We start from the raw sequence: 72089 nt of genomic DNA on the forward strand, positions 1-72089 counted from the left end.
TTGTCTAGGACTTTGATATCATACTGTAAAAGGTGTCTTGCTTCTAACTTGATAAGGTCTGAAGATGTTTAGGACTTTATGTATGAACTCTACATTAGCATTTATTAAAAAAAAAGAAGTAAACATGGACTGAGAATTCACTGTGTGCTGGACACTGTGCTAAGCCCTTGAGTGTATTATCTCAATTAATGCTCAGGACAAACAAACATCCCTAATGATTGAAATTGTTTTCTTTACCTTCAATATAATGTATTGGTTTATAGGTGGGTGAGTAGGTATTGACGACAGCCAAGAGCTATGTGTTCATCTACAGAAAGGAGGAATAAATACAAAAAGCTTTGACAGCAGATTTTTTTTTTTTTACCAAACAAGGCAAATAGAACTGTATCCTTGACAACCTGCCATATCTGTCTTGGCCAAGACAGTCACAGGACTTCAGAGTCCTGTGCAACCGTATGAATTCATTCCACTTGGCCTTCTGAGCTAGCAAATCCTTCACCTTAAACAGTTCATAAACCAAGAGGGCAAAAAGTAATCAATTTTATGGCAGAAAAAACAGATCTGAGTTTAAGTTTCACCTTAAAAAACTACAGTCACTGATCTTTCCTCCAGCGGTGCCATCACTAACCCATAGACACCTTGGCTGAGTTAGAAACAGGTGCCCCATGGGCAAACTGGGTGACTTTGGTACCATGCTTGGTGAGCAGATGGCACCTTTGTAGCCTTCCCTCTAGAAGCACACAGCTCTGTGCCAGGCCTCATGGCTCGGTGGGGAGGGAACAGGACTGGATCTCAGCCCCCACTCACCCCCTTGGCAGGTGCCTCAGAACAATGTGCATAACTGTGTGTGGCAGGGCCACCATCGGAAACAACATGGACATTACAACGTGACAGTTCACGGACCCCAGGCCCCGCGCAGATGGGTTTTATTGCCATAAGCATCTTTGAAAGAGTTTAAATCGTTTTTCAACCTTAAAAATTTGGAAATTTCACACAAAATTGAGATTTCAAGCTTTTCTTGAAAAAGCAGAAGATCTGGGAACAGGGGGTCTGCATTCCCATATAGCAAAATGGATTGAATCTGAGAAGAACTTCTTACTTTATGCATTTCCTTTTTAACTTCATTTAACACTTTATCTTTGGGTTCCTTCCATGTTAGCATGTAAAAATCTACCATTTTATTTTTTAAAATGATCACTTGTATTATGTTTTTGGTAGATAATACTTGTACCTGCCTATAAAGTTCAAAAGATACAGACACACTGTCTCCTAACACCAAGTGCTGCTTCCCCAGAGACAACCATGCTATAGGTTCTTGTGTGTTCTTCCAGAGATATTATATGCACACACAAGCAAATATATGTATTATATTTCTAAGATGCCATCAACTGCAAGATGCACCATTATTTTATGTTCCTGATGCAACATTATTTTATGTTTATAAAATCCTGACACCATGCCTTAATGATGGGCTTGCCTGATCCACAAATCAGGCAAGTCAGCCCCTATTGCTTTGAAATTTGTTTCATCTGCTCCAGGGTACTGGACAGTTTTCCCTGTCCTTCTGTTGCATTGCTTAAAGTGATGACAGGTGATCTTTTTGCATATAGCTGGGTTAAAAAAATGTAATAAAGTTTTATCTACTTGTGGGCATCTTCATTTCATAGGTCTTATAAAAGACTTAGTTATTACTTTGAGTTATTGAGATCAAATATATACATCTGGTTGGCATATAAGGAGTATTGACCGAGGTCACGCCTCCATTTATTTTCATGTAAAAAGTCAGCGAAGAACCTGCCTTTATTTTTCTCCCACTGCTATATCTAGTTTACTACACTTCCCACCACTTCCTAGTGTCTTGCCTTGAACAGCTTCACTCGTGTTACTAGAGACCTTTGAGTTCTCAGCACGTGGACTAGTAGATAAACGGCTGGACAGTGCAATTAAAATCTCTTTGGAAATCCATTTGCTTCAAGGGCTGGCTGGTTTCAGACAGGAAAGCCCTGTGGTAAGACCAGAGTAGCTGTGCACAAAGACTCAGCTTGGAAGAGACCTCCAGAATTCTGAGTGTAGCTACAGTTGCTGGGGTGGCCTGACCTGGGGGCTTCTAACCTCTGCTTTGATTCACCTCCCTCCTTCTGGCAAGTGATATGTCTAGGTCACTGATAGGGAATGTAAGGAAAGCAGGTGAGATTTATACCAATACAAGACAACCTAATGAAGTGCAAAGCTGAAATTGAAGCCTGGGATAGGGCTTCTGTGTTTCCATAAAACATGTAATAACTTCAGCCCACATTGACGTGGTTATTCTAAAACAAACACATCTATGACCTTAAACTGTACCTTGCACTTGGAAGATATTTTTCAGACAAATTTTTGAGGCACAAGTTTTAGTCCTTACTTTGCTAGGATACCCTATATATACATCCTCAAATAAGCCACTTTCTGGGCCTCAGTTTATTAGTCTCATCTACAAAGTGATGGGTTTAGACTTTAATCTGGATCTAGGTTCTTAAGCTTTTTGCACAATGCATGCCTTTGAGATACACCTAATTTTGCATAAAATTGCAGAGTATTCACAGACTCCCTAATACCCACCCACTGATTTCTCTGCATGCTCATCCAATGCTTTATATGCATTCTAATTCTCACTGATTTTTCTCTTGTATCATTGACACAAAGATAGTATTTGATGTTTCTTAGCAGCTGTATATTAAAGATATTTCCTGGCTTCCTCTCCTTGAGAGGATGATGATAAAAATGCCTTGTAAAGGATATCCATGGTCCCAGCCTCTGAGACAGAGACAGAGACCTTCTATTCCCAGAGTACATACCACAGAATCATTGTCCCAACACTTGTGCATCTAGGGCCTGGACCTCAGTTTTGAATTTCTGCCCTACACTTACAGTTGGAAACTAATGACACAAAGGAGCAGTACCACTGACAACCCATTCTGGTAAGGGTGGCGACAGTGACAGCAGCTCCACTCCACCTCTGAACCAACAGTGGCAACTATTTCAGTGGCAGCGCCCAGGTCTACCTTGGAGGTGCTAGAGATGCCGCAGTACCAGGGACGCTGGTGTCTTTGGGAAACGGGTTCACTGTGGCATTTGGAGCATTATGCTGACTGGTTACTTGGCCTGACACAAGATTCTGTGAGCTACCAATATCTTCTAATAGATCCCTTTTCTACTTAAATTGGCTAGAATTGCTTTCTGTTGCTTGCAACTAAAATGCCGAAGGACACAAACCCTAATCTTGACTGGGTAAAATGACTTAGAGGAGAATTCTTGGAGAGTCAGCTGTGCTGGGGGAGAGGGTAACAGAAAGATGAAATCATACAATTTAATGCCACTCATTTACCGGACTTCTCTTTAGCACCCTAAGAAACTTACAGAATAACAACAAGAGTGAAATTAAATAATTAGAAGACTCTTGGGTTATCCCTACACTGTTCTATCAGTTACTTTCAAATAATGCCTCATTAGTTATTTAGAATTTGTTGATAAAACAGTATGGGTAAGGCACAGATACATTTTTTGAGTGCCTACTATGTGTCAGGAACTCTGCTAGATGTTGGGGTGGCAGATTCATAGATGAGAGAGAGTAGAAAAGCAAAAAAATTGCTCGAGTGGTACAATGTTGAGTGCTATAAGAGCACGTATGGGAGGGAGAATAGCTGAGCCTATTCTGGGTCATCAAAGAAAACTGTGCAATGTCTGGATTGAGCTCTTTTCAATAGGCCAAGGTGTGAGGTCAGGTTGTGTCTTAGAGAGGGTGCAACCTTTCCAAGGCAATAAATAGTGGGAAACAGACTTTTACTTTGTGAGTCTGAAAAGCCACCATAACTCTGTGCAAAAGTTTCTTAGTGTTTCCTGAATTTTCCTATTCTGAAGAGACTAAAGAGTTGTGGTTCGTTAGGCTCCCACAAGTCTAAATTCAGTTGGATATGATTTTTTGTCCCCCTCCCCTAAGAGTCGGGATGAGTCCCACCAATTCAGAAGTTTTCAGCCTGCTTTTCGGTTTTGCATCATTGCCTGCAAAAAAAGATCACAAGGTGAGAACTTCGCTAGAAAACTAGTGTTCGTTCAGTCTGATGAGACAGTAAGACAGACTCAATAGAAGCCACTGATGGGACAGAAGCTGTCTTGAAATAGGAGCCTGGCTTAAGGCTTATCATCTGCAGGGGGCTCAGGGGATGCCGGAGACTGTGTGTAGGGAGAGAAGGCAGTTCACCAAGCAGTTCAGTCACAGGGGTCACATAAACTAGGAGACAGGCTTTTGCCGTAACAAGGTGCAATATTTATAGACTTGTTTCTGACCGTAACCACATTGAAAGCTTTTCCTGATGCATCAAGCAGAAAACTTCTCTGGCCTTAGTTCTCACTGACATTTCCCACACCAAATATTGCTGCAATTTTTAAAGAACGTTTTTACTCTAGCGTGAAAAAAATACCCTCAAGAAAATAAAAGAAACTCTTGTGAACAAAACCTGAAACAAAAGATTTCACTGCTGAAAGAGCTTTAAAAAAATACAACTCTTCTGAAATTTCAATTTAAAATCAGTGTTTGGGAAGGAGAGCACATTTTTTCACAGTGGCCTCATTATAAATGGTGACTGAGTTCCCAGATGAGCCACAAAGGACTACTTCACTCACTATGTTCCTCTAAAGTTAATCATGTTGCCTTAGCCCTGTGTAATATTTTCATATCATTTTTTAGTTTTTGTTCCTGTATATGTTCATTCTTTCCTACATAAGCTCACTGTAGAAAACTTTAAAACTAGAGAAAGGTACAAAGGTAACAAAGTAAAAAGTAAACAAAACTCTCAAAATCTATCACCCAGAGATAACCGTTTGAAAATACCTTATTCCAGTCATCTAAAAATTTTAACAGATTGAAGTATGATTGACATGCAATAAAATGCAATATTTAAAATGTATAATTTGAGAAGCTTCACAGGTATGTGTGTCTATATATATATGTATGTGTGTGTAAACCATCACCACAATCAATATAAGTAAGTCCATCACTGCCACCACCCCCAAGTCCCCATGCTCTTTTGTAATTCCTTACTCTGTCCCCCACATTTAAGCCAACACCGATCTGCTTTCTGCCGCCAGAGACTAGGTTACATTTGTTAGTTCACATAAATGGATTCATATAGCGTATATTTCTTTTTGTCTTTTTTTTTCACTCAGCATAATTATTTTGAGATTCATCCACATTGTAGACTGCATTAATAGCTTTTTTTTTTTTTTTGCTGAAAAGTATTTTATTGAATGCTTATATGGCAATTTTTACACTTGATCTTAGCCAAAAGGCCGAGAAGTGATTATATGGCAATTTTTAAATCTGCCAATGGATATTGGGTTTGTGATATTTTTTTTTCCCAACACCTAACAACCAGTTCTCCAATTCTCTGATATATCAGTTGGGTGTCTAACAATTCAATTCTGACACTAACTATCCAGACTTAGCACAGACCCCACAGGTCAAGTCCCATAAGACTGTCCTCACTACAGACACCAGCCAAAAGTGGAGTCCCAGGACACCCCATGTTTCTGCCCAGCTGACTACTAATTCCAAGCTTCCCACAACCCTTCTTCAGTTTCCATGATTTACTTGAATGATTCACAGAATTCAGGAAAATAGTTTATTAATGATTACAGTTTATTATAAAGGATATGACTCCATTTACTGTAAAGAATACAACTCAGAAGGAGAAATGGAAGAGGTGCATAAGGCAAGCTATGATGGGTGGAAGAGGTGTGTAGACCTTCCATGCCCTCTCTAGCACACCCGTGTGTTTGCCAACGGGGATGCTTTCCAAACCCCATTGTTTAAGGGGTTTTCTGATAATTTGATTCCATAGGCATGATTGATTAAATTATTGACCATTGGTAAATCAACTCCATCTCCAGCCCCTCTCCACTCCTTAGAAGGAAAGTCAGGGAGTAGGGCTGAAAGTGCTAATGCTTGGTCTTCCTGGTGGCCTCTCTGCATGCTGAAGCTATCTAGGGAACTCGCTATAATGTACCTCACTAGCATAAACTCAGATATGGTCTAAAGAGACTTGTTACAAATAACAAGAGAGACTCCTATCACTCAGGAAATTCCAAGGGTTTTTAGGATCTCTGTGCCAGGAACCAAGGACAAAGTCATACACACACACACACACACACACATATATATGTACACACACACCACACACACGTGTATATATACATATGTACAATGTATATATGTATATATGTTTTTCCGTATACTGCAAGGTTGTTTTCTATTTGGGGCTGTTATAAATAAAACTTTGAATATTCATCATTAATTTTTGTAGAAACATATGTCTTAATTTCTCTTGGGTAAATACCTAGGAGTGAAATAGCTATATCATGTGGTAACTGTACGCTTAATGTAAGAAATTGCCAGATTCGTTTTTCAGAGGATTTGGACCCCTTTATATTCCCACTAGCAGTGTATGAAGGCTCTGGTTGCTCTAAATCCTCACCAAATCTTGCTATGACTGGTGTTTTAAATTTGGATGTTCTAATATGTATATGGTGCTACCTCTATATGGTTTTCATTTGTATCTCTCTAATGATTAGTGATAAAGGGCATCTGCTCATGTGCTTATTCAGCATTTGTACACCTTCTTTGGTGAAATATCTGTTGGAAGCTTTTGCCCATTTTTAAATTGGATTGTTTGTTTTCTTATGATTGAGTTCTGAGTGGTTTTTTATATATTCTGGATGCAAATCCAGTATCAAATATGTGATTTGCAAATATTTTCCCACAAGGCTGGGGCTTATCTTTTCATTCTCTTATGTCAAAGAGCAGAAATTATCTTAATATGATAAAGTTTCATTGATTAATACAAACCATGCAAACTATCGTATCTATGAAATCCATCTAACCCAAAGTCACAAAGATTTTTCTCTTATGCTTGCTTCTAGACATGTTTTAGTTTTCATTTTACATGTAGGTACATGATCCATGTTGAGTTAATTTTTGTGAATTATATATATATCTTACATTTTTATTTTGCTTTTTGTTTTGTTTTTGTTTTGCTTAAGGGTATCTGTGTATTTCAGCACCATTTGTTGACAAGGCTTTCCTTTTGCTCCTAGATTGCCTTTGCCCTTTTGTTAAAAATCAGTTCTCTCTGTATATGGAACTATATATGGCGACTTCTCTAATTTATTCCATCAAACTATGTATCTGTCTTTGTCATGTTGTCTTGATAACTGTAACTACATAATAAGTCTTGATACCAGGTAGTGATAGTTCTCTACATTTATTTTTTCTCAAAGTTGTTTTGGCTGTTCTGAGTTTCTTGTTATTTCCATATGAATTTTAGGATCTGCTTGTCAATTCCTGTAAAGAAGTTACCTGGGAGCATGATAGACATTATGTTAAATCTGTAGATGAGTTTGGGGAGTGTTGTCATTTTTGACAACATGAAGTCTTTCAGTGCATGAACATGAGATATACTTTATTCAGATTTTCAAAAAAATTTTTCTAAAATATTTTATTATTTTTAGTATACAAGTCTTACATTTCTATTGTTAAATTTCTTCCTAAATATTTTATCTTTTTGATGCTATTGTATCAGAAAGCATATATAAAAACAATGGATTTTGTTTATTAATCTTATGTCCAGTAATCTCACTGAAATTGTTTATTAGTTCTAATAAATTTTTAAATAAATTCCTTAGGATTTTCTACATGTCAGATCATGCCAGCTGACAATAAAGATTATTTTCTTCCTTTTTTCTTATCTAAATGCCTTTTATTTCATTTTCTTGCCTAATTGCCCAGTACAATGTTGAATAGAAGTAGCAAAAGCACATATCCTTGGCTTGTTCCTAATCTTAGGGAAAAAGCCATCAATCTTTCACCATTAAGTCTGATATTAGATGAGGGTTTCTCATAGATGCCCTTTATCAAGTTGAAGAAATTATTTTCTGTTTCTATTTTGTTGAGGTTTTTTCTTTGTTTTTTAACCATGAAAGAATGTTATCACATTAATCAATTTTTAAAGATTAAACCACCAGAATATTTTATAAATACTGACAAGCTGATTCTAAGATTTATATGCAAGGGTAAAGTACACAAACAAATAATGAGAGACAATGTATGAAAAACACCAGGCTAAGAGCTTTCCAATATTTTCCTAATCCTCCTGGCTCTATGAAATAGCATTACTTTCATTTCATAGATCTAGGTCCTGGGGCTTACAGAAATAATATAATTTGACCAGAGTTACATGGACAGTAAGTGGTAAAAGTACTAAAAAGAGTCTGGCACATAGGAAGTCCTTAATAAGTATTCATTAATCTAGGAACACATCACTCCTACCCCCATATGCAGAGATGGGGTCTCCCCAGAGATTCAAGAAGTGAGGACAACTTTTTTTTTTTTTTTCCCAGAGAGAAGAGATCTTTGGAAGGACAGTATTAACATGGTGACACTAATAGGTATCAAACTCTTAATTATCTAATTTTTTCCTTTGTTTTACCTAAAATTTAGAAAAGGCCTCCTCATCAGTAAATTTTCCTACACTAAACCATCTACCAGCTTCTTCTACTATGTTGTTTTTAAGCATCTTGCACTGATGTTTCTTGAGTGTTTTCTTTATCCTGTGGCTGCCCCCTCACTTATATCTTGTACATCCAATGCAAACGGGATGCAGGTAAAATTAAAGATTCCTTATCGTATTGAATTCCCATTGATAAATGCCTGCCTTGTGATCTCTTGAGCTGTTCGCTACACTTAGGGACACAGGGAGAGAATTAGCTATTGTCTTTCAGATTCAAACCTTCCCTTCTACACTCTATGCCGCTTTGTCAACTGGCCCAGGGCTGGATTCCACTACAGAGAGCACTGGAGGCCAGCTGCAACGTTGGAGGAGACAGAACTGATTTGCTCATTCCTATGTACTTTGTGGTTTCTAGGGGCCTCAAGATCCTGTCCCAGCACTCTAGAGATACCACCCTGCTCCATCACCCTGTACAGAGCTCCGCATAGGGCTTGGTCCAACAGAGAGCTCGATCTCATGACCTGAGCCAAAATCAAGAGTTGGAAGCTCATTTGACTGAGCCACCCAAGCACCCCTCCCTCCTCTAAGTTTCTGAGTTTTAGTAATTCCAACCTGTTCCTTTGATCCACAGTCAGGACGGTAGCTGCTTCTTGCTGTTGTCATTCTGTGATACCTTCGTGTTCTCTTTTTGCCTTTTCAATTCTTCAAGCCTAGATAACAGTTATTTATATTAAAGTATCTCCTCTAAAATAGTTAGTGCAGCTCCTGCCTTCTAACTGGATCCTGAGTGATAAGGAAGTGGGGGGGAGATGGGACCAGGAGGGTTTTACAGAACCTTCTATATCAAATTTCCATGTCCTGTAGAGTGGGGCCACTGAGCCGGGTAAAGAGCTAGGGGTCCCTAGCTTATAGAGGGGACTTGAAAGAATCTGAGCTCGAGGCCCAGGAGAAAGTGAGAAGGCTGTCCAGCTCTGGTTCTGGGCTAGTCTTTAGGCTGATCAATGTCCAGTTCAATTCATCCTGGTGACAGCATTGAAGTATGCATAATAATGGTATGGTGGCCTCTGGACCACATTTCCCAGACATCTTATGGGCACTGGCCCCCACCACCTTCAGCTGCAGAGAGATGAGGTAGCTACCAATTATGGGTCTAACAAAACTGTCATGGGCTTCCTCACCTTGGAGAAGAGACACTTAGAGCTGCCCTCTCCCAGGAGAACTGGGGGCCATAACTGCCAGTCCACTCAACTCTGGAAGCCAAAGGAGTTATTGTTAAGAGGATGGCTCTGGTATCAGACTCTAGTCTAGATTCAAACTCACCACTGTCTCTTACCAGCTGCAGGATCTTTGGCAATTTTCTCAATCTTTCTATGCTTCGGTTTCTTTATCTATATAATGGAAATAATAAGAGTGCTTATCTTATAGGCTCTTATAAGGGTTTAATGAATTACTTTATTTTAAGCATTTAGAACAGTACCTGGCACATGAAAAATGGTATGAAATTACTTGCAATTGTTATGATTATGATCTGTGTGCCACACACAAGCAAAGCAGGGAAGAGACAGCATATATAGAGAGGAACCATTTGGGGTCACAAAAGCTATGTTCTTAAAAAATACTTTAAGTTGCCAAGAACAGCAAATAATAAAGACAAATGGCTTAAAAGGGAGGGGATTTATTATCTATAAAACAAGAAATCCATAGTAAGACAGCTTTAGCAGCACAAGGTGTCAAGGACTCAACTGTTTCTCATGTTTCTTTTCTGCTATTCTCAGCAGAATGACTTTTCCCTGGGGCTTGTCCACTCATGTTTTCAAGATTGCTGTAGCAGACCTCAACATCACAGCTTCTAGACAACATATCGGCATTCAGAAGGGCTTTCATTTCTCTGCATTATCTTTTAAAGATAGAAGATGATCTTTCCCAGAAGCCTCCTTCCCCCAGCTTGCTTCTTCATTCTCATCGGACAGATGGCATGCCCATGCCTACACCAATCACAGACAAGCAGAATGGAACTTTCAAGATCAGTTAGACCAATCATGATTCACAGCTGGGAAATGAGGCTAGAGCCTACCTCCTCTGGAGCACGTGGCTGAGAAGGAGGCACATGCCAAAAGAGTCCAGGTGCAGTTATTAAGGAGAAAGGGAGAAATGGCTGTTGGGCAGGCAACCGAGAGTGGCTGCTGCCGTGGCGTCTCTGGCACCATCCAACTCACACAGCCCTTAACTTCTGTGTAAACTTGAACCCGTGTCCAGACTGGCCGCACCATAGATTTAGTAGAATTTGTAGGGGAGGAAGAGATACTCCCCCACACCCCACCTCTTCAGGGTTATGGGGACAAAATAGATTTTATTCTCCTCAATCCTAAACACACACACACACACACACACACACACACACACACACACACTATTTGGGGAGTGTTTGTCAAGAGGAGTGTGAGGAATGGAAAACACTGAGCAGAGGAAGGGGGAGGCTAGTGCTGAATAAATTGGCGTGTCAACAAAGGATGGAGAAGAGAACATTAGCAAGAAAGAAAAAGGATGGGAGCTGGAGAGCCCCCAAGCACAGAAGCTGGGGAAATGAAGGGACAAATTCAGGAAGGAATGTTATTTAAACTGTGTGCACATCTGAAGAGCAGAAAAACCAAAGGAGCCGCACAAAAGGCTACACAAGAGAGGGGAGCCTGGGAGCGGGAGTTGAGAGGAGGCTCTTTCAGAGCAAGTGTAAACTGGTGTGGTAGTTTCAATAGCAATGACCCAGCACCAATTCTATTTTTTCTTAACATGAAATATCTGCTGTGCCAAAATTACATGACTGTAAAGCTGCTATTTCCATGAGGCAGGAAGAAAGCTTGGAAAGGAATTGAATCAAGTGGCTGGAAGCTGGGACAGAACAGCACCCCCTGGCCAGTGACACCCACATGAACAGCTCCTGATGGGGAGGCTGGCGGGAGCTCTGTGTCTCAGACATCTGTTTACTTTTTCATGCCCAGACCTCCAGAGGGCCCAGACCTCACTCCTGGTAGCCCACAGTGCTAAAGCTGGGGGCAGGAGAGATCTGGATCCTCTTTGAACCTGAGCTAGTGGCTGCTTTCTCTGAGGGACCCTTTTCAATAATTGGATCCAGAGATGGCAAACTCAACCCTTCTGAGTACAGATAACTGTGAGAATAAGGAGGGTAAAGAGTATTCCCTGGGATTATTCTTGGAGAAAGCATGGGATTTGTTTAGAAGAAACACTTTAATATATCACTTAAGATGGAAGGTGTGACCCCAAAGGATGGGTGCCTCAGTTGCTTAAGTGTCTGACTCTTGATTTCAGCTTAGGTCATAATCCCATGTTCATGAGTTTAAGCCCTGCATTAGGCTCTTCGCTGACAGTGTGGAGCTTGCTTGGGATTCTTTGTCTCCCTCTCTCTCTGCCCCTCCTTTGCTCACTCTCTCTCTCTCTCTCAAAAAATTAAGAAATAAGCTTAGAAATTATCCATGATGTCTCTTTTCATCTTCCCAGTAAATTTTAGTTGTTTCTTGTCCTTCTAGACATCTTCAGTAGTGGAGTTGCCAGTAGACATTTTAGGTCTATAGCAGCTGTTGGCACACAGGCTCATGCACAAGGACTCTGTGGTCATTCTGTATAATGGGCACAAGGAGATGGTGAGATGCAGCAGTCCGCTAAGATAGCCCTCCTACCATCCCCAAATGGTTAGTGAAAATCTACCAAGACTCACAGAACATTTGGCAGGAATGGATTTTTTTTCTGGAAACTGGAGCAGAGGCTAAATCTTTCTTCTAAGAAGAAGTGGGGGGTGAGTCAGTCTGTGTGGATATGTAAGCCCAAGGGAGACCTCTGCTGACATCTGGGGTCAATTGAGCAAAACACTTAGCATCTGATTAGAAGGTGTTTGGGCCACTATCAATCAAGCAACCAATGAAAAAGAAAAAACAATGGGAATTTATTAAGTTCTTGCTTCACACTGGACACATACAATAGCACATATGACAGATACAAACTGTGGGAAAGGCAAGAACTTCAAGCAGCTTGCAGTCTAACCTGGGAACCAAACTGGAGCCCAAAGGAGTTAAAATGTGCAATCATTATGATTACAACAGAGATCAGAGAAGAGGGAGACCAGAAGAGTTGGAAGAAGAGTTTTATGGAGGAGGGTAGCTTGAAAGCACAGAGGCACGATCTAGGCAGAGATGAAGCTGGGAAGAGGACACCAGGCAAGGTCCAAGTGAGGCAGCGACAAGGGAGGTGGGGTAGGAATAACAGATGTTGGGGAAATAAACCCTGTGCACCTGAAACTGGGCAGCTTCTTAACCTGGACGTCAAGGCCAGGGTCAACAGTCTTTATAACTCAGAGATGGGGGACTCCTCACACATGCAAACACAGTCACAGACCAGACAGAGTTTGCAGAGGAGGAAGGTTGGGAGGAGGTCCTTTCTGTGATTTAAAACTTGGGGTGACCCTAGATAGCAGCTGATCCAGTTCCTAAAGTGCCACTTCAGAGAGCAGAGCTGTGTTTTTTTCATAAAATGTTCAATTACCTTAATGCAAAAGTCAGGAAAACCAAGTCTGGACCAAAAAGAAAATTTCTCTGGGAGACCTGTGGTTCCCCCTCGCGGCCCCCAGGGGCGCCCATCGCCGCACCCAGTCTGCAGCTTGCTGCTCTTAGGACGAGGAAATTACCGATTCCAGTCTCACACAGGGAATTAAGCTTGGAACAATACAGTATTTTACAATCCAGTACAAGCTGCATTTATCCAGAGCTTTTCATGCATGGCATCTTAAAGCTCTTTATGACCCCTTTAAAAAAAAAAAAATGAAAAGAAAAAAAGAGAATTTAAAAGAGGAAACCTTCTAAAAACCCAAACCCCACTGAACTAAATGAGCCATTGAGAGTGAATAGGACTTAACAGTGGCCTTCAGAATGGGAACAGAAGTCCCACTCGGATAGAACAAGAACAACAGAATCAAAGGAAATCACAGCTCAGAGAGGATTGCACAGGCCCTGAAACTTACCCCTTGGCCCTTGGGCACTGATGGGCAATGCCGTCTGTGCCTGGCACAATAAGCTTTGGACAGGGGTCAGGAGATGGGGTTCTGGCTCCCATGCGAGTGCAGACAGGATTAGAAGGCCACCCCTTGGCTCTGAAGATGGTCAGCACCAGCCTCAATATTGGCTCTGCCCATCCAAGCATCACACCCCCCACACCACCAGTTATCACAGCATAGCAGGTGGTTCTGCTCTGTGCCTTTAGACACCATCCTATTTGAAGCTCCTCTTCCCAAGCTCCCAGGGCCTTCACACTGGGTTGCTGCTCAGCCCTGGCCATGCCTGCCCTCATGCTTTGAGCATCCTCCTGACACCTCCTTTTGCTCTCTCTTACCCTGCCTCCCCCAACACCTTGGCTCTTCCCCTGGCTCCTTATTTCTTCCACAGCCAGATCTCTACTTGGCCCAAACTGATCAATTTATTTTTTTAGATGTGTCACAGAATGATGATCATTTAACATGATACTATCTCAAAAAATATATTTGTCTTCTAAAGAGATCTCCAATGTTATAACCAGAAGAGAGACTTGGAATTTCCATGGAGATGGAAGACACTTAGATTAAATGCTGCTAACATTTAAATGCCTGGGGTTGCCTTGGTGTACTAGAGGCCAGCAAAGGAGTTTCTTCATGAACATGAGAATTGTAAGTAACTCATCTTGAGCTGTTGACAAAGTAAAACCATTGGTCTTATGAGTCAATCCCTAGGCAACTCGGTTATTTTACATTGAAACTTTAGTTTGTGTGTGTGCATTTAATTTCCTGCTACTGAGTGGGAATGAAGTCCCAGGACCAAGATGAGATCAGTTATTTTAAAAAATCAAAAAAATTACTTTTGGGGGGTAAAGTTTGTAGTATATAGAATTTGACTACATGATGACACCCGCTTTTCAGAGATTTTGTGAAGAGTAACACCCTGGGGATGGTTAATGTGAACAGGAGCATGGCAAGGGGATAGGGACAGGGGCTAGGAGGCCTTCACCTTGTCCTGCGTATAATCAGCCATGTGACCTTGGACGTATCATTTCACCTCTCTGCTCATTGGTCTCATTGTTCATTTATTTATTTATTTATTTATTTTTTATGTTTTATTTATTTCTAGGAGAGAGAGAGAGAGACAGCATGAGCAGGGGAGGGTCAGAGAGAGAGGGAGTCACAGACTGAAACAGGCTCCAGGCTCTGAGCTGGCAGTCAGCACAGAGCCCGACGCGGGGCTCGAACCCGCAAACCGCGAGATCATGACCTAAGCGAAAGTCGGACACTTAACCGACTAAGCCACCCTGGCGCCCCGGTCTCATTGTTCATTTAAACAATATCTAAGGCTGGGGCACCTGGGTGGTTCAGTGGGTTAAAGGTCCGACTTCAGCTCAGGTCATGATCTCACAGTTCGTGGGTTCAAGCCCCGTGTCGGGCTCTGTGCTGACAGCCAGCTCAGAGCCTGGAGCCTGTTTCAGATTCTGTGTCTCCCTCTCTCTCTGACCCTCCCCTGTTCATGCTGTCTCTCTCTCTCAGAAATAAGTTTAAAAAACATAAAAAAATTTTTAAACAATATCTAAGGTTTGTCATGGGTCCAATATGTCAGTTTGGGGAGAAATGACATAATACTATTAAATATGTTCAATCCCTCTGGATTATAACACTGCTATTTTTTGAACCCCTCAATCCCTTAAATTTTAAGCACAAGCATCGCTTCTTCAATCCTATGAGTATGAAGACACAAATATTGAGATATAAAAATGAGCACAAGAGAATCACAGGCAACCGAAACGCAGTGCAGGAAGATTGGCCTGTGCTTTGCTGAAATCCACATGCATATTAGGCACAGCACTAATAGAAACAAGACCGTGGAGATGACTTATTCTGGTGGGATGTAGTCTCTGGAACTTACTATCATCTTTAGGGCTGCAGGAGCCCGTGACCCTCAGGGTCCCCTGACGGCTACTTGTACCAAGGAAATGGAGAGAAAGGAAACCAGGGTAGGGTGGATGGGTATTGTAGACATGGCAAATGCCCTCTACCATCTGTGTGCTGGCGAGTCTGACTTCCAACTGCTAGCGCACACCTTCATTAGAAGGTTTTCTGCAGCCCCCAGACACTTTCTCCAGGGTACACAGCAGGCTGGAATTAATGATGCCCCTGAGAGCCTTCCTTCATCAATACCTGATAGGAGCTGATGGATAATACACACTTGGGCTCCTTCCCTCTCTGAGTGAGATCCCTCGGAGGCGGGTGTCCCTCCCTGGCTCCCTGTACTCCCTAGCAGGATTACGCCTGGTTGCCCACAGAGGTAATTTGCTAAATGAGACACCTCCTGTTGGCTGCTTTCCCTCGCGCCCCCCTCCACTTCCTTATTCTCTTATTGGTGTTTCCGGAATCACTTCCCAAATGAACTCTTTTCACTCACATCCGTGTTTCAGAGTCTGCTTCTTGGGAGGTCAGGGGGCAGGGGTTAGTAATCCAAACTAAGACAAATGGTTCAGCTCCTAAAAATATAGCTTTGTTCCAGGGTTTCATTATCTCATTTGTTCGCTCAACAAATATTTGTTGTGTCCCTACGGGATCAGGCACTGAGCCCAGTCATGAAAAGCTATACATTCACACTCTGTGGAAGACCAGTCAATGGCTATTTGGCTGAAAATCTCCCACGACAGGCAGACTAGCAGTGACGGGGCACAGGACCACGGAGGTGCCAACTCCCACTGGACACAGCAAGGGCCAGATGCAGTGGCTGGCTCAATGTGGAAAGATGAAAGCCCTCGCTCCAAGAGGCTTCTAATCCACACACACCGTCTTCCCCAGTCCCCAGCAACACAAAAGCCTCTTTATATGTGAGCCATGAGAAGGTAGTTCTGACAAATTTTGCTCAGGCAAATGTGTAGCAGGAATAAAGAGCCCTCCCGCATCCTTTGTGTTTGTCCAGGTGTCTGTGCACATCAGAGGCATTTCCAGGGCTGACCTGCCACAGGGGCTCATCCGGGCCTTTGAAGCCTGCAGCCCTCTGGCCAGTGTGTCTGCCCAGCAGCCTGGGAAATGGATGTTGCTGCAAGTGTGAGTCCCTGAGCATGTCACAGAGGGCGGTATACCCCTGAGGGACCAAGAGAAATGTTCAGACCTCCCTATGCCACTTGGGGTCCTGAGGAAAACCCAAGAGGTTTAAAAAGAAACATCAAGTAAACGTGACAGGGCTTCAGGGTTGAGAAATGAAGATGTGCAGCAGCTTAATAACTGTCAGGCGCATGCACCTTCCAGGAGACCCCTAGGGCTTCCTGTTGCCCCTAAGTCAAAATCTGGGGGCGGGGCTTCTATCCTTTCTTCAAGGCCACAGATGCTGACTGAGGGCTTATTCATGCTATCTGTGTGGGGATCTCAATTTCAGGAATTTCTTCTTTAGATTTACACAAGCCCAAATTTTAATAGACATCAGTTACTGGGATCATGAGTTGAGCTAAAAGCTGATGAAGTTTAGCATTCAAAGAAAAGAAATGTCCAGTTAAGCACATTTTTGTAATTCCCTGTGTAATAAAAAAGAGAGAGAGAATTGTATTTTTGTCTGCTTCTTTTCTTAAATGGCTGTTCTACTTCTTTTGATTTTGCCCCTAAGCCACACTGTTTTATGATAGGAGGCAGCATCAAGGAGTCCCAGAGGAAGGAGAGGGTGAGGCAGCAGATTTCTATTACTGTACAATGTGGCCATGCCCAGGGAAGGGAAAGCAGGTAGAGACAGAGTCCATTGTGGCTTCTGCCACCAAATCCATGTCACCCTGATACTGACCATCACATTACAGAAAGTGGTCAGAGCATGGGTTTTATTTTACCTGACAAGAAAACATAAGGATTATGTTCAGAAATTAAAGATGGCCACTTATTAATGGATTTTACTAAGTGGTAAAATTTGCTTTTGAAAATTAAAGGCCAAATCTTTAACAAAGTAATTTTTGGCAGTAAAGTTTAATATTAGTAAAGAAACGATGAGAGAGGAGTGGACTGAAGACAGAGAACATTGTCCAGAATTTCAGAAGTATTCTTCCCAAGGAAAGCACTAATGACTGTGTGCTAGACTTTACAGGTAACGCAAAATGATAAAAGACACCATTTTCAGTCAGGAAACTTATACTCTGGTTAAGGAAGGAAGGCAAATCCCAAAGTAGTACAGCATAATTTAGACTATAGTAAGTAGCATACGAAAATAGCCATCAAAGTGATATAGGAACTTAGAAGAGACCATCTTGGCTGTTGGAAATTCACTCATTCACTCACTCATTCATTCATTCATTCATTCAACAAATGGCATCTACAATGGCCAGGCACTATTCTAAGGCAATGATACAACAGTGAACAGAATAGACTTGTCTCACAGAGCTTACAGTCTAGTAGGGAGAGACAGATAATAGACAGTAAACATACCAAATAAGTAAATTAAATGTTTTGGAAAGAGGCTTTGCATGTTAGGGGGGAAAGGAAATAGAGATAAGAAAGGAAATAATGCATTTGTGTAGGTCTCTGCAATGATCATGACTTTCACACTGAATGGAAGAGGTTATCGGAGGGCTCTGAGCAGCAGAATGACATGACCTGATTAGCAGTTTAATTAGGATCACTCTGGTTGAGAATGACTTTGGTAGATGTTTAAAGGAAACATTAAAATCAGCATAATTAATGTGTGCTGAGTAGGTCCTACATGCCAGACACTGTGATAATCCAGTGTCATGAATTCTCGAATACATCCTCCTATCAATGTCATGGGGAAGATATTATCATTATTCTTAATGTACTTACAAGGAGACTGTAAAGCTTTCCAGTTTGTTCAACACCTCACAGACAACAGGACATAGAGTCTCATATCTGTCAAATGTTTTGACCAGTAGCCCCCTGCTTCCAGGCATTCTGTTAGACTGGGTATCAGGCTTTCCTACAACTTTCTTTCATGATATGGATTTCCTGGTCAAAAATCTATAAGGGTTCCCAATATTTGAAGCCCTCTTTTGGGAAGTTTATGTGCCATGATTCGAGCAGGAACTCTCTGTTTCACCCAAGTCAAGAAATACCTGATTGTTATGGTCAAGGCACCACTGAAAGGAATACAAAAGATAAAGCATTTCATGTCAAAGATGCTGTAATATAATATAGCAGCAGTTACAAGATATATATCTGTGTTTAAAAAAAATCCAGTTCAGGCAGAAAGAGCAAGGCCAATAAAAAGTCAATTGATTTTAGAACATTCAACTCACTGTCCTTCAAACATGCCATGCTCATGTGTCAGTTTATGTCTGGCTCTTGCACACTGATCCTCACACATCTTTTTATCATCGTAGGACATTTACACACTGATTGTTATCATCCCAAATTTGTAGATGGGAGAACCAAGCTTAGATAGAAGTACTGCTAAGGTTGCACAGCAAGCTGGCACCTTGGAATTCAACGCTCGGAATACAATCTGGGGTTTTTGTTAATTCTAAATTCCATAGGTTTTTTAGTATAGCTCACTGTCATTTAAATGGAGGGAGAGAAGAGAGAACAGGAGGGGAAAACAAGAGCAAACAAGGAACAAATGACTGCCAACAAAGTTAATGGCTGCCTTAAAAGTACCCAACTGGGCAGTGATTTAGGGTGAGACATTACCCAAAGATGTAGCAACTAAGTCAAATTGTAAGCAGGGAAAGTGGAGTCTGGAGGGAGCCAACTCTCAACATGTGTGAGGTCCAAATCCAGGGAAGGATCTGGCCAAAGCCTAGGTATGAAACTGGAAGTGTGGTGTTACCAGGACATGGCAATAGAAGAAATGAGGAGACTCTTGGGGAGAGGGAAGGGAGGTCAGGGTACTGGATAAGAGAGAAGGGAATCTGCAAAAGAGAAGGGTATAATGTCACTGAGGCATCTTGGCAATAGTTCTATGCACTATGAAGGAGGGACAGAACCTCTGTGAGGGTCTTACAAGTGCCAGCTTCATGTAATGGAACAGGATGAATGAGTAACAAAGGGTCATCAATTGGTGGAAAATGTATGGGCAGATGAACCCTCCCCTGTGCTCAGATTGGGATCCTGATTGTCTCTTCCACAGGCTTATGGGGAGGCCCTGAGTTGTCTAGGGTCTGGGATCTGAGGATTGATACTATTGTCTAGGGTGTCCAACCACACTGAGCCATTTTATGTCATTTTTTAACTCATCCACTGCCAATGTTACAGGACTCTTACAAAGAGGTTGATTGATTAAGTGAACTAAAGTGTCTTTTCCTTGTGCCAATATTGTTCCAAAAAGGATCCTAGATAAATATTTTTGAGGAAATCTTGTAATAGTTTTATTCAAATCCTTTTCTCAAACATTGGATTTGTAAGGTTACAATATTAAAATAAAGTCCTTTAACGTCTACATTTTTCTGTACATGGAGGATTTGAGGATGTATGAAGAGCAGTATGCATGTTCTTGTAAACTCATATTTTTTGTTTTTAAGCCTCAATGTTATTTGGGTTATATCTCCTTAGCCCAAAATGATGAAAAGTTTTGGCAATTACCTACTTTATTTTTACCATAATCAAACCCATGCAAGATTCTGAGGTCTGAAGAATGCTGGAAAGCTGTTTAGAAAGAAAATTTAGAGGCTTTCTCTGGAGTCATCGGAGGGAGCCGGAATGCCTCTCCAGAGGTAATTGCAGCTGCGGGGCGGCCTGCCCCTCCGTGGCTGGTGCAGATGAGCCAGTTGGTGATCAATTAGTGGTGGTCCAACATGCAGAAGTGAGTGAGTGATGAAAAGCAGCAGAGCTGGTGGGTTATGAGGATGTAAGTGTGTTTGAAGGCTCTTATACCTTCTACTCCAGGACAGAATCATGAATAAACTGGAAGACAAGCAGGAACAGATGATACCATGAAGAGAAGTTTACAGGCCCTCTATTGCCAACCGTTAAGGCTACCTCAAGAAAGAAGCCAAAGTACACATGGTGGAGAGTCCCAAAATACCATTATGAGTAGGAAAATAAAATAACCAAGGCCTCAACAAGAGAGACCAAGAGATACCATTCAAAGAACACTTTCTGAATTGACAGGCCCTGGACAGTCAAAGAGCCTTCTTTGGTACGGCAGCACTCACAGGTGCAGAGTGCATAACAAGTTTTTAAAACTAACAAGAGATAGAAAGCTAACCAAAATGACAAAACGAAAGAGCTCTCCTCCAAAGAAATTCCAGGAAGAATTGACCACTAAAGAGCTGCTCAAAACAGATATAAGCAAAATAACTGAATAAAAATTTAGAACAATAATCATAAAATTAATCGCTAGGCTTGAAAAAAGCATGGAGGACATCAGAATGACAGGCTTGCTGGATAGAGGATTCTTGGCTGCATATTTTTTCTGTTCATCACATTGAAGATCTCCTGCCATTCCTTTCTGGCCTGTCATTCAGAATAGAGGAGAGATAAAAGTCTTTCCAAATAAACAAAAATTGAAAGAATTTGTCACCACTAAACCAGCCCTACAAGAAATCCTGAGGGGGACTCTCTGAGGGAAATATTACAAGGAACGCAAGATGCTAGAGACACCACCACAAGCATGAAACCCACAAATGACACAATGACTCTAATCCCATATATTTCAATAATAACACTGAATGTAAATGGACTAAATGCCCCAATCAAAAGACATAGGGTAGCAGAATGGATAAAAAACAAAATCTATTTTCTGTCTACAAGAAACTAATTTTAGACTGGAACACCTTCAGATTGAAAGTAAGGCGATGGAGAAATATCTATCATGCTACTGGAAGTAAAAAAAAAGATGGAGTAGCTATACTTATATCAGACAAACTGGACTTTAAAGTAGACAGTAAAAAGGGATAAAGAAGGGCATTATATAATAATTAAAAGGTCTATCCTTCAGGAAGAGCTAACAATTATAAATGTTTACACACCGAATATGGGAGGACCTCAATACATAAAACAATTAATCACAAACAGAAACACTCTTATCGATAAGAACATGCTAATAGCAGGGGACTTTAATACTCCACTTACAGCAATGGACAGATCAACTAGACAGAAAATCAATAAACACAAAATGGACTTAAATGACACATTGGACCAGATGGATTTGACAGATATATTTAGAACTCCACATCCTGAAGCTATGGAATTCACTTTCTTCTCAAGTACGCATGGCACATTCTCCAAGATAGATCACATACTGGGAAGTAAAGCAGCCCTCAATAAATATAAAAGAATTGAGATCACCATGCACATTTTCAGACCACAATGCTATAAAACTCGAAATCAATCATAGGAAGAAGTCTGGATAAACCCCAAAAACATGGAGGTTAAAGAACACCCTACTAAGGAATGAATGGGCCAATCAAGCAATTAAAGAGGAAATTAAAAAAATATATGGAAACAAATGAAAATGAGAATACAACAATCCAAACTCTGTGGGATGTGGCAAAAGCAGTCCTAAGAGGAAAGTACATTGCAGGCCTATTTCAACAAATTAGAAAAAGTGTAAGTGCAAAATCTAACAGCGCACCTAAAGCAACTAGAGGGAGAGAAACGAGAGCACCCAAACCCAGTAGAAGAAGAGAAATAATAAAAATCAGGGCAAAAATAAACAATATAGAAACCAAAGAAACAGTTGAACAGATCAATGAAACCAAGAGTTGGTTTTTTGAAAAAAATAAAGTTGACAAACCTCTAGCCAGGCTTCTCAAAAAGAAAAGAGAGAGCACTCAAATAGACAAAATCATGAATGAAAATGGACTGACTACAACCAACTCCTCAGAAATATGAGCAATGATCAGGGAAGACTATGCAAAACTATATGCCAACAAACTGGACAACTTAGATGGACAAATTCCTAAACACACTCACTACCAACTGGAAGAGATAGACAACCTTAACAGACCCATAACAAGTGAGGAAATCAAATCAGTTATCAAAAATCTCCCAACAAATAAGAGCCCTGGACCAGATGGCTTCCCTGGGGAATTCTACCAGACATTTAAAACAGAATTAATACCCATTCTTCTCAAACTATTCCAAAAAATAGAAATCAAAGGAAAACTTCTGGACTCATTTTATGAAGCCAGCATCATTTTGATTCCCAGGCCAGACAGAGACCCAGCAAAAAAGGAGAACTACAGACCAATATCCTTGATGAATACGGATGCAAAAATCCTCAACAAGATACTTGCAAATCAATTTCAACAGCACATAAAAAGAATTATCCACCAAGATCAAGTGGGATTCATTCCTGGGTTACAGGGCTGGTTCAATATTCGCAAATCAATCAATGTGATACATCACATCAACAAAAGAAACGATAAAAATCATGATCCTGTCAATAGATGCAGAAAAAGCATTCGACAAAATACAGCATCCCGTCTTAATAAAGACCCTCGAGAAAGTCGGTATAGAAGGAACTTATTTAAACATCATAAAAGCCATCTATGAGAAGCCCTCAGCTAACATCATCCTCAATGGGGAAAAACTGAGAGTTTTCCCCCTGAGATGAGGAACATGACAGGGATGTCCACTCTGACCACTGTTGTTTAACATAGTGCTGGAAGTCCTAACATCAGCCATCAGACAACAAAAAGAAATAAAAGGCATCAGAATTGGCAAAGAAGAAGTCAAACTTTCACTTTTCACAGACGACATGATACTCTACATAGAAAACCTGGAAGACTCCACCAGAAGCCTACTAGAACTGATCCACGAATTCAGCAAAGTTGCAGCGTACAAAATCAACGTGCAGAAATCGGTTGCATTTTTATACACCAACAATGAAGCAACAGAAAGAGAAATCAAGAAACTGATCCCATTCACAATTGCACAAAAAACCATAAAATACCTAGGAATAAACCTAACCAAGGATACAAGAGATCTGTATGATGAAAACTATAGAAAACTTATGAAGGAAATTGAAGAAGACACAAAGAAATGGAAAAACATTCCATGCTCATGGATAGGAAGAATAAATATAGTTAAGATGTCATTACTACCTAAAGCACTCTACACATTCAATGCAATTCCAATCAAAATTGCACCAGCATACTTCTCAAAACTAGAACAAACTATCCAAAAATTTGTATGGAACCACAAAAGACCCCGAATAGCCAAAGTAATACTGAAAAATAAAACCAAAACGGGAGGTATCACCATCCCAGACTTCAGCCTCTACTACAAAGCTGTCATCCTCAAGACAGTATGGTATTGGCACAAAAACAGACACATAGACCAATGGAACAGAATTGAGAACTCAGAAGTGGACCCAAAAGTATACAGCCAACTGATCTTTGACAAAGCAGGAAAGAATATCCAATGGAAAAAAGACAGCCTTTTTAACAGATGGTGTTGGGAGAACTGGACAGCAACATGCAGAAGAATGAAACTAGATCATTTTCTCACACCATGCACAAAAATCAACTCAAAATGGATAAAGGACCTGAACGTGAGACAGGAAACTATCAACACCCTAGAGGAGAAAGCAGGAAACAACCTCCTTGACCTCCACCGCAGCAACTTCTTACTTGACACATCCCCAAAAGCAAGGGAATCAAGAGCAAAAATAAACTGTTGGGACCTCATCAAGATTAAAAGCTTCTGCACAGCCAAGGAAACAACCCAGAAAATTAATAGGCAACCAACGGAATGGGAAAAGATAGTTGCAAATGACATATCAGATAAAGGGTTAATATCCAGAATCTATAAGGAACTCACCAAACTACACGCCCGAAAAACAAACAACCCAGTGAAGAAATGGGCAGAAGACATGAACAGACACTTCTCCAAAGAGGACATCCAGATGGCCAACAGACACATGAAACGATGCTCAGCATCCCTCCTCATCAGGGAAATACAAATCAAAACCACACTGAGATACCACCTCACGCCAGTCAGAGTGGCTAAAATGAGCAAATCAGAGAACTCTAGATGCTGGCGAGGATGTGGAGAAACGGGCACCCTCCTACACTGTTGGTGGGAATGTAAACTGGTGCAGCCCCTCTGGAAAACAGTGTGGAGGTTCCTCAAAAAATTAACAGTACAACTCCCCTGTGACCCAGCAATAGCACTGCTAGGAATTTACCCAAGTGATATAGGAGTGCTGATGCGTAGGAGCACATGAACCCCAATGTTCATAGCAGCGCTCTCCACAATAGCCAAAACATGGAAAGAGCCTAAGTGTCCATCAACGGATGAATGATTCAAGAAGACGTGGTTTATCTATACCATGGAATACTACATGGCAATGAGAAAGAATGAAATCTGGCCATGTGTAGCAACATGGATGGACCTTGAGGGTGTTATGCTGAGCGAAATAAGTCAGGCAGACAAGGACAGATACCATATGTTTGCATGTATAGGAGGATTAGAAGGAACTTAACGGAGGACCGCGGGGAGAAGAAGGAGGGAAGTGGGGGGGAGAGGGAGGAGGCAAAACATGAGAGACTCTTGAATGTTGAGAACAAACTGAGGACTGATGGGTATGGGGAGGAGGGGAAGGGGAGTGATGAGCATGGAGGAGGGCACTTGTGGGGGTGAGTACTGGGTGTTATATGGAAACCAAGTTGACAATAAACTAAAAAAATAAATTAAAATAAATAAAATTAAAAAAAAATAAAATTTAGAGTAAGGGACAGATCACTATATTCATCATCAATGCAGCTTACATCTCAGGTACTCTCTCTCCCTTTGCCAACACCTCACTCCTGCTATCATTCCATGTGATCATGTGGCAGCCCTGTGAACTAGGCAGGGCAGGTGAGCAAATTGAGGCGAAATGAGTCTGTCTAAAGTCATTCATTTTTCCTTCGTCAAAATTGCGTAAGTACCCATCTCCTAGTCAAATGGTAATATAATACAGGCTGAGGTTAGGAATTTTCTCCTTCCTCTAGCTAGGCAGATAAACTTCTCAAAGGAGAATATTAAGGAAACAGTGAAGGCACATTTAAATTTCAGTTTCTGGAAACAAGAGGACAAGGAATGGATTGATGGACTGGTAGCAAATTTGTCTTTAATGACCCTTATCCTAAATACCTATCTTATTACACGCAGATGCAGAAGAATCAACCACCTTGAATGTACCTTAAAGGGCACAGGAGGATTAAATAATGCATGAAGGATTTCCTGACAGGTTTGTCAGACTTAAATTTTGGAACATGGTTCAGAGTTCCTGCAGTGACGAGTCCAATAAGTGATATCACTGACATCCTGGATTTAATTTTTTTTAAAGAAAAATCTATTTAAGGCTTGAAAACCTTTTACTTTCATTTTGCCATATTTTACAGTCTAGAGTTGCACTGTCCAAAATGAAAGCCATTCAACAGCTACTGAGCATTTGAAGTGTTGCTGGTACAAATTAAGATATACTGTATTAAAAACACCCTAGATTTTATTTTATTTTATTTATTTTTTTTTAATTTTTTTAATGTTTTATTTATTTCTAGGAGAGAGAGAGAGAGACAGTGTGAGCAGGGGAGGGTCAGAGAGAGAGGGAGTCACAGACTGAAACAGGCTCCAGGCTCTGAGCTGGCAGTCAGCACAGAGCCCGACGCGGGGCTCGAACCCACGAACCGCGAGATCATGACCCAAGTGAAAGTCGGACGCTTAACCGACTAAGCCACCCAGGTGCCCCGAAAAAAACACCCTAGATTTTAAAGACTTTGTACTAAAGATAGAATGTAAATGTCTTACTAATAATTTATATTGGTTACATGTTGAAATATTTCAGGTATATTGAGTTAAATAAAATATATTATTAAAATTAATTTTACCTGTTTCTAGATTCTTAAAAAATATAATTTATTGTCAAATTGGCTAACATATAGTGTATACAGTATGCTCTCAACTTTGGGGGTAGATTCCCATGATTCATCGCTTACATACAACACCCAGTGCTCATCCCAACAAGCGCCCTACTCAGTGGCAATCACCCACTTTCCCCTCTCCCACACCCCCCATCACTCCTCAGTCTGTTCTCTGTATTTAAGAGTGTCTTATTGTTTGTCTCCCTCCTTCTCTGTATCTATTATTTCCCCTTCCCTTCCCCCATGGTCTTCTGTTAAGTTTCTCAAGTTCCACATACGAGTGAAAACATATGATATCTGTCATTTTCTGACTGACTTATTTTACTTAGCATAATACCCTCCAGTTCCATACACGTTGCTGGAAATGGCATGATTTCATTCTTTCTCATTGCCAAGTAGTACTCCATTGTATATATAACCCACATCTTTATCCATTCATCAGTTGATGGACATTTAGGCTCTTCCCATAAATTGGCTATTGTTGAAAGCACTGTTATAAACATTGGGGTACATGTGCCCCCATGAATCAGCATTCCTCTATCCTTTGGATAAATTCCTAAGAGTGCTATTGCTGGGTCGTGGGGTGGATCTATTTTTAATTTTTTGAGGAAAATCCACACTGTTTTCCAGAGTTGCATTCCAGTTTGCATTCCCACCAGCAGTGCAAGAGGGTTCCCATTTCCCCACATCCTCACCAGCATCTGTTGTTTCCTGAGTTGTTAATTTTAACCACTCTAACCAGTGTGAGTTGGTATCTCAGTGTGGTTTTGATTTGTATTTCCCTGATGATGAGTGATGTTGAGTATCTTCTCATGTGTCTGTTGGCCATCTGGATGTCTTCTCTGAAAAAGTGTCTATTCATGTCTTCTGCCCATTTCTTTTTTGGATTATTTGTTTTTTAAGTGTGGAGTTTGGTAAGTTCTTTATAGATTTTGATACTAACCCATTATCCAATATGTCATTTGCAAATATCTATTCTCATTCTGTTGGTTGCCTTTTAGTTTTGTTGATTGTTTCTTTTGCAGTGCAAAAGCTTTTTATCTTGATAAGGTCCCAATAGTTCGTTTTTGCTTTTGTTTCCCTTACCTTTGGAGATGTATTGAGCAAGAAATTACTGTGGCTGAGGTCAAAGAAGTTGTTGCCTGTTTTCTCCTCTAGGGTTTTGTTGGTTTCCTGTCTCACATTTAGGTCTTTCATCCATTTTGAGTTTATTTTTGTGTATGGTATAAGAAAGTGGTCTAGTTTCATTCTCCTGCATGTTGTTGTCCAGTTCTCCCAGCACCACTTGCTAAAGAGACTGTCTTTTTTCCATTGGATACTCCTTCCTGTTTTGTCAAAGATTAGTTGGCCATACATTTGTGGGTCCAATTCTGAGTTGTCTATTCTATTCCATTCGTCTATGTGTCTGTTTTTGTGCCAATACCATACTGTCTTGATGATTACAGCTTTGTAATAGAGGCTAACGTCTGGGATTGTGATGCCTCCCATTTTGGTTTTCTTTTTCAGCATTACTTTGGCTATTCAGGGTCTTTTCTGGTTCCATACAAATTTTAGGATTGTTTGTTCTAGGTTTGAGAAGAATGCCAGTGCAATTTTGATTGGGATTATTTCTAGCTTTTTAATGTGGTTTTTGTAAAACTTAAAATTATGTATGTGGCTCACATGAGTAACTTACATTGCATCTTTACTGTGTAGCAGTGATCTAGAGAGTACTCCTCTCTCAATAACTGTGAAGGGTTTGAGATAATACTCCACTTGCAAACTAAGATGTTATTTGGCCACAGTTTCATGGACGCTGGTAGAAGATATGAAACTCCTGGTTCAAAGACAAGGGATAGTTTATTACTTACAAGGACAGCAGTAACCGAAGTATCAGTATACTGGCATGAGTTCACCAAGCCCCAGTTACCATGGATGATGTGAAAAGAGTTGGGTGATACTATATTGCACTAAAGGAGAGGAACTTGGAATTTGAAGAGCTTGGATCTTTGATAAAGCACAGTTAGCAAACCTGCCTTTTCTCTGGAGGAAAACACTATCTCTGTCTTCCAAGGGTGTTAATTATACAAAAATATCCTTGCAAAGATACTCCAGACAAAAGGACAGTTGGTGCATTGCTTGCAAGGTGTACAGAAGTAAGAGAAACCCATGGAGAACTGTCTACCAACATTCTCATTTCCATTAGTTTTCTTTTTCTAGACTAAACATTTCTTCTTGTGGATGTTATATTTTTATAGATGAATTTAATATATATTGTTAAAAAGCCAACATTAGCCTCTAATTCATTTCAGTTTTCTAAAGGCTTTGCAATTTCCTTATTGATTTCCATATGACTACGATATGTCTTAAGCTTCACTTCCTTTCTCTGAAAAGAACTCATTTTCCTGAAATTATTATATTCAAAATGTACTTAGTGGACCATTGGCCGTGTTGTAGAAATGTAATACAGGAATCCAAAAACTCAACTGAAATAGGCTGATTCTCTGGGCATACACATTTAAGAAACATTTGGAAGCACTGGCACTTTAAAAACATTTGTTTAACTAGTGATTGGAAGTCTCCTCAAAGCCTTGACTCTGGAGTCTTAGTTCCCATGACAGCACACAGGTCTGAACAGGCTCTGCCTTGCACCCTGGAATGTTGCACCTTCAAAGCATTTCACCAACATCAAGTAATTGGTTTTCACAATGCATAGGTAAGGTTGATCATTAAGTACTATTATCCAGATATGACTGGCTTAATTCACTTGCCTCCGGCACCAGCAGTCAAAGTCAAAACCAAGAGATGAATCCAGAATATCTGGCTTCTATGCTGTATTAACATCCCTGGACCATGTCTGTTTTTTGCTCATAAAACCACTCCTTCCTGTTCTTTTAAATATAGTCAGTAACAGCTCATTTGGTAATAGTGTATTTTTTATACTGTTGCTTATAGACTATTCCTTTCAAAAGTATCACTACCTCACTTAACTTTTTCATTCATTTAAATAGGTAACAGATGCACACATGAAAACCAAAAAAGGTAGGAGGTGGAATATGATGAAAAGTATTATTCATTTTTTCTCTATCAGCCAGCTGCCTACTTCTCTCTGGAGGAAAACTTTCTTATTGATTTCTTGTGAATATCTCAAGATAGACCACACATTTTCAAATATGTTTCTTATATTACATAGTTGATATGCATGTCATCCAAATGTATCTTATCTTGTTTTTCTCACTTAGTTATCAATTTTGGAAATTATTCCCTATCAATGAGCTCAATACTTCATTCTTTTAATTGTACCTCATTTATTTAATCTGTTTCCTCTTGGGGCAGGTAGATTATTTTCAGTCCTTTGCGATTATAAGCAGCACTTATTTACTTATTGAGCCAACACTTACCCAGTGACTGTCTTGTGACATGCGCTACAGTGACAATCTTTGCACCTATATCACTTTCTGCACTTGCAAATAAACCAGAAACTACTTGCTACTTTCTAGCTGTCTTTGGGCAAACTGCTGAGCCTCAGTTTCTTTATTTACAGTATGGAAATAATAATAGAACCTAGTTAATAGGGTTGCTGAGAAGAGTAAATGAGTTAAATATACATATAATATATAAACACGTTTGTATATAATCTGTGCAAATCATGGTATCTAACACAAGGTATGTGTATTCATTCTAGCTATAATTTGCATTTCTCAAAGTGAGTGAATTTAAGCATCTTTTCTTTTGTTGTTAAGCCTGGTTTGTTATTAAGTTATTATTGGTCTTTTACTTACTGATTTATCAAGTGCTTTAAAAGTGGCTCAGTTGGTTGAGTGTCTGACTTCAGCTCAGGTCATGACCCCATGATTCATGAGTTCAAGCCCTGCATCAGGCCTGCTGCTGTCAGTGCAGAGCCCACTATGGATCCTCTGTCTCCTGCTCTCTTTGCCCCTCCCATGCTTGTGCTCTTACTCTCTTTCTCTCTCAAAAATAAACATTTTTTAAAAATATAAATTGTAATATATATATTACAAAATGTAATATATATATATATATATATATATATATAATATCCTTTGTCTATGATGTAAGCTTAAGATATTTTCCTAGTTTGTAATTTGTCATTTCATTTTGTTCATTATTTTTCTCACCCTGTGGACATTTTTATTATCATAGAATCAAATTTCCCCGTATTTTTTATATGACTCCTGGGTTTTGCACTCTATTCAAGAAGATCTTTCCTTCTTATTGTGACAAGATAAGAAAAATTATTTTCTATTTTTTTCTGGTACTTTACTTTCTTTACAGTTAAATCACTGATCCATCTGTGAATTACTTTGGTCTTAGTTGAGTCAAGAATTCCACCCTCTTTTTTCCAGATGTCTGTTAGTTATTCTAATACCATAAAGGTAATTTAAGGAAAAAAATAGTTTTAATGTTGGAGAGTGTTAAAACTTACTAAATTTAGCCTAGTGTGTGTTCTATGGGAATAGGAGAATGTGTGTGGCCTTTCTCATCCAGCTCGTTATGAGTAGTAAGTACTTGTCATTGAGGGCCATCTGGTGCATTCATCTACTGATCAAGGTATACTAGCACTCAAAAGGGGGATCCTAGGAAACCCACAGCCAGAGGACCCAGCTAAGCTGTGCCCAGTTCCTGGCCCACTATGAGATCATATATGTTATTGTTTTAGCCACTAAGTTTCAGAGTGATTTGTTACCTAGCAATGGATAATACAATGAGCACAGATGAGCACAGCAGAAGTGAGAACCAATGGCAGGTCTTTTCTGATCACTTCTCTTTTCTCAGTGAAGGTCATCTGCTGAGAGCAAGAATGCAGCAAAAGGTAACAGAAGTTTTAGGAGAGAGGAGAATGTATGAAACAGAAGCAGGGGAGAGTTAATAGACCAGGGAAATACAATATGATTGACAGGCTGAGATGAGTGCTATGAATGTAAAGCAAGAACAACCAGCCAGGCCCGGGGAGTTGTCTGCAGCCATGTTCTCATGTGGGGGTGCATGTACAGAGATTTGGCTGTGGTCAGAGCCAGGATTTTGCCAGATGAGCATGACAAAGAAAGTGGAGGCAAAGGAACTGAAGGTGTATATAAAGTGATGAATATTATGGCAGACCACAGACTATAGGATGGACAAGTAGAAACTGAAGGAAGTAAGAAGATAGTGTGGTCAGTTGTTCTAGGTCCTAGCAATGGCAAAAAGTTTTTAAAATCAGGACTTAGTGGAATAATAGGAAGTAATGTACAATTATTTTAGAGAAAACATAACATCATGTAAAATTGAACCCATTGATTCTGCTCCTAGAAAAGCTCTTGCAAATATGTACCAGAAGATATGGCCAAGCTATTTATAGCAGCAGAAATAATGACATCAAAAAGCTGGGAAGAATGGATGAATACATTTTGGTATATTCACACCACATAATATTATACAGCCATAAAACCACACCGTAGTCATTGCAGGAAATATGGAGACATTTTATGCATAGAATAGTGGATAAATTGCAAACTCCAAATCACTACATGCAGCATGATATCACTTATATAAAATTCCAAAAAAAATCCCCCAAAACTAAGCAACATGTTGTTTAGGAATACATGCATACATGATAAAGCCATTTTAAACATCAGGGAAATTATAAATAAATAAATAAATAAATAAATAAATAAATAAATGACAGAGGAATTAAAAATGCAAAATTAGGGATTGTGGATACTCATGGAGAGGAGGCAAGGGAATGGGATGGAGAAGGAAGACATAGTTAGATGCAAATAAAATTAAATAAAATTAAATAAAACAAAATAAAATAAAAAGTGGTGCTCAAATACTGGGATGCTTAAAATTAAGATTGCAGAGGGGATAAGATTCTTGTTAAGGACAAGGTCATATGGCATGACCATGCAAGTGAATGGCTGAGGTAAGATAGAGCATGAGATGCTTGGAGGAGAGGAAGTCAAGGATTCATCTATATGGATACTGAAATCACCAAGAACATAGTAGACTTGGCATCTGAGAAAGTGATAGTGAGCTAGGAATCAAGGGAAGTGACACTGGAGTCATTAATGGTTGTCAAAAGGAAGATGGCAAATGATATATAGTCCAATATTAAGAATTTCAGTGCTGCTTATTTTTTGGAAGAGGATGGGACAATGGTTTGGGAGCAGCAATAAGAAGCAAAGAAGACATCTATCCTATCCCAGGTCCAGTGGTGCCAGAGATGTGGGAGAGAAACCAGCTACCTTTATAAGCAGCTACAGTGGAAGCAGTGTCCTTAGGGAAAAGCCAGTTAGAAATGAAAGGGAAAGGGACATGAGGGAGAAGAGTTTCCTGTCTATATACATTGAACTCCAGGGGCACAGAGGAAGAGTTTTGAGTTATAGAAAAGGATGAGAGATGGAGTCAATTAAGATATTTAGATCTCTCAGAAATGAGAAATGACCAGACAGTCTTCAGTGTCTATTGGTAACTGAATTATACAGAGGGAGGTTAATCCAGAGGGTCTCAAGGAAGATAATGCCACTGAGATGGGTGTTGGTGGATAGAGAAGAAGGGATGTCCTGCCAGAAACATGCAAGAATGTCTGAAGCCAGGGAATTTCTCAGTACTGTGCTAGAGGGAGGGAGCCCCGGGGAGAAGTACTGCGTTGACCTCTCGGTCATCCTGCTTTAACCTACTGCTGAAACACTGATATCCAAAGGAAAGTCAGGATGGCTCCATTCAAGTTTCACCTTTGTGTGTCAACCACATCCCTCCCTCATTCTTTCCAGAATCACAGCCAAAACCATTCAGAGTCTGCCAACTGTTACCTAACATCCATCATTCCTTTTATTTGTCATATCCATCAAATCCATTGAAATTATACCCCCTGCCCAAAAACACTGTGCCTATTCTCAACACCGAAGCTCAAGCATAAAACAAGTAAAAGAACACTCATATGAAAGCTGTTCCTAAGTATTGGGAGCCCATCTTATGGGACAAGGAAAGGGACCAGGAAAGAGATTCCTCCACTCAGGCATGGATGCAGTCAGGGGCGGTCCAGATGAAGGACACCACTGTAGGGTTTAGCAGATCCCTGTACCCAGCATTCTTCATGAGGTGTTTATTCAAGGGCTTTGGTCTTGGCAGGCCACTGAACACTGAAGGGCCCAGAGTAATTGCATCATTCAGTAGTGTATGTCCACAATGGGCTACAGCCCTCCTGGATGGTTGATGTTTCAGAAAGTAATAATACATGGACAATGGGTAGAAAATTCAGCCATGTCATTGGAGGCTCATGATGTAAATAAGGCATCAATGTAACTAGTCCCTATGAGGGTGTTGGCAAACACCCAGCTTATGAAACAGCAGCAAGAGAGAGTATAGCACTCCCTAATGTCAGAGCAGAAACTCTTCTCTGTGTCCTGTGGTGGCGGGGTGGCCTATCCTCGACCAACCCTATAGAGAAGGCTTCAATTCAGGTGTGCTGGTCCTTCCAAAGTTTCTGTGAAATGCCTACTATTCTTTATAAATTACTTGTCTGCTAAAACAAACCAGCATGGTTTCTGATGTTTGCAGCAAAAGCCTTGATATCATTTTTTTTTAAAGATCTGTACAGCCAGAGAATTGTGGGCAAGGAATTCCAAGGTCAGGGAACAGCACAAGGAAAGGCAGGCATGCAAGTGTGAAAACTCAGTGTGTCATTAGAAATATTTGGTGATTGGTGTGACTGAGGAAGTAAGGAACTTGAAGCTAAGTGTTGGATGGTCATTCAGGTTCCTGGCAGAGAGGAACATTATAAAGTTGAAACCATACTTTGAGGAACAGAGATGTGTCAGAATTGGATACTAGCTATGACGAGGAAGAGAAAACTGGCATGAGTGGATTACGTGGCTTCACAGGGTTGGGGTTGTTAAGCAAAAGTAGAGGGTAGCAAAGTATGGTAGGAAACGATTGACTTCATCACACTTGATTCAGATCTTGGTCTGAATTCTGTAATTATGTGACCACTTATTATCCATGACCCCGTGTATATTTTATTTAATCTTCCTGAGCCTCAGTTCCCTTACCTGGAAAAACAGGAATAATAAAACCTACTGTCCTAACCTAATCAGCTTAAGCATTCCAAGAACAAAGAGGTAGGCCAACTAAAGCAGATTTATTGATCCACTCAAAAGAGGGAAACTACACACCAGAGAATCATGGGATATCTTGCTAAACAGAGGAAAAGATAGATTTATTCTAGGGTTTGGGGAAAAGATAGACGTAAGTAAAGTTTAACTGAAATAGTAATGCAATAGACTCAAAGAAGTCAACATCCAAGTGTGAGCTGCAAAGTGAAAGCAGGGTCCCGTTTCCCTGGCAACTACAAAGTTAAGATGGATATGAAATGCTGAGTCTAGACATCTCTTATCTCAAGCTCTGCCCCTAGGTTGGAAACCAAGACTACTCCTCCATGTCAAAGTGACTTAAATCGTCTGGGCAAGAGGAGTAAAACTATTCTTAACCAGCTTTAGTTCACACAGCAGTTAGTAACTGAGAAAGCAGTGGTCACTCAAAGAAATGAGTTATTGTGACACTTGGAAGCATGTCCTTGGAGGAAATATTGCTTTCTATTAACTGCAACTAGCTTTACCTGTGTTTTTTAGTCTAGTCAGATGAAAGACAGAATCTTACCATCCAAGCTAATTTTTATTTTCTTACCCTCCCTCATTGCTTGAGGAATGAGAAGATTAGCCTGAATAATTTCACATTATTCTGTGAAATCCAGATCTTCACCATTGTCTAAGTCCCACTGATTATGTGGCTGTTTGGAAGGGCAGACTAAGGCAATCCTTTATATTTCTTTTCATTATAAGATGAGCTGTTGAGTCATTTGATATGACAATGGCTTTGTAGTAGTACTTAAGACTGTAGATCACATATCTGAGCAGTACAACACAGACAAATATGAAAAGAATCATTTGATCCAAGTTTGTAGCACACTCAGTCTTAAGATCATATAGGCTAACATCACATAAAACTAATGTAACAATGTCAATCATACAAAATTTGTCATGAGGAATTTTGCTAGTATCTGAATATTCACTTTCATTTATACTTAAGTATTCTACATGTGACTTAGAGTCACATTTTATTTGTGTGCTTTGCATATTGAACCACCAGCCAGTTGAGGCTTAAATGTTTATTTGTTTTTTCAAGAACAAAATACAACAATTAATGTGATCACATGGGTGTATACAACAACTCACCAAGTTGTGCAATGAAGATTGATACACTTTATGTTTGCTACATCTCAATTCAAAAGTTTTTTTTTTAAACAAAAAATGTCTTCAAGGATAGGTTCCTTGCCCAAAGTTATACAGCATTTTATTGCAAGAATGAAACACAGCAAAAAGTTGCTTAAGACCAATTGCTTAAATTCACTTACCTTTGAAAGTTCTAAACTGTTTGCAAACATGAAGGGAATAACACAAACAGAACTGTCAAAGATAGATAAATAAGGAAGTGGGCTGACAGCACATTCAAATTTTAAGAGGGCATAATAGCTGGCTAAATTGTTGAGTTTACAGTTTGGACCTATGTTGTCTGATTCCACAGTTTGCATGTTCAACTTCTAAGTTATTTTAAATGAATACAAAATATGTAAGTAACTCCTAGTTGACTGAGAATATCTTATGCATAGACTGCCCTTTGGAAAAGTTGACTTGCCAGTGTAATGGGCATTAGATGATAGCCCAAATGCATCACAAGGGCTAAAAAATAGTTGAGATTTTGCATTCAATAAAGAAAATGTGAAAAGAAAGCTTGAAATTTCTCAAGGATTTTGTGATCCCCAAAGAAAGGAATAACTGAGAGGAGAGATGAGTGCCCTTAACTATGCAAAGGTTCCCCAAATGCCAAGTCAGGGTTTTTATACTCCAGCCTGCTGATGGTAGATCACAAAACATCACTGCTCCTGTGGGGACACATTCTTGTGGTTAGGAAGAGACAACATCTTGATCTATTGAGTGCCTTTTTTGCCGAATTTGAAAATGAGGAAGTACATTTTTTCCTATTGTCATTCTTTACAATCTACTAAAAAGTTTTGAGTCAGAGTAAATGAGATAGCCTCAGACTCATCTCCTCTCCCCTATTAGGAGAGGCTGACCAATGTCCATCACAGGCCAGCCATCTCCAATGCCATGCTTCCAGGATTTAGGGATCCTAAAGCTGAACTCTTCACTGACTAGAAGGCTGTGTAGGTCTTCTACCCAAGGTCTCACCAGTGATGGGAAAATAGAGCATGCTGCAGTTTGCTGCATCCCATACACCTTCTCATAATGACAGTGAGGGGAATGAAGGCTCAACTGCTCACAGCCTGTTCACAGCATCACTCACCATTCCATTAGGTGGCCCGTGGAGCTGTGCTCTGTCTTCTACACAGAAAGCTACCTAAACACAAGTCCTGTCTTCTAGACCGGGGGCCGGCAGCCTCTCCACATGGCATATTGACCACCCCCAAGACTATAGTTTCTGGCTTTTGTGCACTAAAATTTCCATAGATACTTGTAACCTTGTACAAAAAATTGATTTTAATATTCTTTTGATTGTCACATTAGTTAACTACAGCTTTCTGCTACTTCACATCTCAAAAATATGACCTAAAATTGGTTTTGGTTGTTCATATCATAATGACAAGAATTGGATTTTTTTCCCAAATACTTCTCAGGCTCTTTCAAAGTCTGATTTGCATAAAACATTCTAGTAAATAAATAGTAAGTTACTGACAAATAATATTTCTAAGTTTATTCACAGCCTCTCAGAGTGGCATGCTGACTCTTCTCTCACCCCACTTGTGGAGGGGACAGTGCAGGCAGAGGACAGGTTGAATCCAGATGTCTCCACCTCCACCACAAGGTGCTGCAGAGCGAGGTGGTAGCTGTTCTTCACCAGGAAGTGTCTCAGACCACAGAGCAACACACATCCTCTAAGGGTCAACTTTGGAAGGAAAGGAAAGGATATAGGCAGTACAGCCTCATCACTACCATTTGTGGGACCTGGGCAATAGAACAAGTGGAGGCCTGCACATATTCTTATCATGTCAACCAGTAGGATGAGACTGCAAGATTTCATCTGAACTAGTCGAGTTGTGTTGTTGATGAGAATCATTTTTTTTGCTCAATTTAGCTGTTTTGATTAGAGAATGCTCCTCCTATTAAAATGACTAAGTTGGAAGACAGGAAGGAAGGCAGGCAGGGAGGAAGGAAGAGGGGGAGGGGGAGAGAGAGAGAGAGAGAGAGAGAGAGAGAGAGAAAGAAAGAAAGAAAGAAAGAAAGAAAGAAGAAAGAAAGAGGGAGAAAGAAAGAAAAAGAGAGAGGAAGAAAGAAAGAAAGAAAGAGGAAGGAAGAAAGAAAAAGAGAGAGAGATGAAGGAAGGAAGGAAGGAAGGAAGGAAGGAAGGAAGGAAGGAAGGGAGGGAGGGAGAGAGAAAGAGAGAAAGAAAGAGAACACCTTATCCTACAAAGTGCCAGCAAGGGTGCACAGTAAGGGAAACTCTCACACACAGCTGGCAGAGGGCAAAATGGACACTCACTACAGAAAATACTTTGGCAGTTTCTCACACAATTAAACACACACTTTCCATATGACCCAGCAAACCACTCCTAGGTATTTACCCAAGAGAAATTAAAACTTAATATCCACACAAAGACCTATGTAGTAGGCTTATAGCTGTTTTATTCATAATCTCCCCCAACTGGAAAGGACCCAGATGTCCATCAACTGGTGAATGGCTAAACAAATTGTAGTTCCTCCATGTAATGGAATAATACTCAGCAATAAAAGAGAATGATCTATCAATACTTGCAAAAACATGAATGACTCTCTAAAGGATTATGCTAAGAAGCCAGACACAAAAGATTATATACTGTATGAATTCCATTCACACGACATTCTGAAAAAGACAAAATTATAGGGACAGAAATCAAATCAAAGGTTTCCAGGAGCAGGGAGAAGAGAGCAAAGGGATTGACCAAAAAGGGACACAGGAGATTTTACCAGGTTGATGGAAAACACTATATCTTGATAGGGGTCATGGTTACGTAATAGGATACATTTTGCAAAACACATAAAACTGAATACTTAAAAAGAGTGACTGTTCCTACACGTAAATTATACCTCAAAAACCTGACTTAAAAAGAATTTGTAATGTCCTACTTGCCAATTTTTTGTGGGTCAGAGTAATAGAAGCCTGATCACTTTACTTTTTAACAGTTTTTAAAAATTTAAGCAGATGGCATCTTTGTAGATTTACTTATTTTTCCTTTATAGCCTTTTCTCTGAACTCCACTTTTGTGGAGTCTTGTATTTTTTAAAATGTTTATTTATTTTTAGAAAGAGAGAGACAGAGGCAGGGAGGGGCAGAGAGAGGGAGACAGAGAATCCAAAGCAGGCTCCAAGCTGTCAGCACAAACCCCATGTGGTGCTCAAACTCTCGAACAAGGGAACTGTAAGATCATGACCTAAGCCAAAGTTGGACACAACCAACTGAGCCACTCAGATAGGGGAAGTTTTGTATTTTTAATTTTTTATCCCAATTGCAATTTGTACTCATTCTCAGTAATCTAAAAGATTAAAATATTTCCAATTTCAAAGTCTATAAAATTTAAACAGGCTTTCATCAAATTCTATAAATTATAGTAAATGCAAAATATTTAGAAAAGTAAAACCTAATTTTTCAATATTTATTTATTTTGAGAGAGAGAGAGAGAGAGCGAGAGAGAGCACTTGCACGTGAGCAGTGGACAGGCAGAGAGAGAGGGAAAGAGAATCCCAAGCAGGATCCACGCTATCAGCATGGAGCCTGACACAGGGCTTGATCTCATGAACCACAAGATCATGAGCTAAGCCAAAGTCAGATGCTCAACTGACTAAAACACCCAGGAACGTCTTGGATTCATGCTTTCTGAGAGGAGAGATTTGAAAAGTTGATTAATTCGTTTTGCCACACTTCAGCTCTTCCATTGCTCACATCCTTCCTACATATCAAAGTAGTGTCTATCTCTGACTTTAGCAGTAAAACAACCCACAAACTTTAGGTCTAGCTGCCAATGTTTCAGGAGCACAGGGTAAGAAATGCAGAAAAGTATCTCCCTGGAGCCTGAATGGTGTCAGTAATGATAGTGGATATTTAGGGTTATGGATCATACTGTGCCAACACTGAGCACAGAATTCCAAGGCGAAGACACCCGTGTATGACTTAATAAATTTATTTTGTGTGTGTCCTTCTAATATGGGGAACCCTCTAAAAGCACCCAGAGCAGGAATCCCCCTTACCCCACTCACTTACCCTATGGCTCTTCTGTTAATGCCTTAGGTACCAAGACTGCCCTAAAGAATTGTCTTCAAAATTATAAATGCTTTAGTCAAGATCACACTTCAATGCACTTCATTTAACATGATCATTACCTATTAACACTTTAACGGGATTTCTAGGTGAACTATACTCAAGAATAGGTAGAATGGAGATCAGAGGATGGTTTGGGAGATTGGAAGAAGGAAAGGTCATGGTATGGGTAGACCCCGCCAAAAAAGCTCCCAGACTGTAAAAGGTAGACTTTGACCTCAAAATCCACATGTGTGCTCCAGGCTATTGGTGTCCTCTAAAGCAAAGAGGCATAGAGAGCCTAGCTGTGGAGACACATGTACAAAACACAGAGTAGAGCAATCCCTATCAAAATAACACTAGCATTCTTTACAGACTCGAATAACAATCCTAAAATTTGTAAATGGAACCAGAAAAGACCCCAAATAACCAAAGCAATCCTGAAAAGGAACACCAAAGCTGGGGACATCACAATCCCAGACTTCAAGATGTATTACAAAGCTGTAATCATCAAGACAGTATGGGGCACCTAGGTGGCTCAGTCGGTTAGGCATCCAACTTCAGCTCAGGTCATGATCTCACAGCTTGTGGGTTCAAGCCCTGCATCAGGCTCTGTACTGACAGCTCAGAGCCAGGAGACTGTTTCAGATTCTGTGTCTCCCTCTCTCTGCTCCTCTCCTGCTCTCTCTCTCTCTGTCTCTTTCTCTCAAAAATAAATAAACATTAAAATATTTTTTAAAGAAAAAAGAGCACAGCATGGTACTGGCACAAAAACAGACACTCAGGTCAGTGGAACAGAAGAGACCCACAAATGTATGACCAACTAATCTCTGACAAAGCAGGAAAGAATATCCAATGGACTAAAGACAGTCTCTTCAGCAAATGATGCTGGGAAAACCAGACAGTGACATGTAGAAAAATGAACCTAGACCACTTTCTTACACCATACACAAAAATAAACTCAAAATGGATGAGAGACCTAAACATAATACAGGAAGCCATCAAAATCCTAGAGGAGAAAGCAGGCAAAAACCTCTTTGACATGGATGCACCAACTTCTTCCTCAACATGTCTCCAGGGGTAAGAGAAACAAAAGCAAAAGTGAACTATTGGGACCTCATGAAAATAAAAACCTTCTGCACAGTGAAGGAAACAGCCGGCAAAAATAAAAGGCAAACAACAGAACGGGAGAAGATATTTGCAAATGACATATCAGATAAAGAGCTAGTATCCAAAATCTATGAAGAACTTAATCAAACTCAACACCCAAAAAACAAATAGTCTGGTGAAGAAATGGGCAAAAGACATGAATAGACATTTCTCCAAAGAAAACATCCAGATGGCTAACAGACACATGAAAAAATGCTCAACATCACTCATCATCAGGGAAATACAAATTCTGACACCAGTCAGAATGGGTAAAATTAACAACACAGGCAACAATAGATGTTGGCGAGGATGCGAAGAAAGAAGATCTCTTTTGTACCCCTGGTGGAAATGCAAACTGTTGTAGCCACTCTGGAAAACAGTATGGAGGGTCCTCAGAAACTTAAAACTAGAACTACCTTATGACCCAGCAATTGCATTACTAGGTATTTATCCAAGGGATACAGGTGTGCTGTTTTGAAAGGACACATGCACCCATTGTTCATAGCAGTGTGTATATATATATATATATACACACACAATGGAGTATTACCCAGCAATCAAAAAGAATGAAATCTTGCCATTTGCCACTAAGTGAAATTAGCCAGTCAGAAAATTAGCCAGCCAGGGGCGCCTGGGTGGCTTAGTCGGTTAAGTGTCCGACTTTCGCTTGGGTCATGATCTCGCGGTTCGTGGGTTCGGGCCCCGCGTCGGGCTCTGTGCTGACTGCCAGCTCAGAGCCTGGAGCCTGTTTCAATCTGTGACTCCCTCTCTCTCTGACCCTCTCCTGCTCACGCTGTCTCTCTCTCTCTCTCTCCTAGAAATAAATAAAACATTTAAAAAAAAAGAAAGAAAGAAAGAAAATTAGCCAGCCAGACAAATATCACATGACTTGACTCATATGAGGAATTTAAGATACAAAACAGATGAACGTAAGGGAAGCAAAAATAATATGAAAACAAGGAAGGGAACAAAACATAAGAGACTCTTAAATACAGAGAACAAGCTGAGGGTAGCTGGAGGGGATGTGGATGGGGGGATGGGCTAAATGGGTAAGGGGCACTGGGGAGGACACCTGCTGGGGTGAGCACTGGGTGTTATATATAGGGGATGAGTCACTGGTATCTATTCCTGAAATCATTATAGTACTATATGCTAACTAACCTGGATGTAAATTAAAAAATAAATAATTTTTTAAAAATAAATTAAAAATTAAAAAAAAAAATACAGAGTAGAATGATAACATTTCACCAAGACCCAGTGGTTCACATAGGATTGGAGGATATTGTATGTCTGGAATAAAGAGGAGGAGAAATATATTATCTGTATTGTTTAGATTGTTAAAAGCATTCTAAAATGTCCATTGTTCACTTAGTAAAAATTTTAGTACATTGGGGTGTATTCTACTTTGGGGAAGTTTCCTTAAAACATAAATTTGAGCATATTGCTCTCTCAAAGTCCAATACATGGCCTCAAAAGTCCTGAGTGATTCGCCCCTTTGCATTGTCTGCCCCCTTCCCCTCATCAAGTGGCTCGCACGGACACTAGGAGACAACCATGTGACCTTCTTTCAATTGTTAGCAAGTTGCTTCCCGCAGCTAAGCCATTAGTCGTGCCATTCTCTCTGCCTAAAACAAATGTTCTTTTTCCTGGTCTTGTCAAGCCCAGCTCCTTATCATCAAATACACCTCAGTTTAAATGTCCTTATCTCAGAGCATCCTTCTCTCCTGGCCACCTCACCACAAGTAGGAAATACCTTCACACACATCTTATTCTACTTCCTCTTCTCCTCTCTCCCTTTAAAACCCCTGTCTCAGCATTTGATTATTTGGTAAGTTTACTTGTCTTCGTCTAGCAATACCAGAGTGCAAGCTCCATGATCTAGTCCCATTTTGTTCCCCTGGTGTCTTCATTGTGCCTAATGGAATTCTTGGCATAAAGTAAGGAGCAGAGCTTCATTCATTCTTAACTGATAAGAAATCAATAAAGAACTGCAGGACCACAGACAATATATCATTAACATAATGGGTACTCTACACATGGATTTCATTCCTTAGGTAAGTTTGCAGAGTACTGAACAGGACTTAGTGGCAAAATAAAATGTATATGAGATGGCATGAGATCTATGGGAAATGAAAGTTTGAAAGGCCTTAATCATGGCCATAAAATAGGTAGGGTCTTTTAATGTCAATGTGTTATTTCAAATAAATGAATATACTGGCGCAGAATTCAATATTGCCTAGGTTTTAAAAACAATCTGTCATGATGTCATTGATCTGGTATACACATGTTATTTTAGTGCCTGGTATTTTAATAAAATATTAGGTAAAACTCCATAAATGTTAGTACTCCTTTATATTCTCTGGAAGTGGGGTAGAGTATTAACAGGTATACAGTGAAAAAGGGTTTCCCTAGTCCAATAAATGAATAACTATTAAGCAGGTCACCCATCCTTTATTTATAGTAAGCTATGCGACTCCTCAGAGACTTTAACATGCAAACATGTACTATGAATCAGAATTGTGGAATCCTTATTCTTTTTTGAACACAGATAAGCATTTCCTAGAACTAGTGTTCCCTGGCACACAGTTTGGGGAATGCTATGAGCTCATCATTCTGCCTTTTAAGAACCTGCAAGACCAAATTACAAGCTGCTGAAGAAAATGCTACAAACCCAGATGGGGAAATAATAACATAGAATAGACCAGTGCCTCAGGTCAAATTTGCCTTATATGGTCCAGGTTCTATTTCTCCAAAGAACATCTCTGTGGCATTTACTGCCTCTCCAGGTCTTTGGAATAGAAACAGCATTCCTTGATTTTGAACCATGCAGAGATTATACAAATACCTTCCAGGTGGTCAAGATCCTGGGGGAAGGTACAGAAGGTACACAGACTTTCCAATAGGGCTCACTCTTACTAGTTATGTCTGGGAAACTATCCAGAAATCTAAGTTACATCCATTATCCAATTGTGAGCCTGAAACTGTCATCATTCATTCATTTGACAAATATTTATTGAAAGCTTGCTATGTGTCAAGCTGTGTTCTAGGCGTTGGGGATGCACCAGTTAACAAAACAGACAAACATCCTTGCTTTTGTGGAGCTTATGTCTTGTAGGGAATAACAAATGATAATAAAAAAAAAAAGTGTATTATTTATACATAATGTATTAGAAGTTTATAAGCAATGTAAAAACATAAAGCAGGAAGGCGGGTTAGGGAAGGCTGGGGTTACAACTATAACAATGGCCAAAACAGACCTCAGTGAAAAGCAAAGACTTGAAGGAAGTTTGGGAGGAAAGTATTCTCAGGAATGTATGTTGCTAAGGCTTAGAGTCAGGACCAAAACTGGAGGCTTCAAACTCACAGGAAATCCAGCGTGTTGGGAGACCACGAGCAGGGGGCAGTAACAGGAACTGAAATTAGAGAGGCAATGAGGAGCAGAGAGGGCACAGAGAGAAGTGGGGTCACTGGGGCTGAAGAGAGACATGACAGGTTCACAGAATCCCTCTGACTCTTGGGTGGAAATCGAACTGTGGGCAGCAGAGGGTAGACCAGACCAGACCAGACCAGACCAGACAAAAATAACAAAAACATATAAAGCTTAATTGTAAATTTTCTTACATGTCTATAGTTAATGAATCATTTTTCATATCCATTGTCTTATTTGATCTTCAAAACAACACATTTCATGACAATCCATGTTTCACCGGTCTCATAGCTGAAAGAATAGAGCCATAACAAGGTCAAGGGTCCTGCCCAACAAGGGGCAGCTCCTATGTGAAAGAACCACGTAGTTCCAGAGTCAGGGATGCTGACTCGGAACTGAGGGCTCTTTTCACTAAACTACAGTTGGTCAATTCTGGAAATCGAAGCAAAGCCTTCTTAAGTGCTGAGTGTTTGGGGAAATGCTAAAGATAAAGAATGATGGGTATGTTAGGTTTATCCTAGAGAAAGTAAGACTGAAGCAGGGTTGTTTTTCTTTATAAAAATTTTCATTGAAGAATAACACACATACAAAGAAGTGTCCAAGCCCCAGGCAGAGTTGTTTGGGTTTTTTAAATATAATTTATTGTCAAGTTGGTTAACACACAATGTATACAGTGTGCTCTGGGCTTCAGGAGTAGATTCCCATGAATCATCGCTTACATACAACACCCAGTGCTCATCCAAATAAGTGCCCTTGTCAATGCCTATCACCCATTGGCCCCAACCCAAAACCCTCAGTTCGTTCTCTGTATTTAAACGTGCCCTATGGTTGGGGCGCCTGGGTGGCTTAGTCGGTTAAGCGTCTGACTTTCGCTTAGGTCATGATCTCGCGGTTCGTGGATTCGAGCCCCGCGTCGGGCTCTGTGCTGACTGCCAGCTCAGAGCCTGGAGCCTGTTTCAGAGTCTGTGACTCCCTCTCTCTCTGACCCTCCCCTGCTCACGCTGTCTCTCTCTTTCTCCTAGAAATAAATAAAACATTAAAAATAAAATTTATAAACGTGCCCTATGGTTTGCCTCCCTCTCTGTTTGAAACTATTTTTTCCCCTTCTGTTCCCCCATAGTCTTCTGTTAAGTTTCTCAAATTCCACATATGAGTGAAAACATATGATATGTCTTTCTTTGACTGACTTATTCACTTAGCATAATACCCTCTAGTTCTATCCATGTTGCTGCAAATGGCAAGATTTCATTCTTTCTCATTGCCCAGGCAGAGTTTATAAAGGGAATTTTGAAGGTTTCAATCTGACCACCAATTTGAAGGGTCTCAAGAGAACACACAAAAATGAGAGCAACACATTCTTGGTAAGACTTTATTTCAGGCGCCCATGAAACCTCTCATTAATTCTATGCTTGGGCTTCCAGAGGTAGAGGTCACACAGTGTTCCTCACACCACAAAAACGACCGCCTTGAGACACTCCTTGCAATTTAAAAGTTTAACCCAAATCTTGCTGTTACTGCTGGGGCTGGACAGCCATAAGTTCGGAATGTTCCAGGGGCATGTTGAGATCTCAAGCATTAACTTTCCAAAAAGCACCTTTTTAAAGATCAGAAGCTCAGGACTTAACTGGTTTTTTTGAACATGAACTTTACTCGGAGATGTCCACATTGTGTACAGGGAGGCATAGAACCCATTTGCGGAAACAATAAAAGCACTCTACATCCAAGAAACTGAGAGAAGCAGCTAAATTTTTCTTCCTTCTCCTCCCTCTTTTCTCCTCCTACTCCTCCTTCTTCTCCACTTTCTTCTCCTCCTCCTCTTCCTCTGTCTTCTTCTCTCTCCCTCTCTTCCTCTTTCTCTCTCCTTCCCTGCATTCCTTCCAGGACTAAAGATCTTGAGCAATCTGTATTCTAATTTTGGTGCATTACAAGACCACAGAATGGAAGAAAGCCAGAGGCTTTCTGTCATCCTCAAATGACAGATGGTGGGGGGGTCCCCAGCTTTCAGAGCAGATTTTCCTCTCCTCTGGCCAGTATGAAACAAGTCATCCAGTAAAACACACAGAACAGAGAGCAGGGGGGAGAATTAAGCTCCTTTTTCCAGCTCCTTCTTTATTTAGGAAACATCAGGAGAGTTTCATGACTCCTCCAGGATTACCCAAGTGGCTAGAAGTAATTCAGGAACTAGAATCCAGACCTCAGGGCTCCAAGCCCAGTGCTCTTTTCATTAAATCACGCTGTCCCACTTTCAAAGCTTCTGCTCATCTTCACACCGCCCAGGGGCTTGTAGCAAGCAGAAGAGGAGACTAGTGAAGGTTATAATGGTCATAATAATAATTGACAAATAGAGGCACCTGGGTGGCTGAGATAGTTAAGTATCTGACTCTTGATTTCAGCTCAGTTTATGATCTCACAGTTCATGGGATTGAGTCCCATGTTCTTTCTCTCCTCCTCTCTCTGACACTTCCCTCCTCTCTCTCTCTCTCAAAATAAATAAACATTTTAAAAATAACTGGCAAATGTTACATTATCATAATTGCTATTATTATGATAGCTAAGAGTTACTGAGCACTTAATATTCATTAGCCACTATTCTGAGAGCTTTACATATGTTAACTCATCAAATCTCCACAACAACCCTATTGTCCCCATTTTACAGATGAGACATCTGAAGCACAGAGAGGTTAAGTGACATTGCTTAATCTTGCCCACTAGAAAAGAAAAAGCAGGTGATTCCAATCATATTGACTCCTGAGGCATCAATGTGATGTCAAAGTTGGCCCACAAAAAAAGTGAGCCAACTATGGTCCATTCACACAATGGAATACTATACAGCCATATAAAAGAATGAAGATGATCTCTATGTAGTGATGTATAGTGGTGTCCAGGATATATTGTCTATTAATCAGGGTCCTGGCAGGAAACACAAATTTGAGCATTAAAAGAAAAATGACTGTAATTGGTTGTAAAATCTTGAATAAAAAATGCCCATAGGTTTATACCAATATTCAAATTATGAAGTAAAATAAAAAGAGAAGAAAAAGTTCATTTTTCATCTTTGGAGGTGACTATTACATAACCCATTACTCCAAAAGCTGGTCGTTAAAGGGAAATAATTAAGTATCTTACTCTACCTTTTTATGAAGGAGTAGACGTGAGTTTATCCACTGTCAATAAAGAAAAGCTCTGTTTTATAGAAAAATTCCAGCAAATACATGTAGAAAGGATCCCAGCAGCAGAATATCACAATTCTACAACTGCCAATAAGATCATTTATCAAAACAAGAATCACTGATGGATGTTAACATTATTCAGGGAGAGGTTATGGGAGACCAGCATGTTCAAGTGCACCAAAGAATCATCCCCACGTATTTCTTGTTAAATTGCAAAGGGTAAACTGTACTTTCGCAATGCAAAGATCTCACAGTGATCGTTTTAACCAAGTGATCAAATTTAACATTATAATCAGACATTGGACTATTTTGAAATTATGAGCCTTCTGAAAGGATGCAATATTAAGCACACAAAATCACATGTGAGGTATGCTTGCCAGAAATTTAGCCTGAAGCTAATCAAGTCTTTAGATCCAACTTTCAGTTTACAAGAATTACAAAACATAAAGGAACAAATTAAACACCTTGAGAAATCAATCAGACAAATCCAGAATGAAGGACATTCTACAAGACAAATGAAAACATCTCTTCAAAGAGTCAATGTTATTTTTAAAAGAAAGAGGCCATTCTAGAGTAGAAGAAATGAAAAAGATTTAATTAGACACCATGTGTAATTGATCAAATACTGATTTTAAAAAAAACTGTAAGAGGGGAACCCAGGTGGCTCAGTTGGTTTAGAAATGACTTTTGATTTTGGCTGAGGTCATGATTGCATGATCATGGAATTGAGCCCCATGTTGGGCTCTGCACTGAGTGCAGAGTCGGCTTGGGATTGTCCCTCTCCCTCTCTCTCTGTCCCTTCCCCGTTCTCACATGCACTTGCACACATGCTCTCACTCTCTTGCTTTCTCTCTCTCAAAATAAATAAATAAACTTTATTTAAAAAAAACCTATAAGAACATTTTTAGTAATTAGGGCAATTTGAATATGGACTGTATATTAGATTAAATTATATAATCACTATTAATATTGGTAGGTATGAGATGACATTTTCTTTCTGGAGAATGACCTTATCTTTATAAGAAGCACGTTGAAGCATTTAGGCGTGACTTAAGGATATCTACAACTTACTTTCAAATGCTTAGATAGAGTTGAGCAAGCAAAATGTTAGGAAATGTTTGATTCTAGGTGGCTGGTATAGGAGGGTACATGTACATTCAACTTTCCATGATATTTGAACATGGTTAAAAGATGGAGGGGGGAGGGGCACCTGGGTGGCTCAGTCGGTTAAGTGTCCGACTTCGGCTCAGGTCATGATCTCACGGTTCGTGGGTTCGAGCCCCGCGTCGGGCTCTGTGCTGACAGCCAGCTCAGAGCCTGGAGCCTGTTTCAGATTCTGTGTCTCCCTCTCTCTCTCTGACCCTTCCCTGTTCCCGCTGTCTCTCTCTCTCTTCCAGAAATAAATAAAACATTAAAAAAATTAAAAGATGGAAAGAATACCTGAAGACCAGGCAATATACAATTTGTAAGAACAAATACCTATAGAGGAAAGGGAGTGAACGTAGGGAATGAGATATAAGGGAAAAACAACACCAAACCAATGAAAGGGGCTGTGTACTGACAATGATAAAAGTGTGCAACGAGCTGAACATTATAATAAATTCAACTCTCCACACCTGAAAAAAGAAAGACATTCATCAAGTCAGCCAAGTGAGTCCCTTCCTCACCGCTGGGAGTGGAGAGCCGCATGAGGGTGAAGAGCGTGAAGCTGGAAGGGCCACAAACATGTAGTGCCAGGCTGGCTATCCAGAGCTCCCCCATTGTGCATTGAGCTGGGATATTTTCAAATCTATTTGGTAATGCAGAGTTATCTCCCTTGTGTCATGAAGGCCTTATGTTATTTGATTTACAGCTGCTCTCACGAAGGGAGATTTGTTCAATAATCCCCAGGATTGCAGCTAAACGCCCAAGAACATATTTATCTACTTGGCTGTAATCAGACATCTCCATCTACTCCGGGTATGTAACTATGATTGCTTTTGTTTATTTCAGGTGCTTCATCAGCTTCCACGCATTCCAGGAGAACTCTTCTGTGGTGTCCCTGTGAGTCAGGTGAAAAAAGACCATGAGGATCCCTCAAGCCTCATTCCTGGTGGAAAAAGGAAAGGGCTGAAGTGCATTGCCTCTGGTCCTTGGAAAAAAATAGCCAGAATAAAAAAAAGTACAGGCCAAGAAATGCCCCTAGAAGGCCTTAATGGCACATAAATAAGAGAATTTCATTGCCCAGGAGGTCTATATAGCGGTCCTGAGAGAAACATGTGGGGAATTCTAGTCGAATGGGAGCTTCTGGAGGGTAGGAAACACATCTGCCTCTATCCGAGACCTAGCCTGGTTCTGAGAACATAACAAGTGCTCCTTTCATATTTGTCAACTGAGTAAATGCATCCATAATCTAACAAGGCATAAGTGGTTCAGACTGAGGATGAATAGGTAAGAAAACAATGATTTTCTCTTAAAGTGAGAAAGGGAACAATGTGAATAGAGAACAAGAAAAAAAAAAACATTGTAGCCCATATCTAGATCTACCCATTTGCTTTGGTAGGTGAAAACAATTCTTAAGTAAACATAATAAATGGAAAGAATGTTGCACATGAAAGTGAGACACAAAAATAAAATAAAATAAAATAAAATAAAATAAAATAAAATAAAATAAAATGGCTAGAAACAAATTGTGTTTGGGCTAGAAATCCAAGTATTACCCTTCCCAGGGTCCAGGGCTGAAGACTCTCAGAACCTTGTAGACCACTCTCAGATATTTCTAGTCTAAGAGTAGCAACTCTCGTTCCTGCTTCTATCAGTCACAAGGCTTTCCATTTCACCCCCAGAAGCATCACAAAATTCTTCCCTGATTTCCCAAAACAAACTATTTTAATTCACTAAATTATTTTAAAAAACAAGACGGTAATAGAGAAGGGAGTGTTGTGGAATCAAAGAAGCAAAGATAATTCTCCAAAAATGTTCAAAATTCTTCTGTAGCCCAGAAAAATAGATGGATGTTTCTGAGAATACCACCCTCCCCAAAGCTAGAACTACACAGAATGTTTTCTTTTATCCCATTCTTATGGGGCTCCTCCTGGGATTGAGTTTTCCCTTCTCAATAGCACAAAGAGGTGAGTCTTCTATGCTAGAAGAAGGGAGCCAAGCTTGTCGGGTCTGGAAGAAAGTAAACATTTGTGACTTGCCTGAATTATTTTAAATAATGAAAACATCACTCTGATGGCCAGTGCTACAAGGCAGCAGGTAGTAAACTTAGGAAAAACCAAGGGTAGTGGCCTGCATTTCAAACCTGGCTTAAGAAGCTGATCAGAGAATTTGGACATGGTAACTCAGAGACAGTTGCTGGATTTTAAAAGTAGGAAATTGGAGAAAGATCGTAAGTTTGCCTCCCTCCATTTCACCAGACTCTTTAGGTAAGCCCCATTCTATGCTATCAAAGGGATCCATCTGCCCAGCTCTGTTCACAGACCTTTCTTTCAGGCTCCCTCACAGAATCAGCTGGCCTTGAATCTGACTCTGCTAAATGCAGAACCCAAAGCTCCTGGTTCCTTCCTAAGCTTCCCCGGAACAGAGCACCCATTCTTGGCCTCTGCTTATGATTGTGTTGGTCTAGTTCAAACTCCGATCCAACACCCAGGACTGGGATGGCATCCAGCTCTGCGTTAGGTACAGTGCTGGAGACCATCTGCTCTTTTGTCAGTGCTGCACATTTGTCCAATGTCATGGTCTGAAGAATCAGATTAGAAGACAGCTTGCTTTGTGATTTTCCTGTTTGTTTTTTTCTTTTGAACATGCATTTTATCTTGCTCTGAACATTATTCTTTTCTTCCTGCTCTTTCAGGTTAAAGCCAAGAAGTCACCAGTATCTGTTAGTCGTCCAAGAATAAAACAGGCTGAAACCTATTTAGATGCATGTCTCCATTTGCTAGTGTTTAACATCCAAACTCTCAACCTCAAGTTTCCGTCGTAAGCAAAGAAACTTATCATTATTTGCAGGACAAAAGGAGCTAAGGCAAAGAAGTAAATCTTATTCTGAAGAGTTAATCATGTGGAATCCCAGGTCTCACTCCCCAGGGATGCCAGGTCTGTTGTGAGACCAAAAACTGTTCACTTTTTACAGGTGCTCCAGGTGATTCTACACAGGTGGACCACGTTTTTGGAGGAAGAGAAGGTCAGCTTCATAAGAGCTGAAAACAGCTGGAGTGGGGTAGGGGGTCCCAGGGAACTTGGTGATATGCAGCCACCTGGGCTGGAGGCTCTCGGTGGAGAGGAGGGCTTCAGAGCAGGGAGAAGCTTGAGGTCTGCAGCTTTCCCTTTGAGCTACTGTTCACCACTTGACCCCAAGCAGCAGGGAAGGAGGAAGAAGCAAGTATTGTGCCAAACAGCCAGCAGTAACCTGACTTCCCAGACTCTGCTCCCTCGCACCCCTCATGCTAAGGACCATTTCCTGCCTGACCTGTGAGCTCAGGCTCAGTCTCAGTTGCGAGTACTAGCAACCAGAATTGGGCTGGAGACAAACTTTGCTCCTTTCTTGGTGGCTTGGTAACATCACCACAGCTGCCTGGCAGACTCGAACCTCATGTCACACAACATATTCCTCAACCTTTTTGGCTTGGCATCCCTCAAAATAAACTTTAATGCAACCTCACTCATTTCTAAGTAGACATCTAACATTTTTCATTGCGAGTTTAAATTGTTGCAAAGTACGTACTTCCTGGCATATTGTGTGTTTTGACATTTTTAAAATACTTACTTATTTTGAGTGAGTGAGTGAGAGAGAGAGAAACCACACATGAGTATGGGAAGAGCAAAGAGAGAGAGAGAGAGAGAGAAGAGGAGAGAATCCCAAGCAGGCTCCATGCTCAGTGCAGAGCCAGACATGGGGCTCAATATCAACAACTGTGAGATCATGACCTGAGCTGAAATCAAGAGTCAGACACTCAACCAACTGAGCCACCCAGGCACCCCTGACATTTTTTAATTGAACTGTTACATGATTCTTTAAAGGTACTAAACGGAATCTAGAAGCTATTGTGATTTGGTACTCACAGTCATTCATTCACTTATTTAAACTATACATGAACGAGTCCTTCTTTAATAGTTAGAGATTTTATAGCAATTTGTTTTCCTTTTGGACTCATATTTCCATCTGATTTCCTCCATATAATTTTAACCTATTATACTTTTATTCTTATAGTCTTTTATTGACCATGCCATCATACTTTCTCTACTATAGTAGATACACCTATAGATAGAGACATGTTTAGATGTAGATATATAGATATATGTAAAGCCTGGCATTTAATATGCTTTAAATAATTTCCTATGACCAAAAGGACCGAAGAGTCAAAAGATGTCTTATGAATTTTATTACCACTGTAATTTTGGTAAAACTAACATAAATATATCACAAGTCATTAAATATAAAAAGTGAATTTAATTGGAAGTGCATCTCTAAATAAATAGGAGTGACTCTAATCATTTCTGTCGATAAACAGTACTTAATGTCAGAGTGAGTCAGTGCTCAGCCCACTTATATTAATGTATTCCATTTTTGTATATGAAAGTCCTTATAATTCTTATTCACATAAATAATTACATAGAAATGAAGGGGGTTTGGTTATGGCAATGTCATTCAACTCTTTGAAACCTTCCTGAGCTCATTTTAATGGTTTATCGGCTGACATCTTGTTACATTCTTGAATTTTTTTGAAGCAAAGAATCAGAAATTATATGAGCCCTCCTGAGCACCATGGCTCGTGTGCTCTCCCTTCCCAGAAGCATGCTCTGTGCCCCTCAATGTCTGATTGCAGTTTAAAAGTTTTTCAGAGGAGGTTATTTTTAGTTTATTTATTTTGAGAGAGAGTGTGTGTGGGAGGCAGGGGCAGAAAAAGAGGGAGACAGAATCCCAAGCAGGCTCTGCATAGTCAGCACAGAGCCCCATGTGGGGCTCGAGCTCACAAGCTGTGAGGTCACGACCTGAGCCAAAATCAAGACTCTGATGCTTAACTGAGACACACAAGCACCCCTCAAAGCTCTTTGCTGAAACATATCTACAGATATAGGTTTAGATTAGATATAGATACAGATATACACACACAGATATGACTGTATTAAAATCATATTCTGTCCCTCTAAGTACACCTGGGTGGCTTGGTTGGTTAAGTGTCTGACTTCAGCTCAGGGCATGATCTTGTGGTTCACTGAGCCCCATGTCGGGCTCTGTGCTGACAGCTCAGAGCCTGGAGCCTGTGTCTCCCTCTCTCTACCCCTCCTCTGCTCACACTCTGTCTCTGTCTCTGTCTCTCTCTCAAAAATAAATACACACTTTAAAAAATCGTATACTGCTCCCCCTAATAATGTTTGGTATATTTTTCCAAATTGCCTTCCATGTGTATATAATTTTTATATAAGTTTATTCAAGGAATAGTCCCATTTTGTTATATTTTCATTTAACATTTCATCGTAATTATTTATCATAAATAATTAGACCATAAAAATACTCTAGTGACAGTTGTAGTGGCTATTTCATATTCCATTGTATTTGTGCCACAAAAATCTATCAAAGCATTTTCTCAAAACCTTGTCTCTGGGATGTCTGGGTGGCTCAGTCGGTTGAGTGTCTGACTTTGGCTTAGGTCATGATCTCGCAGTTCATGAGTTAGAGCCTATCTTCAGATCCTGTGTCTCCCCTCTGACCCTCCCATGCTCATGCTGTCTCTCTCTCTCAAAAATAAATAAAACATTAAAATATTTTTAAAAAAGCCTTGTCTCAAGAAATAAGAGAAAAGCCTTAGTTGAATTGTTCAAATTTCTTGATCTCAACACCTAATTTCTTTCTTACATGAGGAAAAAAGCCATGACCACTATTACATTTCATACCTTAAAATGTCACTTATTGGAAGACACACCCATTGTATGTTTCTCAGAAAGGACACAAGTATTTAACAATGATCATGACCAGGGTGCCTGGGTGGCTCAGTCGGTTAAGCATCCAACTGTTGATTTTGACTCAGATCATGATCTCACAGGTTTTGAGTCTGAACCCACATCTGGCTTTGTGCTGGCAGCATGGAGCCTGCCTGGGATCCTCCTTCTTTCTTTCTCTGTTCCTTCCCCACCCACACTGTATCAGTTTCTCTCAAAATAAGTAAATAAACTTAAAAAAATTGAAGGGGGGCTTGGGTGGCTCAGTCAGTTAAGTGCTCAACTTTGGCTCAGGTCATGATCTCCCCGTTCATGGTTTCGAGCCCCACATCGGGCTCTGTGCTGACAGCTCAGAGGCTGGAGCCTGCTTTGGATTCTGTGTCTCCCTTTCTGCCTGCCCTTTCCCTGCTCCCACTGTCAGTCTGTCTGTCTCTCTCAAAAATAAACATTAAAAAAATTTTTTAAGAAAATTAAAATAAATTATTTTGACCTGTGCAAATGTCTCTAGAGTGAGCTATGTTATAGAATTCTCTGCGTGCACAGCTTGGGGAACTTTTCCATGCCCCACAAAGCCCCTCTGTGCGTGACACTTTTATGTTCCTCCTGCCATACCCTGACTTGCAAACGTGCCTAGATGCCCCCCATCTCTTCTCACCTATGAAGGACTCATCCCTTTCTGGAATTTGATTCCCTTGGATTTATTCATGTCCACAGCTCTCTAATGTCTTTTAATATAATTTTTTTGTTTGTTTGTTTATCTACTTTTGCCTCCATGTTATCATGGGAGCAATGGTCTGTCCAAACTACCTATGTCCTAACAGGAAGGATCACTTTGTGAAAGAAGACTTTGTCCATCTTGGTTGCACTAGCTACATTTCAACGCCAGTGATGGTACAGACTATAGAACATTTTGCATAAATTAAGCAGCCAGCCACTTGGATTCCCAGTATCCAGTCCGCTTTCCCAGCTGCTTTTAACAGGGATTCCCACATTCTGCCTTAACTCCTGTTCATCCCAGACTCACTTCTTTGGAACCGCTAGGGACTCCAGGGCAAATATACGTCCTGGCAGCTCAGGTCCCTCTCTGTGGCTTCCCACTGCTCAGAGGAGCCCGAACACATTTCTTAACCATGTCCTGCTGGGCAATACAAATCACCTTCTGTCTTAAAAAAAAAAAAAAAAAAATCTGACTCACTGGAGTTACTCCAAATCACTTTCTTTCTTGGAATTCATGACTTCTTTTGATGTTTATCAATATATCACTACCTGGTAAGCTTGCCAAGATCATGTATGGGTTTGGTGATATATCATCTCCCCACGGCTTATTGCAAGGAACTTCCCACCTCTTTTAGGGATCCAAAAGATCTGTGAGCAGCATAAAATGGCAAGATGCCAGGAAACAAGGACTCAGCTCTCAGCTAGATATCTTATTCACTAGCACAGGGCTGCCTTTGAGAGTCAGTGTGTATTGGGGAAGGATTCCAAGAAGATGTGTGACTTTAGAATAATGACAAAGGTCAGCTAAGGAAGTTAAATAAGCTTGGAAATCATAATTATGCCAACCCTAGACAAGGCGATGAAGTCAAGAAGTTTATCTTTGGCCTCCCTCCAAACCTCCCTGAGAATCCTTCTCTTTGATTCTTCTCCTTTGTCCCCTTCCCTCGAGCTTGCTCAGGACTCTATCTTGGCTTCTCACTCCTTCAGGGAGCTCTTTCTGGGCTCTTTTCTCCCATGGAAACTTAGTTCCATGCCCATTAGGCTCTGCTTGTGAAGACCAGCCAGCTATTAGGACAAGTTAATTTACTTCAAAACAGGAGTCCTTTACCTGGTTTTAAAGATGGGCTTCAGAGGTCAGTGAAGACCCTAAGACATTATAACTTTGCTTGTGTATTTTCTGGGGAAAAGAGCCATAGATTTTATGAGATTCTAAAATATGTCTATGAACCCCAAAAGGTTGAAAGCCCTGATGGTGAATGTCAATAGCTGATAATTGTAGGAGGTTTTATTCCCAGTTAATGTTTGCATTTTAGCCAAAGTGTGAAGGAGAAACCTCCATCTGTTAAATAGCTTTGCTTTGGGAAATAATAATAGGACAGTTTTCAGGCCAGAGGTAAGAGAAGTAGGAAAGACTCTGGGGTAGGAAATGTCCCGTTATCGCCTTTGAGATCATAGCCAACCACCTGCCCGTAGGATCAAGGGCAGCTTCTCTGGGTTGCACCGTTTCTCTTTGAACACAAAACCTTTCCACTCATGTAAAGTGTAGGCTTTTTAAAGAAACGTCAAAGAAACTAATCAGGCTTGGGATGCAACCCTTTCTGTTCATTACAGATCAATTCTGGTGAAGCGCCAGTAGGGTACAGCAAAAGGTCTGGAGACACAGTTGCACTTCCTGCTTGACCACCCATTGCTGAGCAACTTTCTGAGAATGGCTTGGTCACTCTGGGCCTCTATCTTCATTTCTAAAACATCCGGCCAATTCTCTCCAGCCTTGTGATTCTAAGAAAGCTGCCAGAAGTCCACCATACATGGTATTTCTGTACTGCCTTTCTGTACTGTTTTTCATATTTAGGGGGAAGAGACCCAACCAAACACAAAGTTGTTTGCTTCCTTTTTGATATGTTAGCATCTTGTCCCAAGTAGCAAAACCTGCTCTTGAAAGCTTCGAAACAGTCTGCAGTGGATTGCGATTCTTGTCTCAGAAAGATTAATTGGAAACAAACTCTAAGGAAGAAAATTCAAAGCCCATTTCTATGCTTCCTGCCTTTTAGATCTTCTAACATGTAAATCGACTGTTACAAAGAGGATCAGTGATTAGAATGGCCTGCGCGAAGACCAGCATTCAGCTCCCCGATTATTCCTCGCCAGAGTCCCTGGTGACCAGCATCTCAATGACCTTCTTTTCAGCCTGCTAGCCGCAGATCCTGCGTTCCCCAACACAACCACAGTCTTAACAAACCAGAGACCCTTCCCCACCCCCAGACTGTGCTTCAAATCAGAACAAACCCTCATAGCAAGGATCACTCCAGACATCCGCATTCGGGAACCATAATTATATGGTTATTATACCTCCCCCATAGTTATGCCTGCTATATTCCGCATCTGCCTCATCTTTCTATTCTTACTATTTTTCTTTTCTATCCTGGCAAAATTCCCTAGATGAGAGCTGTTTTCTGATTGCTTCTTTCTCCCCCATCACTGGTCTCTTCGCATTTCCTCTCTTTTTCTAATACAGAGACTCCTTGCTTACTTAGCAATCTCCTTGCTTACTTAACAAACTGAGAACCAGGAAGCAAGTAAGAAGCACTCCCAGATAGCCAGCATGGACTTAGGACAAAAGTGGGGTAACTTAGCTTTCACTCAAACCAGTTTCCTTTTGCACTGTATACAGTTCTCTCCAGCCAAAAAAAACAAGTGCAGGGGCGCCTGGGTGGCTTAGTCAGTTGAGCGTCTGACTTTCGCTTGGGTCATGATCTCGCGGTTCGTGGGTTCGAGCCCCGCGTCGGGCTCTGTGCTGACTGCCAGCTCGGAGCCTGGAGCCTGTTTCGGAGTCTGTGACTCCCTCTCTCTCTGACCCTCCCCTGCTCACGCTGTCTCTCTCACGCTCTCTCTCTCTCTCTCTCCTAGAAATAAATAAAATATTTAGAAAAAAAAAAAAAAACAAGTGCAAATGTCAAACATATAAGTGTGTAAAGAAAGGGAAGGACGAGGCAGGCTTGGGAGAGGGGAATCTCCAATGGGTGCCCTGCCTGCCAAGGAAAATGCCCCCAGATAGCCTGGCAAGGAGACAGAAAATAAAAGGCAGTAAAAACATGATAAAAGGGGAATCCAAGAATCCCTGCAGTCTAGGATATTTAATGATGAAATAAACAGACCTACTTACTCTCTTCTAGAATGGGAGTGGAATCAGTGATCAATTTAGCTTCAAAACAGGACAAAGATAATACATCAGTTGAAAGAACTGTTGCATCTAGGGGCACCTGGGTGACTCAGTCAGTTGGTTGAGTGTCCAACCCTTCATTTTGGCTCAGGTCATGATCTCAAGGTCATGGGATCAAGCCCTGTGATGTCAGGCTCCATACTGGGCATGGAACCTGCTTAAGATTCTCCTTTTTCTCTCCTCCTGCCTCTCTCCCCAACTCGTATTCTCTCTAAAAATAAAAAAATAAATAAAAATTAGGAAAGAAAGAACTATTTCACCTAAGCTCCCAATACCCACCCTTCCTATTTTATTTTAGTATAATAGCTGAGCACATGACTTCTCAAAACAGTCCCCAGCAGTTGGGTATGGCCTATAGGGGGTGTGTGGAAGTGCTATGGACAACTTCCAGGTCATGCCCCTGTTTGAAAGGAAGTCTAATGCTCTCTGTTCTCATCATTGGCTGGCTTAACTGTGGACATGGTGTCTGGAGCTGGGACAAACAACCACATATTTAGGATGAAGAGCAACCAGAAAAGGTCTGGTCATTGATGCAATGGAGCTATCGTATCACCTCATACTGCTCATGCTTGGTCTGATTCTTGACAAGAATATAAATTTGTTTTTGTTTAAGCCACTGATATCTTGGTTTTTAGCAGCAAGACCAACATCCTAACTAATCAATTAGTGAAGTATCTAACTAGGGATGTAATTTTGGGGATCCCATTGATACCCCCACATTCCACTTCCCCTCTCTCCTTTTGGCAGTGGCCCTGTGCTGAAATAGAAAAAAAAAGTGGGATTTGGAATCCAATTTTGGCTCTACCAGTTACTAAATTTTCTTTATAAAATGAGAGTCATAAGAGTTAATATTTATTAAATGCTTCTATGCTATCCTTGCTTATTTGCATTATCTCATTTAATCCTCATAAGAGCCCTATGTGTGGTTGGTACTGTTATTATTCTAATTCTACAGATGCAGTTAAGCATCTTTCCTAAGATATTACAGCTAGTGAGAGGCAAAGCTGATTGGGACCGAGAGAGTTTCTTAAGAGCCCACAGCTCTTAACCATTTCCCTCTGGACTTGACTTTCTGCATGGGTGAAATTCAAGGCAAATTGCATTCCCAGAGCACAACTATCCCTTTTCAAACTGGGACACTTCTGCAGGATGCCGACTGTGTTCTGATCATCTGCCTCTTTGAGCTAAGGTCCTACACTACCTCTTGACCACCCACTCTTGGGTGAAAGTCTTCCTTTGGTGAAAGGAGCAAAACTTCTCTGATTAAACCACAATAAATCCTGCTTAGTTAAGCAGGGACATTTTCTTTCTCCTCTTGTTATAAACTGATTTTTTTTTAGTCAAAATCTCAAAGTCCCAGGTCTCTGCAAAGACCACAGTCCATAATGACCATTCAGAGTCACCAAAAAAGGTTTACATTCTGTCCAAAACGTTTTGGAAGGCAGGATGTGTACCCCAGTGACAAACCCACACACGAAGAGAGGGCTCCCCAGAAGAGAGAGAGCCATACAAGCTTCAGCCGTCTAGCCTTTCCTTTCTCACACAGGCAGGGAAAAGAAGAAATAAACACCGCTTGGTGCCAAAGAGGAGACGCTGGAACTTGAGGCCTGTCACTGCTCACTGAAGGAAAAAAATTGAAAAGAAACGCAAGTGTGAGAAGACGACAGAAAAAGAAAAAGAAGTATATGAAGATTCTCTCCTAAAATGGGTAAAGGAGAAAAGTAGGGGTGCCTTAAAAGGTAGGTTCTGTTCTTCTAGGGAACTACCCTGTAAGGATCAGGCAAGTGAAGCTCTGCACGTGTGGAAGTCCCGCTCAAAACTGCCAGGGCACCGGGACTGATTCTTCTCTTCTGTAGCCGAGTCAAGAACAATCTCATAGTGATGGGAAAATGCATTATCCCCATTTCACAGATATAGTACTTGAATCTCAAAGATGACAGTTTGTCCCAGATCATGAGTATTAAGTGGTGGACTTATGATTTTACACCCAAGACTGTCAGATGCCAAAACTGACTAAAAAAACACTATTTATTTGATACATAGCTTCAGTATTGTCTTTATATTATTTCTTATATCACTTACCTATTGTGAAAGTGGCTTTCTTTCTTTTTTCATTCAATGTTTATTAAGCACCGACAATATCCAGTTGCTAAGGTATAAAACATGGCTCCTCCTGACATTAGATTTGATAGAGAAGGCAAAATCAAACCACGTAAGGATAAGAAAGTGTTAAAGTGTTACAAGAACGAAAGCAAGAGTACCTGCAGAATACAGTGATAATAAAAGTTATTAACTGCTATTGAATGCTACCTACGTGCCGGACACAGTGCTGAGAGCTTTGCCTGTACAGTCAGAGATGGGAGACAAGAGAAGACGCTATCGGTGTCACCCAGGGAAAACCTTGTTACACTTGCCAGGTTTAGCAAATAAAAATACAGAATCCCGGGTGCCTGGGTGGCTCAGTCAGTTAAGCGTCCGACTCTTGGTTTCAGCTCAGGTCATGATCTCATGGCTCATGAGTTCAAGCCCAGCATGGGGCTCTGCGCCATCAAAGTTCTTTCTCTCTCCCTCTCTCTCTGCCCCTTCCTCACCTGTGCTCTCACTCTCCAAAAATAAATAAATAAACTTAAAAAAAAAAACCCACAGGATCCCCAGTTAAATATGAATTCCACATAAACAGCAAACATTTTTTTAGGATAAGTCTCATGCAACGTTTGAGACACATTCTACTAACACATTATTCATCATTTATCTGAAATGCAAATCTAACTGGGAGTCCTGTATTTAATCTGACAATTATAAATGAGGAGAGTAAGGAAGTAGCAGAATGTGTTCCACGGAGAAGGTGTGTCTTTACAATGAGTGCTTTTGCTCCAGATTCCGAGTAATGGGGAAGGAAGAGAGGGAAGGAAGGACTGTTGAACCTCTAACCTCGGATGAACCAAGACCACAAGAAACTATCAACTTTCAAAAGACCATTACTTTCATAGGAATGTGTCAAGCCACCTCAAAATATTTCCTCTTTGGCAATAAGAGGGAAATAAATTAAAACATGTATTTGGTCATTTTAGAAATATAAGGTCTCCCGTTGAGTTAGGTAGAGGTGGAAATAAATGTCAGTGAAAAGTTCTTGGTTGCCAAGCAAATATTCAGGATGTGGACTCCTCTTTTTCATGTGGAATTGGGGGTGCAGTCCTTTAAAGGAACACCCCTTATCCCTCCAAAGCCAAGATCAGAATAAAAGAGAGGAGGTAGTATAGTAGAAATAGCAGTTACCTCACACTCCCATGACCAGTAAGGTGACTTGAGTTAAGCTATTTTCCCTCTGCCAGTTTTAGCTTCCTCCTCTATGAAGTCCCCAGGACTGATGTATCTAAGGCTCCCTCCAGCCTTGACAGTGATCCAGGTTTAAGTAGTAAATCTAAGTCACGTCAGCTCTCAGGCAACCACATGAGGAGGCAGTTTGATTCTCTAGCCTTCCTGACAATTCTACAAGGCTTCCAGGATTTCTCCAGAAAATTACTCTTGCTCTTCTTAGCTAGAGTAGGTACCTGCTGTCTTCAACCAAAGAATCAAAGAACTCCAGATTACTGCCGGCAGTGGGAAGGTGGGTACTAAGGTCAATTACATTTATGAAGCAATGTTACACATAGCTACACTGTATTCTTTACTGCAGGATTTCTAATACCCTTTAACATAGTTACATCTATGTGACTCTTTCTTAGGGGGAGAATGAAGTATTTGGAGCTTCACAAACCCTCTTTATTACAGATACTTCTTGTTTTTTAGAGAAATTTGGAGGACCTATAGCCTAGAATTCCCATTTCCAGAGATTTTTCACTTGTATCTTTATTTTTTTAATTAAATTTTTTTTCTTATTTAAGAGAGAGAGAGCACACGTGAGCAGGGGAGAGGAGCAGAGGGAGAGGGAGAGAGAATCCTGAGCAGATTCCACACTTAGCACGGAGCCTGACATAGGGCTCCATCCCAGGACCCTGGGACCGTGACCCAAATCAAGAGTTGGACTCTTAACCTTCTGAGCCACTCAGGGGCCCCATCCCTTGTATCTTTAAGTGCTGTATATGTGTAAGGTCTGACCTACTAGCCAATTTTAGGATCCTAGGTGAAGAAACAAAATCTTCCATTACTTTTTCACTCCCACAAAGAACTAGGCATAGTGAAGCAAAATTGCACTGCGAACTCATTGCAACCAACCATCCCGTAACCACAGAGTGAATGAATGTGATTAAAGCCACACAGATCTCAGAGCACTCTTCTTGAGGCCAAGGAGAGCTGACCCATGTCACCTTGCCAAAAAACAATTTTCCTGATTACTTTTTGCCTGCGCGGGATTCCTGTGGTTTCCACTTGTAAGGTGATCCTTGGCTCCTGACATTGTTGCTCTCTTGCTGCTAGAGCAGCGGTTGTATCCCAGGACCCCTGAAGGGCTGGCTGCCTCAGAGACAGAGGACGCATTCTGTAGGCACAGCCAAGTGTTGATTACCCACAGGTGGCTCAGCTGCAGATCCATTGGCAAATTGTGGTTATTAATGACTTGACTGCTGGCGCTAAGGACAAACTCCTCAACTCAAAGTTTTACTTAACGTTTTTATCCAATATGTAGCGAACCCATACCATGTGCCAGAATTTTCACATCATCTCATACTCTGTTTAATTCTTATCCTATATGATTGCTTAACTCTTTATGGAGTGCTGTATGTAAGTGTCTGGAAAGCAGGGAGACTGGCCTGAAAGATCTGCACATTGCTTCGTATCATGCTGTGCTCTGTGTATCACTGGCTGGAACTCCTTGACATTGAGTGTTTGAACAACAAAAACAGATTCACAAACAAATGCAGGCCACAAAGGCTTAAACTTGGAAGACAAAGTGGGGGAAAAAAACCCTTTATAATAAAAACAAAAGTTTTTAAACTATTTAGTTTTTAAGCTAAAGTTCGAAGGGCTAGAAATCATTAATTCCTAGAAGCTTTCTTCAATAAATAAAACTTATTTAATGCAAAATTACTGTTAACTTAAAAGAGGAGGATGCATAATACTTAGGATTAATAACTGAGCACCTTGCTAAGGGCATTACATGTATATATTACATACACATTTTTATATGAAAATAGATGTCATAGGATAGGTACTTTTATTATTATTATTCTCATTCTATAGAGGATGAAATTAAGAGAGAGCAGGTTAAAAAGTTTTCCAAAGTCTGGGGCGCCTGGGTGGCTTAGTCGGTTAAGTGTCCGACTTTCGCTTAGGTCATGATCTCGCGGTTCGTGGGTTCGGGCCCCACGTCGGGCTCTGTGCTGACTGCCAGCTCAGAGCCTGGAGCCTGTTTCGGTCTGTGACTCCCTCTCTCTCTGACTCTCCCCTGCTCACGCTGTCTCTCTCTCTCTCTCCTAGAAATAAATAAAAAAACAAACAAACAAAAAAAAAAACCAAACAAACAAAAAAAAAGTTTTCCAAAGTCATATGGTTAGCAAGAAGCAAAGCCAGGATTTAAATACGGGATTGACTCTCACGTTCACTATGGCTATCACTATTTTGCTATATAGCTAATAGCTTTGCTGAGACGTTGATCTCATCAGACCTTCTGGATCATTTGGAGTCCTGAAGCCGAGTTGTCTGGACATGAGCAGTTACATCTGTCCAACCCGCTCCTGTTCACTCCCCCCTCCCCCCAAAAAAATCCCACAATCCTGAGCTGTATAAACTACTATCACTTTCCAAATGTGCCATGTCATAGAAAATGTTGGGAAGAAGTAATTTAACCACTTAGGAAATCACTTTCTGATCAAAAAGCACAAGTCATTGGGCGCCTGGGTGGCTCAGTTGGTTAAGTGTCTGACTTTGGCTCAGGTCTTGATCTCATGGTTCGTGAGTTCGAGACCCATGTCGGGCTCTGTGCCGACGGCTCAGAGCCTAGAGCCTGTCTTCAGATTCTGTGTCTCCCTCTCTCTCTGACCCTCCCCTGCTCATGCGCTCTCTCTCCCTCTCACTCAGAAATAAATAAAAACATCAAAAAAAAAAAAAAGCACAAGTCATTGATTGGATGGGTGGAAACCCAATCAACAAGTTATCCAGTGAGCAGTGTTTCTCTTTCCCTTAGAAAACTAGTCTAAAAAACCAGGAGCTGGTGGAGGACAAGAGGGTGGAGGACAAAGGACAGTTGCAAAAATTTGGTGGGGTAATTAGGCTAAATGCCCCTAAGAGCTGAGTGAGATTTGCTGAAGTCAAGAGGGTCTTCATGGACTTGATCAAAAGGCTGTGTCAGTCCACAACAGGCTTCCATCGGTGCATGGGTGGTTCCGTGGTAGAATTCTCACCTGCCACAACAGGCTTCCATACTACAGCCAGACCCATCAGCCAAATCTAGCCCATGGCCTATTTTTGTACAGTCTACAATGTAAGAGTGTTTCTTATATTTTTGAACAGCTGTAAACAAAACAAAGAATAATATGCAACAGAGATCATTTGTGACCCTCAAAACCTAGAATATATGCTATCTGGCCATTTACAGAATAAGTTTGCTAACAACCCCTAAATCCATTCTATGATCACCACGTGAAAGCCATGGGCCAATGAATGTGAAACCAGTGAATGTGAATCTTTAAATGAAAATCATTTTAAGATTGCAATGGCTTCACTTACAATTGTATAGCCCACATATAACGCATTAAGATGGATTTACCTTAGCCTTTAGGAATAAAGTTTCAGGAGCTGGAAAAAAAAGAGAAATGGGAAAATAACCTCTGGTTTCCCAATTTTACACCTTCAGTTTGGTAAGTCTCCAGGTATTTGTGAGCATTTTCCAGGCAGATTTTGTGAGAATGAACAGCTGCAAAGAGAGATTTCTCAGAGGGGATGGGGATATCTTAATCATAAGGAAGAAAGAAGTCTTTAGAGCCTAGTACCTACCAAGACCTTTCACACTTTCTGAATCAAAAATCCCATGTACTCTGCCTCCATTCTATTTAAAAGATAACATAGTGGGTCTCAAAGGGCTAAGTGACTTGTCCAAGATCCTTTTTTTTTTCTTTTTGCATTTTTTTGTTTTACATTTCTTAATTTTTGAGAGATAGAGTGAGACAGAACATGAGCAGGGAGGGACAGAGAGAGAAGGAGACACCAGAATCTGAAGCAGTCTCCAGGCTCTGAGCAAGCATTCAGCACAGAGCCTGACACAGGGCTTAGACCCACAAACTGTGAGATCATGACCTGAGCCGAAGTCAGAGACTTAACCGACTGAACCACACAGGCGCCCCAGTGACTTGTCAAAGATCCTACAACTGTTAGGTGGCAAGCCTGGGCTGCAAATCTCCGTTTTCTGATTCCAGAAGTCAGGTTCATCTTTCCTGACACTCAGCTCCAGATAACGAATCTGAATGTGTTCCAGACATAGAATCCAAAATCCAGAGTCCCAGCGAGGCCCTGAGTCCTCATCTGCTAATGAGTATATGTATATCAGACAAGAAGACTGGAAGGTCCCTCCCAGCTCCACCCTTCTTTGATTGTTTCTGAGAAATAATGCAAATGAAATGGAAAAGGAAACACAAGTAGGCCACTTTATGTTCCTGGCTCATCCAACTTCTTGGGGGTGTGCAATCAGTGAGGGTCAGGGGAATTTGTCCAGATTAATGTAAGTGAGAAATGCATAACCAAAACATGGGTATGAAAGGCCTTCAGTGCTGGTAAAATGGCAGCCTGACTTAATAAAGACTCCTCCCCAATACAAATACATGTAATGCTGGCTAAATATTTTAAAACTCTAAAATGCACAGCCTCAAAAAAGGCCAGGACGGTTCCCAGGTGCCAGAAACGAAAGGAAATTCAAAACCAGCGATGTGGGGCTCTAGCTGACATGTAAGGGATAAAGAAAGCATCAAGACTGGATACAAGTTCCACAATAAATTTGGCCTGGAGGCTGTTCAGGCTGAAACTGAGACCTTTGCTTAAAACTCAGACTCTAAAAATCCTCCCAGGACTTGAATGGACCACTTACAGAACTCTGTCTACTGTCCAGAACAGCAGCAAGGAAGCAAGTTATATTTTCTGGGCTCTATGTGGGAAAAAATAAGCATCTTGTGAAAAGTCCCAAACCCAAATCCCAAACCTAAGTATGGGGTATGAATTTATTACCCCATTATAGGAATATATTATTATAGGAATCTCAAACAAGAAATTAACAACATTACTGGTCCATGACCAGTATAAACCATGAGAATGTGGAGAGAAATAAATATAAAACTGTTGTGTAAGGAATTATCCACAATCCAGGGTGAATGGAACTCTTAACAAAGGAAAAAGGAAAAGCTTACAGTAAAAATGGACTAACCACATTAAAGAAAAAGTGTCAGGGAGGAGTATCAGGTGATACGACACATGGAAGAATAATGAGCCCAAGAACTACAATAATAAAATAAGTTGAAAGACACAGCGAATAAGTATCTTTAAACTGAGGAGACAAAAGAAAGCATAATAAAACTCAAAAGGATACTCAAAAATTTAAGTGAGCAGTTTGAGTAATAATCAAGTAGAACTTCTAGAACTGAAAAGTAAAATCATTAAAAACTTAAAATCAAATTAAATAGCAGAGGAGATGTACTTAAAAAGAACTAATGAAATGATAAATTGATTTGAGAAAATCATCCACAGTAAAACAGAAAAATAAGAACAGAAAATATCAAAGAGAGTTTAAGAGATCAGGAGAGTTGACCGATATATTGGACTTTTAACTCTAAATCAAATATAAATTACAGAAGAGAATGGAGGGGAGGGAGTTTGAAGAAACTCAAAGAAATAATAGCAGGGAATTTCCCAGAATTTAAGAAGGCTGTTGAGTCCCAAGTAGCATAAAAGAAAATAAACAAAAAAGCCACCCAGATAGCCAGATACATACATTGGAGCCAAAGTTTTAAACAACAACAAAAACAAACAAACAAACAAACAAAATTCTTAAAAGCTCCTGAAAAGAAAGTCTAAAAAGAAATGATACGTAGGTTGACAACAAAATTATCACTACCAAAAATAGAAGAGTTTCTCTTATACCCAACTAAACTGTTGTTCCTGAATAAGGATGAAGTAATGGTATTTTAAAAAACAAGTCTAAACAAATTTATCCCTGACATCCATTGCTGGAAAAGCTACTAACTGAATGTATTTTAGAAAGAAACCCAAGTTGAATCTCAAAATAAATATGAGGAAATAAGCAGAGAAATGAGCATTGCCTTGAAACAACAGCAACAATAATAAGAGCTAGTTTGGAACAGCCAAAAGCAAGTTAAAGGAAATACTAAAAAACAACGAAATGGAAACTGTGAGGAGGTATCTTAAATCTTTGTATTTGGGGAAGGAAACAAAGTTTGAATAACTAGTGAAGTATGCATGATAAAATTTTTACTGTAACTAGTAAAATATTTGAAATATAAGGAATAGTGTAATGAAAACAATATAGTAAAAGAAAGAAAGGATTAAAAAAAGAAGAAGAAAAGAAAAAGAAGTCCATGGGCAAGGAAATCTAGAGATACCCTTTCCAATCACATTCTAAAATCATAATGGTCCCTGTTGAGGTTGGGCACCACCTGGTGGTGAGTATCTACTAGCGCTTACATACTGACAAGACTTTTGGGCGGAGTAGTGGGCTTCGGACCCACCACCTATTTCCATTGCCTGCAATTTCACCTTTGCCCAGCCCTCCCCCACCTACACAGAGGATGAGAACTTTAAGCCACCTCCTGATTAAGAACAGTTGCTGGGCAGAAAATAGGAGCCCATAACCAATTGCGTTAGACCAAAATCCATGTTATGGCCAGGATTTACTACATTCAAATAAATAGATAATAATTAAAAGCTAAAAATTAATATTAAGCATTCAACCCAAAGGGTTAGAAAATGAAGTAGAAGATATGATAAAGATAAGCAAGAATTTTATTAATTAAAAAATGAACAGTAAAGGTCTACAGAATCTTAAGTTTTTGTTTTTCTTTTTGTTTCTTGAAGATGAGTAAAATCAAGATCTGGCACAGAAAAAATATATACAATATTAAGAATGTTTAAATAAGGTATGACTAAAATAATGAAATTTTAAATATATAACCAATATGCCAATAAAGTTTAAAAGCAGATTAAATGGACAATACTATTACTTTTTAATTATTTAATTATTTTACTGTTTTTTACGTCTATCAAAACATACACTGACTTATGCATGTAAATGATTACATGTGGTCATATGTATGATATTTTTAGGTGGGTCTTACTTACATTTGCTTTTCTGAGTATTGACTTACCCCTTTACCACATGAATTCACATAACCAAAAGTATCCTGTATGATAGAATACATATTTACTGTGAGTAAAACATAGGTATCTGGTTTTTTCTCGTAATGAGTTCTGAAGATGCTCTACAGATTCAATTCTTTTGGCCTTTCTTTCATTGTCTCAAAATGGCTGCTGCAGCTTAATGCATTGAGCACTGATTCCTGGTGAGGAAGTAGGAGGTGAGGGGAGGAGGACATGACAGCCAGTACTATTGTGCTTATGTCTCTCAAGCCAGAACTGTGTCACATGGCCATCCCTGACTGAAACGTGGCTATGGAAAAGGGGATCGAGAATGGCTTCCGTCAGTATTATCTTCCATACCATATTCACAAGTTAATTTGTATCTTTCTGTATTTTTCTTCCTGGCCGTATAATCCTATACAGATAAATATACACACATATTCATATATTCACAGTTATAATGAGGCAACGAAGTACCAGGAGGCTATACATGCAGTCCTCATTTCCTCCTATAAAAGATGCCCTACTGCCTCCTGTGAATCAGGATCATATGGCAGCCAGGGGAATTCACTCAGCAGAACTCCAACTACAGGGAATGTAACAGACCAAGGGCCCCAGCTGCTGGCTCTGAAGTCTGAGGCTGTACTTCCCACAGGCAGCTCTTGGCCAATGACTGGGCACTGCGGGGATACTATGGTGGCCCTTCCTAGGAGACATGGGACTCCTCAAATGGCTGACTTTGTGTTAAGGGCTCCCATGACCTTATTGAGAATTCTGAAGACTGCACAACAGTCTAGGACCCTTCCACTCAACCTTTGGTTCCTCTCCACTTCCTTCAGGATCAGACTCACATCACAGGCTGACCACTCTCCCAACCTCACATGACTCATTTTCTTCCTTTGGCTTTTGCTTCAATAAAATCCCTACGTGTTTAATCCTGCCATGGAGTCTGCTTTTCAGAGGACCCAGGCTAACAGTAAATTACCATTGTCAGTGTGATGACTTCCTTCTTGCCTAATGGAACCTGGACACAACTGTAACTTGTAGTTCAATGGGCACCCTGCTGTGTACCATGCAAAAGTGTTCTCACTTTGGGGATCAAGACCTTCATCTCTACAGAAATAGACTTAAGTGGACGAGAAACATAAAATTCACCAGTGAGACCACTCTTGCTTCCACTGCTTGATTCTTAGGCCCCTGTGTTCTTGTTGGTGACATAGCATCATATGGAGACCTATGTTTAATACACTTACTACATGCTGAATGTGGATACCCCATCATCCCAAAGTATTAGCTCTCAGCTAATGCCTGAGCCTCTCCTTTCATTTACCTTTTGTTAGGTTTCCTTAGGAATTCTCTGCAGTATAAACTCCAAGCAGGTGTGACTACACCTGCAGCCAGGTGAATGTTTCCTCTTCCTTAGGAGTTGGAGAGGAGACTGGGATGTGGTTCTGAGTGGATTAGGGAGCTCATTAATCTATGTGGGTGGGGCTAGTGAAAAAAAGTTTCAGCGGATGGCAAGCTTGACTCAGAATTTTCTGAAGTTCTTTTCAAAGCTTAGTTGGATATTCTTGTTTTGCAGGATCTTTGCTATAACATGACTTTCCTTGGCTCAGAATACAGGGTTAAAGAGACCCTCACTGGGTCCCAGCCAAAGAAGTCAGATTAGCCGAAGCACCAGAAGTACTGTGTGAGAACACCGTGTCACTGAGAACATGGGCCTGGAAAGGACATCTCAAGGCCAGTCATATAGCAGGGTTCCAAGCTACAGCCATGCCAGGTTGGGAAGTTCACCATGAGAAAAGATGCTGAACCTTGTGGGACCAAGAGACTGTAAAGCAGGCTGAACATTCCAGAATACAAAGCAAGGATCACACTGGTCGAACTGCTACTGGGCCCTGGCCAAGCCCAGCTGCTGGTTGACACTTCCCAGGAAAGCCACGAATCCTTCCTTCCTATGAAGATGTCACCAGTTAGGCATTTATGAAGCACGTGGCATATGCTGAGGAGAGTGAATGGTTCTCTGGGGTGTGGAGTAGGAAATAAATGAAATGATACTTTGTCTGCCCATGAAAGGTATTTATGTTCAATTAGAGGTCAAAAGTGTGGCTATGAGATTAAGAAAATAAGTAAACATGAAATTATCTATTAACGTGGTACAAATACATTAATGTGGTTTAAGGGAAAGGTCTCATAAAGGCACAAAACGTTCTTAATGCTGATGATACTTTAAAAGATGGTGAGGGGCGCCTGAGCGGCTTAGTCGGTTAAGCGTCCGACTTTCGCTTAGGTCATGATTTCGCAGTTCGTGGGTTCGAGCCCCGCGTCGGGCCCTGTGCTGACTGCCAGCTCAGAGCCTGGAGCCTGTTTCAGAGTCTGTATCTCCCTCTCTCTCTGACCCTCCCCTGTTCACGCTGTCTCTCTCTATCCTAGAAATAAATAAAAATATTAAAAAAATAAATAAATAAAAGATGGTGAGGCGCCTGGATGGCCCAATCAGTTAAGCATCTGACTCTTGATTTTGGTCATGATCCAACTCACAGTTTGTGAGTTCGAACCTCTCCTTGGGCTCTGGGCTGACCCTGCAGAGCCTTCTTGGGGTTCTCTCTCTCTCTTTGCCCCTCCCCCGCTCACACTGCCTCTGTCTCTCTCAAAATAAATAAACTTTAAAAAATTAAAATAAAATAAAAGCAGATGGTTAAGATGAGCAATCTAAAAATTCATTCTTGGCTAACTTGCAAGCTTGGAGTTGGCAAAGAGGAAGGTGTGTTTTGTGTGTGTGTGTGTGTGTGTGTGTGTGTGGACACACACGTTTACTCAAGCGTATGCCCGGAAGCCGAGCCACATCCTTCTCTCTCCTCAGGGTCAGTTTCCTTACTACAGATTTTTGTTTCCACTCCCACTCTCTTTTTCTCCCTCTACCCTCTTTCCTCCCTTCGTCATGCCAGCTCAGACTTCACTGATGAAAAAGATAGGGAAACAAATATTGTCCTTTCCGAACTCTGAATTCCTTCACTGCCCCGCACCCTTCTGCTCCTTCTATCCCCTTTCCTAGCCAAACCTCACCCTCACATTTTGCTCCAATTATTTGGGATTATGTCCCAGTGTGCAGTAAGGAGAATTCTAGTGCCAACAATCCCATGCCATTTTTGGACCCGAATAAGTTGGCAGCCAAGGGAACGCAGGCCAATACAATTAAACCTTCCAGGGAGCCGGCCACTCTTGGATCACTCTGCGCCCGGCTCCTAATCACACTTCACCCCTTCCTCTTGTTTCCTTCTTCATTACAGCAGCAGGCAAATTATGCTCAGATAACAAGCACGGACCTGACGAAGGGTGTTGAGGCCCCTGTCACTCTTCTTCCCTGAACCTTTTGCTGTCTTCTCCCCAGGACCTCCCAGGCTGGGATGGTGTGATTGTTCTGTGAATAAGAGTTCAACGCAGGGCCCAATGTAACCCAGTCTCAGTCATGTGAATGAGAG

The 72089-nt window shown here is 40.6% G+C and overlaps 1 long non-coding RNA gene across 1 annotated transcript; it reads left to right on the forward strand.

The window, feature by feature from the left end:
* Nucleotides 1–14105: 14105 nt before the first annotated feature.
* LOC120244163 lies at nt 14106–52098 on the forward strand. The gene is made up of 3 exons (XR_005531480.1): nt 14106–14244; nt 49446–49505; nt 51292–52098. It is a non-coding gene; the product is annotated as an uncharacterized LOC120244163 (long non-coding RNA).
* The last annotated feature ends 19991 nt before the right edge of the window (nt 52099–72089 follow it).

The sequence above is a fragment of the Hyaena hyaena genome, unplaced genomic scaffold, assembly GCF_003009895.1.
Source record: "Hyaena hyaena isolate Hyena2069 unplaced genomic scaffold, ASM300989v1 scaffold_372, whole genome shotgun sequence".
In the NCBI taxonomy this organism is placed as follows: Eukaryota; Metazoa; Chordata; class Mammalia; order Carnivora; family Hyaenidae; genus Hyaena; species Hyaena hyaena.